Source organism: Callorhinus ursinus, unplaced genomic scaffold (assembly GCF_003265705.2).
Source record: "Callorhinus ursinus isolate GAN/ISIS: 27379988/994484 unplaced genomic scaffold, GSC_fseal_2.0 scaffold51, whole genome shotgun sequence".
In the NCBI taxonomy this organism is placed as follows: Eukaryota; Metazoa; Chordata; class Mammalia; order Carnivora; family Otariidae; genus Callorhinus; species Callorhinus ursinus.
Genome location: NW_027397113.1, coordinates 2413716 through 2482938, shown reverse-complemented (window position 1 = coordinate 2482938; position 69223 = coordinate 2413716). Strand labels below are relative to the sequence as shown.

General features: G+C 58.0%; 2 protein-coding genes across 2 annotated transcripts; both read right to left on the bottom strand.

Annotated features, from left to right (window-relative positions):
- Positions 1 to 12489: 12489 nt before the first annotated feature.
- On the bottom strand, positions 12490 to 14391 carry FGF4 (fibroblast growth factor 4). Its single transcript, XM_025879221.1, has 3 exons — positions 14052 to 14391; positions 13370 to 13473; positions 12490 to 12804 (listed from the first exon to the last, which is right to left on the bottom strand). The coding sequence occupies exons 1-3, from the start codon at positions 14389 to 14391 to the stop codon at positions 12628 to 12630; spliced, it is 621 nt and encodes a 206-aa protein (XP_025735006.1). The 3' UTR covers positions 12490 to 12627.
- A 27396-nt stretch (positions 14392 to 41787) lies between these two features.
- FGF3 (fibroblast growth factor 3) lies at positions 41788 to 48733 on the bottom strand. The gene is made up of 3 exons (XM_025878648.1): positions 48514 to 48733; positions 46337 to 46440; positions 41788 to 42150 (listed from the first exon to the last, which is right to left on the bottom strand). Exons 1-3 carry the CDS (start codon positions 48731 to 48733, stop codon positions 41788 to 41790), a joined length of 687 nt encoding a protein of 228 aa, XP_025734433.1.
- Positions 48734 to 69223: the final 20490 nt, after the last annotated feature.

Here is a 69223-nt window from a genome sequence, read left to right as displayed (position 1 = left end):
GACACCCATGCGTGTCCCCAGGGAGGACCTATTACAACCCAAGCCATGAGCAGAACATCAAGCTATACTCTGTCTCATGAATGCAGTCCATCTGGTCTCTGGAGTGAGCAGCCCATCACTGGGAGTATTCAAGGTGTGGACCAAGGTCTAGTGTGACCCGGAGTCAAGGCTGGGGCTGCAGCAGTTTGGGGACCTGGTGGCCTTGTCCCCCACACCCCGCTGGGTGAGAGCCCCATGGGAGTGGGGCGATGACCGAAGACCCACGAGCCTGGCTTCTTGCCTCTCTCTCTCTTCCTCAGTGGCTTTAGGTCCCTCTGTCCCTTGCTGCTTTCTCGGGCCCTTGCTTGTCAAGCCCCAGCACGGGAGGCCGGTGTTTGCACATGAATAGGTGGAGATTTCCTGAGGCCATCTTGCTCACCAAAATGCACATTTCTCACCAAAAGGCTCCAAGTCGGGCACCACAGACTCCAGCAAGCAGCCAGGATGATCCTGCCTACCAGGTGTGAAGGCAGCTGGGCCCTCCCAGGGGTCCCCCAGCTCTCACCTGGCTGGACCAAGCCATCCCGGGGGCCTGCTGGGAGCCAGGACTGGAATGTCTCCAAGGTCCCCAGAGCCTGCATAGCAGACAGGAGGCAACTCAGAGTGTGGAGCCACTATCCAGGACTAGAGTTGCCTGCAAGCAGATCTTCAGGGTTGTGGGAGACCTCCCTATGCTCACTCCTTCATTCAACAAACATTGTCCCCTGCCGCGTGCTAGACATTCTTCCAGACACTGGGATGCGGTGGTGAAGGAGAGACATGAGGTGGGCAGAGGCCTGCTCTCATGGGGCTCAAGTCTGGGGGAGACCCACAGTAGACATTGACTCGATGGTTTGGGTTGCTGATAGGGCCTGGGAAGGAGCTAAGGCAGGGGCTATGGGAAGGGGCTTTAGCTGGGGTCAGGGAGGAGGGTTTTGGATGCAGAGGAGTCCACCTGTGAAGACCTGGGGCAAGAACACTCCGGGTTGAGTGAGCAAGTGCAAAGGCCCTGGGGCCAGCTGGTATAGCCTGTTGTAGGGCAAGGACGGGCAGGGTGGGAGATGGGGCTGGGAACGCAGTAGGGACCTCGCCGGCTGGGTGATAAGAGCTGTGGTTCTGGCTCCCGCGCCGCAACCCCCCTGCCCCGCCCAGCTTACGTCTCTGTTCTAATCGCACACGCGCCCATGCTCGGGCTTGCTCCTCTGTCTGCTCTGTCTGGGCTGTGGCATTGGATGGGACCAGCCTGCAGCTCTCCCCCTCTTCCATCTGGAGCCCAGGAGGCTGGCTGAGGTGGAGATGGGCTTGCTCCTCCTGTCTGTGTCCCCCAAGAGAGGTGTCCAAGTTCTAACCCCCACAAGGTACCTGTGTGTGTGAACTTACTTGGAAAAGGGGTCTGTGCAGATGTACTTAAGGTAAGGATCTTAAAGTGAGATCATCTTGGATTTAGAGTGGGCCCCAAATCTAATGGCAGGTGTCCTCAGAAGAGAAGAGGAGGAGAAGCAGAATCAGAGACGGAACAGTGAAGGCCAGAGAAAATGGAGGCAGAGGGACTCAGAGGCGGGAGGGGCACGGCCACCACCCCCAGAAGCTGGAGGTCCTTCCTGCTCCTCCAGCTTCAGAGGAGCCCTTCAGAGCTCCCCCAGAGCCTCCGGAGGGAGCATAGGCCTGCCCACACCTTGATCTCAGACTTCTGGCCTCCAGATGGGAAGAGAATCGACTTCTATCGTTTTAGAGCGTGTGGTCATTTGTCACAGCTGCCCCAGGACACTTGCACAACACCTTTTGACTTCTTTGACTCGCTCAGTGGAGAACTTGCACAACACCCTTTGACTTCTTTGACTCGCTCAGTGGAGAGGAGACCCAGACACCTGTGAACCTCCTTATCTTGCCAGCCTGGAGAGTCTCTTATGCCTCTCAGTGGGGAAGAAGGGGTTTAGGGAGAACTCAGGGTCAAAGAAATTTGGGGGTCAAATGTGCCTCTCCTCACACCGGCCCAGCAAACTCTGGCCTTTAGCCTGACTTTCCTCACCTGTGAAATGAAGCGACAACCTCATGGGGCTTTAGGGCCTCTCCATAAGACCCAAGAACAAGGATCTCAGCAAAGTGGGGGCCCCAGGCCTAGCCCAGGCTCTGCCCAGAGTACCCCCAGAGCCCTCCAGAGCTCCATAGAGCCCTCCAGAGCCTCCTAGAGCCCCAGAACCCCCAGAGCCTCCTAGAGCTCTCTAGAGCCCCTCAGAGCCCCCTACACTCCCCAGAGCCCTCCAGAGCTCCCTAGAGCCCCCCAGAGCCTCCTAGAGCCCCCCCCAGAGCTTCCTACACCCCCCAGAGTGCTCCAGAGCTCCCTAGAGCCCCCCAGAGCCCTCTAGAGCCTCCTAGAACTCCCTAGAGCCCCCCCCAGAGCCCTCCAGAGCTCCATAGAGCCCTCCAGAGCTTCCTAGAGCCCCCCCAGAGCCTCCTATAGCCCTTCAGAGCCCCCAGAGCCCCCTAGAGCTCTCTAGAACCCTTCAGGGCCCCCTAGAGCTCCCTAGATCCCCACAGAATCTCCCAGAGCCTCCCTAGAGCCTCCTAGAGCTCTCTAGAGCCCCTCAGAGCCTTCTAGAGCCCCCCAGAGCCTCCTAGAGTCCTTCAGAGCCCCCAGAGACCTCTAGAGCCCTCCAGAGCCCCCAGGACCCCCCAGAGCTCTGGAGACACTGGGCTCCTGCCCTATGGGACAGCCCCCCAGGAAGGTGACTGGGGGCTGTTTGAATCCATTAACATATTCTGGTGACAATCTCATCTCTAATCACATTAGCTCTGAAGTACAAATCAGGCCAGCCCTGGGGCCAGTTTCAAAGGGTCAGGGGGCTTGGCAGGCCCTGGGCTTTTCTCCAGGCACTGTTTGCCTCCCCCCCCCCCCTCCGCCAAACCCACAACTCCTGGGCTGGTGTCAAGGAGCTGGGAAGAGGCCAGGGGCCTCCCTGGGAAGTGTGAGTGCGTCTGGGGAGGCGCGGATCACAGGCCTCTACCCGAGCCAGGCCGGTCCAGGCCTTGGGGCCTGACATCCCCACACCTTGCTCGGGGCTTCTGCCCTCTGTACAGATTCCTGGGCCTTCCTCTTCCCCCAGGGCCTGCGGCTGCCTTAGTGATGGCGGTCGGAGGTGGCCTTGCTCGCGGGCCAGCTGTGGGGACAGGGTCAGGGATGACAGGCCAGCCCGGGCTCCTTTGGGTGAGGGTCACAGGGGTCTCCTTGCCTGCCCTTGCTTGCTTCCCCACTGACCTCAAGAGGTCAGATTCAAGCAGTGGGGAGCTGGATTCCTGCCCTCCATGGGAGAGCCCGAAGTGCTCAAGTGCTTGGGGAGGTCCGTCGCAGGAACAGGAAGGGCCTGGGGCTAGTTTAGCAACCAGCAGTCTTTTTTTTTTTTTTTTTCAAAAGGTAGAAATTTAAAAATTCATCTTAGTATTGCTCACTTATCGCCTTATTACACCATAATTTTCTTGAGGGGGTGGTTACTAAGCTTTCTGCATAGCCAGGTATGTGATCCCCCCCCACCGAGAACATTCCATGGAAGCAGGACCATCTGTTACAGCCTGTGTTCAGAGCACGGCGGGTTCTCGGTGTCCCGGCCTTTACGTCTTTGCTGAGTTTGTGGTTCTATTTCACCGTTTCCCAAAGTGTGGGCCACGGACACCTGCCGGTTTCGGAAATGGTTGCAGGCTGGAGTTCCCTCCCGGCACAAGGAAAGCCTGGATTCTGTCCAAAGCCTCCAAGAGAAGCAAGCCCGGCTCTCCACCAGGGGTCCGTGTTCCCCTCCCAACACTGAGGAAGCACATGCCCAGATGGCCGGCGTGCCCTGCACGGCCTGTGGCCCCTGGGAGCAAGTGGGCTGCAGAGAGAGCTGGGAGTATGCCTCACTGCATCGCCCCCCTCACAGCCGCTCCCCGTATTCCCTGCCGTATAACCGACTCCCCCGAAACTTCGTGCAGAAGGCAACAACCATTTTCCTGGGCTAACCGATTCTGTTGTTGGACAGGACTTGGACAGGACACAACAGGGTAGCTCATCTCTGCTGCAAGCTATCCGGAGTCTCAGCTTAGAAGAAGACAAGCAGCTGGAGGTTTCTTTCCTTGTCCTGGGCCTGGGCTGAGACGGTGTGACCTCCAGGCACAGCAAGGACTGTCCCTGGACGGCGGGGAGGACACAGGCCTCTGCATGCAGCCTGGGCTTCCTCCCAACATGGTGGCCGTGGAGCATGGGGTTGTGACACGGTGGCTCCAGGCTGCAGGCACCAGGGTTTCCGTGACCAAGATGGAGGCTGGGCTGCCTCTCATGACCCAGCCTCAGAAGGCACACAGGGCACTCGTGCTGGGAGGGGGGCAGTCACAAGGGGAGGGGACACTCAATGGAATGGAAAGCAAGTCAAAGAAGTCAAGGCCATTCTTAAACCTCCACAGAGCTGCACCTACCATTTTCTATTTTCTCCAGGAGTCTGGCCACTTGCACCGAGAGAGGCACAGGCCAACAGGACGCTCTGGGGTTTGGCTCCCTGTCCACCCAGAGACTCCACTGTCTTTGCCCCCTTGTGTGTATTAAGAGGGTATGATCCAAGGGCAGAACATCCTGCTGACCCCCAGCAGGGGAACTGATTTTAGGTGGGACGTGAGTGGCATTACATCACAGGGCATGTCACAGTGAGATCGTCCCTTTAGGCCATGCTCATTAAGAGGAGAAAGTTTCTGTTTGGTGATGGTGAGTCCTTAACACATCTCTAACACTTGCAAATCTCCCTTTGGAACAAAAAAAGAAAGAGCGAGCCCCAGGCTCAGAGCATCCAGCAGGTAGCTGCATCTTGCATTTTGTGTGTTTTCCCGGGTGACCCCCAGCGCCTGGCACTGGCGCACACAGAGACAGCACACATCCCAGCGGACATTTCAGTCTGTCCCCATCTACAGGAAAACCCAGCTCACTATCCAATGCACAGACTGCAGAGAAACAGAAGCTTGGACATGAGCAAACTACCTGCCATATAAAAAACAGGAGCCTTATTCAGCACCGCGTACAGAAATAAATTCAGAAGGGTCAAAGACTTCAAGGTAAGGCATAAAACTATAAAGCTCTTGCAGGAGAACGTAGGGCAGAAGCTTCATGACGTTGGATTCGGCAAGGATTTCTTGAACACGACACCAAAGGCACAGACCACGAAAAAGAAAAGAATAGACAAACTGAACGTCATGAAAAGTTTAAAATTCCGTGCATGAAAAGACTGTCCACAGAGTAAAAAATCACCCACAGAATGGGAGAAAATGTTTGCACATCACATATCTAATAAGAGATCAATACCCACAACATGCAGAGAACTAAAACCCAACAACAAGCTCATTAAAAACCAGGCAAATGACCTGAATAGACACTTCTCCAAAGAAGACACACAAATAAAAGGCCAATAAGCAAATGAAAAGGTGCTCCACATCACTAATCCCCAGGGAAATGCGAATCAACACCACAATGAGATACCACATCACACCCATCAGGAGCTGCGATCAATAAAACAGAAAAAACGAGTGTTGGCGAGGATGTGGGGAAGTTGGAGCCCTCGTGCCCTGTTGGTGGGAAGGTAAAATGGAGCCGCCCGGGGGGAAAACACTAGGGCAGTTCCTCAAAAAGTGAAAACTGGGATTACCCTAGGATCCAGTAACTCTGCTTCTGGGCATATCCCCAGGATTAAAAGCAGGATCCCAAAGAGATACGTGCACACGCATGTTCACAGCAGCCTTATTGACCATCGCTAGAAGGTAGAAGCAACCCAAGTGTCCACCGATGTTTGAAGGCATAAGCAAAACGTGGCCCGTCCACACAACGGAATATTTTCCAGCTTTAAGAAGGAAGGCGATTGTAGTGACACCCTGCCGTAACATGGGTGGACCTGAGGACGGCCCGCGGAGTGAAATAAGCCGGACGAACACAAAGGGACAAATCCTGTGTGATTCCACTTACACGAGGTCCCTAGAGCTGTCAGGCTCATAGAGACAGAAAGTAGGGCGGTGGGCGCCAGGGGCTGGGGGAGGGGGAGCTCGTGGTTAACAGGGAGGGAGTTTCAGTTTAAAAGATGAAAAAGTGGTGCAGATGGATGGTGGTGATGGTTGCACAATAGTGTGAAAGTCTTAACACCACCGAACTATTCCGCTTAAAAATAGTTAAGATGCTGGGGCGCTTGGGTGGCTCAGTTGGTTAAGCGTTGGCCTTCGGCTCGGGTCATGATCTTGGGGTCCTGGGATCGAGCCCCGTGTCGGGCTCCCTGTCAGTGGGGAGCCTGCTTCTCCCTCTCCCTCTCCCCCTGCGTCTCTCCGCTCCCGCTGCTTGTATTCTCTCTCGGTGTCAAATAAATAAATAAAATCTTTTTAAAAATTAAAAAAAATAAAAATAGTTAAGATGGTAGATTTTTAAAAAAGATTTTATTTATTTATTTGAGAGAGAGCACAAGCAAGGTGGGGGGGGCCTGGGGGGAGGGAGGCAGAGGGAGAGGGAGAAGCAGACTCCCCGACACGGGGCTCAATCTCAGGACCCTGAGATCATGACCTGAGCCAAAGTAGAGGCTTGACCGACCAAGTCGCCCCAAGATGGTAGACTTGTGTTTTATTTTATCACAATAAAAATAAAGGGGAAGGGCATGGGGCAAGTAGGTGAGTGGGGAAGCTAGTTTCGAATACAGTCTTTTTTTTTTTTAATTTAATTGCCTTTATTAAGCGATCCATGGATCAGGAAGCATCCCATCTAGCAAGTAGAGGGGCGCTCCCTGGATGCAGCCTAAGCCAGCAGGCACTGACACCAGGAAGTTCTCCTTCGGTGAGCCCCCGCTGTGAGCTCCTTGACCAGCCGGCTCCTGGTCTCCCGGTCCGCAGGGGCTGGTGGTGTGTGACCTTGACCCTTGGTGGAGAACACACACTGAACTCCCACACACAGCGATGGCAGGAGAGGCTCCTCAAGTGTGCCTGGGTGAGCACCTGGTAGGTGCCCAGGTTGGTGCTGGGTGCTGGGGACACGGGAATGGTGCGCAAAGCCTGGCCCCGTCCATCCGTGCCCCCGAAGATCCCAGTCGTGGGGAGAGAAGGAAAACAGGCTCCAGCAAGGAATGATGTAACTCCTTACTCCGTGGCTAACCCTGGAGAGTTAGGAAGAACTGCTGGGTGTGGTGGATGCTGGTGGTCCCCACTCAGACCCCTCTTCCAGGGGCCTTCATCCCCCAGCTGCGAATGGCCAAGCCTCCCAGCTCCTGGAAAGGAGCTGCCTTGCCTGAATGTGCCTGGAAGGATCTGCTTTCCCCTCGGGGCGGCCTGTAGGCAGGGACTGACTGCTAAGGGGGTACAAAAGCAGGGACCCCATGCTTTCAGGTGGGACAGCTCTAGCGTCCTGCTTAGACCCCAGACTCTGCTGCAATCACGTCTTTGTTTCCCTTTTTCCTGGCCCTGCTCTGCTTCCCTCATTTTTTTTTAATAGTCTTTTCCCCCAAAAGCTCTTTCCTTGATAACCTCTTGCTTCAGAAACCCCATCTCAGGCAGGAGGATGGCGGGTGGGCGGATTTGGATATTCTAGGGTGTGGACATGTGGAGGCTGAGGTGCTTTTGCAGCCCCGAGTGGAACGGGTCTGAGGCTCCCAGAGGGGAGGGGGCATCACAGTGTCCAGCAAGGGTGTCTGAGGCCCTGGGACTCTGGTGGCCGGTCAGCTCCTCCCTGGGCAGGCCTAGTCGCAGGGCCCTGGCGCTGGGCCGCTGCTCTCCCTGCCCCCGCCCACGACAGGCCCTGTGTGGGCCCCGGCCTTGCCCCATGTTGTTTTGTTTTTTTAAGAAGCGTGTAGGATTCAAACTATGAACTAAGAACAATTAGAAAATATTCCTGATAAAGAAAGACTCAGAGCTGGGGAGCTCTCGACCCCTCCCACTTTAGGCAGGAGTGAACCAGCGTGGGCTGCATGGAGGAGGAGGAATCTGGGAGTGTGATCCGGGGCCATCCGAGGAGCCAGGCACGCCCGGAGGAGGGCCCCCCCCCCCCGCCCCCAGGACAGCACCCCGGGCACAGAGTAAAACGGATTGGGACTTCAAGACCATAACGACCTGTCTCTTTGGAGATTAATGATAACAAAAGGCGGCAGTTAGTGTTTGTTGTAAGGCTCAGAGGAGTCCCTGGGCTGGTCCAAGGTCACACAGCTGGGAGGCAGTGGGCCTGAGGCTGGGTCACTGGGGAGGGCAAGTGTGAGGAACACAGGCCTGAGAAGGTACCCCGGGGCAGCGGGCCGCCCGGGCCGCCTTCCTCGGTCCTCAGTACTCTGCTTGCTGTCTCAGGGCCCCAGGCCCACAGCCCTTCCCGCCACCCCACCATCGACACTCCCGCTGGGCTGTGTCCCTTCTCTGCTCAGTCCCCACGACCGGCCTCTCTGGCCTCCCCGCCCCTCCCAGTACCCCAGCCACGGGGGGCTCCCACGTACTGGTGACTGGCGCCTGGCGCTGCCCTCGGCTCAGCACCTTGGCCCTGGCTGTTCCCTTGGCTGGGAATGCTTTTCCCAGAATGGCTTCCTCCCTCGGCGCCTTCAAGTCTTGGCTCGAATGCCACTTCCCAGTGAGGCCAAGGTGGAGGCCACCTGACCCTCTCTTTCCCTTTCCCTTGCCAGATGTCTCATGGTCTCCTGTGCGGCCACCTCCCTCACTGTGATGGGGGCCCTGTGCGGGCCGGGGCCTCCCTCTTCCTCACTTGGATACCCCGGGCTCTTAGCACTGTGCCTGGCACATAGTAGGCATGCAACAAATATGTGTTATGTGAGCTGGTGCCCCCTCCGTCCCCCTCTGGGCCCATCTGCAGTCTGTGCCAGGTGCGGGGAAAGGCCCGGTGGAAGCCCAGTCCAGGTGTCAGATTCTACCCATGCTGGGCAGGCTTTTGCCCCAGCAGCTGGATGAGGCCTTCCGTGTTGGGCCAGAGACCTTCTGGGGACCATGGCTGACGGTGGAAGACCAGCCAAGCCCAGACATCCGTCAGCGCTCCAGTCCTCACGGCCCCCCCACCCCAGGCCCCGCAAGAAATATGAATAACCACCCTTATTAGCTTCTCTCGGGTTGCAGGGACAAAGTGCTACACACTGGGCACCTTAGCACAACAGGAACGTATGTCTCCCTGTTCCCGAGGCCGGGGTTCAAAATCCCCTGAGGCCATGAGGGTGAACCTGCTCCGGGCCGCCCTCCCGCCTGCGGGCGGTTTTCAGTGTTCCCTGGCATTCCTCTGCTCATAGAGATGTCACCCCAACTTCCTCCTTCCCGGGGCCTTCTCCCTCCGTCTTTACTTGAACTTTCTAGAGGCACACCCAACTCATGGGATTAAAGTCCACCCTAATGACCTCATTTTAACGAAATTACCTCTTTAAAGACCCTAGTTCCAAACAAGCTCATATTCTAGGGACTAGGGGTTAGGGGCTCCAACATTTCTTATACAGGTACACGATTTAAGCCAGGGACACGATTTAACCCAAAACACTCACTGCCCATGCATTTCTTGGGCACATCTAGGTCACGGGCGTCGAAATGAAGGGAAGGAGAAGGTGATGTCTCGGACAGCACAATAAGTACAATTAAAGATCTTGCAGCGCTGATTGCCTTTTTTGGGTCTTTTTGTCAAGCGACTGGATCTATTTTGGGGGCGGGGAGGGGAATCGACATTCTAGGCACCTTAGGTCAGTGTTGAATTTTTTTATTGCAATCCACACTAACAAACCCGTTCTCCATCACATCCCAGTAGAGACTAGTTATATACATGTGGTCACAAACTAATCTATGCCCTTCCCGGGATTGATACACTCTGGAAATTTCTGGGCAACCTGACTGTATTCCGTTTCCTTTTCACAAAAGGCTAGTTGCAGTCATTATATGGATTTCAAGACTCATGGGTGGTGTCTACTTAAGAGTTGGAAAACTCTGTTGGAGTCAATCCTCTGATGACCAGCTCTGGGGGCTCACTCCCCACCCCACCCCCAGGAAAGTGCAAATTGCTGTGGACCGTGCCAGGCCAAGGGGGGGTGCGCCGGGGATGGTGTGAATTGGCCCCATCACGAGAATAAACTGCAAGATTCAGAGTCCTCACGAAACTCTGTGACGCTCACACCCCACTAGGCTCCCGTCTTCAAGGCCACATTTGTGTGGACACAGCTGGCAAAAATTCATCTCCCCCACCCCCACCCACAGCCACAGCCAGGCAAGGCTTGAGGCCTCAAATAGACACTGGGAGGCGGGAGGGAGCCATGGCTTAGCATTTCCAGGCAGGTTTTAATCGTTTTCAATACCTTCCCCGGTTCTTTACATCAAGTCCAATCGGGTTCTTTTCAAACATGGTAAATGTTTCCATTTATTCAGTGTTATGTCAGTGTGCACAGCACATACATCACAATAGGAGTCGGCACCTGTATAAAACTACAGACAGATTCTGCAAACCGCGGAAAGTACAGAAACCTTAAATCCCATCACAACGGAAACACTTTGCAATATTTCAAGAAGTCCAACGACATCTCTGTACGCTTCCCACGTGACTCGCTGACTAGGCGCAAGGGGCCAAGGGCGACCACATTCTGCACTTAAGACATCTTAATTCCTGACTGGGCTCTGAGATGAGACTTCGTGCCATCGTCTGAGGCAGCTAAGACTTAACGAAAGTGAGAGTACTTGAAATACGAAGGTCCACACATTCCAGCCCCGCCCCCCACGATCAGCGCGGAGACCCGGGAGCATCCCCTCTGCTCAAGACTCCTGGAGCCTGGGACGCAGTTTAACATTGAAAAACGTTTTTATTTCACGGCACGGACGGACGGCAGGTTAAGATGTACACAGCCCGGCCGTCGGGCTTCACAAGGGGCTTCCTTCCTCCTCTTAGCCTCGGTTTAAGGACAGTATTTTAAGTCGATGATTTGCATTCGAACAAAGAGTTTTTTAAAGAGGAATGTGAAAGACACAAACTCCAATCAGCCTTTTCCAGTCTTGCTGTCTGTCGACTCCCATAAAGTTAATTTGGGAGGCAGTTCAGAAACATCCTAGGAGAGCATTAAAGTCTTGACAAAACATTCAGAGCATTTCTGGTAGCGAGCTAAGGTCATTTTGTATAAACTCTAAAAAGTCATTCATTAAAATTCAATGTTTGCCATCACCTCAGGACTTTTTTTAAACATCACTGACCCTGCCTCTTCCATCTTGGCTGCAGCGACAGGGGTTACATTTGTAAAATATATAAAGAAAAATATAAGGTTACTTGGTGACCATATAGTGCACTCTAACAGCTGTCTGCAAATATTTTCACCATGATTATCCTTACTAAAAGTAAATCACGGGGTAAAGATAGCTCAAACGTGACAAGGTTTCAATGGGACGCACCGACGCTATCTGCAATCCCCTTTGGCTACATATGGAAAAAGAGCCACTTGGGATGGCCAACGCCTGTGCCCGGTCTGAGCGTTCTGCAGATTTCGCCAGATGAGTGGGTTAAGGGCTTTCGAGGTAGATGTTAAATCCACTTCATCAGGGAATGCAATGGAGAGAAGCAGCACCTTCCTCCATGCAAACACTGCATTTAGTGTTTTTGCACAATGACAGGGACATTTCACCTAAAACGAACAGCTACTTCTAGCCCAAATCTTCCCCAAGCACAGGGAAGCACATTACAAAAAAAAAAAAAAAAAAAAAAAAAACCTAAAAAAAAAATAAATTAAAAAAACCCCTATATTCTATTACTTATCAGAAGTACCAGCTATCGCGTATTGTGTTTTATCACTAGGGCTTGGGTTGTGGTCACAAATACACCCATCTGTCCACTGCAAGCCTTCCCGTGGGATATCGGCTCCTTTCCGTTGGATTTACAAAATTGCTTTGCTTTTGCCTCTGCCCCAGTGGCCACAGAGAAACACGGGCTGCGGCTGATCCAAAAAAGGAAAACAGGAGTTTATAAAGTTGTCTGAGAGTATCCCCCATCGGGGAGAGATCGAGGAAGATTGACTACAGAAAAGTTCAAAGGTCAGTCTTGGCAGATCTAAAAACAGAGGGGCAGCGGTGCGCTCCCACAGTGCATTTTCTGTACCCGAAGTAAGGCGATATGTCCGGATGAATAGCAACAGGGCACAAAGGAGCGGGGCGCTGGAGGATGCTCGGAGCAGAGCCAGGGCTGGGAGGGTCCTTAGCTGTCTCCAGAGCCCCGGGAAGGCCTTTCCAGACACAGGGATGCTCACCACCGCAGTGCAGGGGACCATGCAAAGCAGGGTTGAGACTCGAGTCTGATGTCACCGTTTTTAAACACAGAGTAGCAGCACACTTGTGACAACTTTCTGACAAGTTAAATAAATCCAGTGGAAAGGTCTTCATCGTCTTACCAGAAAACTCAGGGTTGGGGTTTTTTTTGTTTTTGGTTTGTTTGTGTTTTTTTTTTTGTTTGTTTGTTTTTGTCTTTTTTTTTTCCCAGAAAAATATAAAACACACCCACAGAACCATAAATAATTTGGTGGCGATATATACACATTTAAATAATTAATTTAAATATCTTACACCTACTCTTGCATTAGACCGTCCATCTGAAGAAAGTCTCCTGAGCATCCAGAAACTGAGGCAGGACGCCGGGAGTCACAGCCTGGGGAGAAAGTGGGTGACCTTCATGGTGGGGGACACTCGGCTCCCCTTCTTGGTCTTGCCGTTCTTGCTCAGGGCAATGAACATGCCCGGGTATCTGTAGCACTCGTAGGCATTGTAGTTGTTGGGGAGGAGGATCTCTTTGAACTTGCACTCCTCTGTAAAGAAGGGCTGGGGGGGAGAAGGGACAGGGTCGGGTGGGGCCCCCTCCTGGCCAAGGAACCCTGAGGGCCACTTGTCAGGGGCTCCTTTCTGACCCAGCCCTGCTCTGGCTGAGATGTCTCTCCTGGGAAGTTGGGGTGCCAAGACCCCCACAGGGTGAGAAGACCGAGGTGGCCAGCCCCCCACAGCTGGTGCTCCAGCCACCTGCCTGGTACCTGACGGTCGGAGAATCTCATCTGCACCGCGACCACCCTATAGACTGCAGTCCTGCCTGCCGGAACCCACTGGAGAGAGGCTACAGGGAAGGGTTGCCAACGGCACTCTTTATGGACTAGAAGGTGCGACTCAGGGATGGCAGAAACTTCATTGTTGCTCTCCTGGCTCTCTGCCCCTTGTTTGGACAGGCCCGGGGTCACCAGCGAGGCCTCGGAGTACTTATGTACTGGGGGGAGGCGGTGCCAATCCTGTGACTCACCACAGTCTCAGGATCCAGGCACAGGCCGTCCTGGAAGGGTCGCGGTCCTGCCCGTGTGCTGCCCCAGCCTGGGGCTCTGCGGGCCCGGGAGGTACTCACCGAGCCATACAGCTTGCCCTTGCTGCTCATGGCCACGAAGAACCGGCTGGCCACGCCGAAGATGCTCACCACGCCCCGCTCCACCGGTGAGAGCTCCAGCAGGCCTGGGGGCGGGGCGCGGGTCACACCCGGGAAGGGGACCCTGGCCCGCCCCACCCGTCCCGGACCCCCTCCTCGGCCTGCGAACCACCGGGGCCCGGGTTTCTGGGGTGGGGGTGGATGTAACGGGGCCCCGCAGCCCAGCGTGCGCGGGCGCGGAGTCACTAGCCTCCCGTCCGGGCCCCGGGGCGGCCGCGCCCAGTCCCGGTCGGTAGGAGCCGGGCGGCCCCGCGGGCCCGCGAGCCAGGCCCGACCTGGACGCGCTTTCCCGGCCCCCGCGGGTGCCGGTTGGCTGCGCCGTTTGCCTTGTGCCCACGGGCGCAGGCGCTGGAATTCCGCACCCAGAGCCGGGGCTTCCGAAGGCGGGGAGGCGGGGCTCGCTCGCCCGGGTGCGCAAAGGCCGTGCCCGCGGCGACTCCCGGGGCCGAGAGTGTTTGTGTCCCTGCGCCGGAGGGCCCCGAACCCGAGTCCGTCCCGGTTCCCACGGCCGCCAGCAGGTGCTAGCCGCGACCCTGAGTGCGGGTCTGAAGGGGCGGCCGCTGCTCGGGGCCCCCGACCCTTCGCGCCGGCCCGCCCCACTCACTGTCGCTCGTGTCCGCGTGCACGCCGCCGATGCGGCCGTCGGGGAGCACCTGGAGGTGGAAGCCGATGCCCACGTTGCAGTAGAGCCGCCGCAGCCGCTTGATGCCCAGGAGGTAGTCCCCGGCGCCGCTCTGGACGGCCGCCTCCTTGGGCTGTGCGGCCACCGGTAGGCGCGCCAGGGAGCGCGCCACCAGGCTCTCCCAGCGGCGCTCCAGCTCGGCCCCCAGCGTCCCGTTGGGTGCGGCGGGTGCGGCGGCGCCCCCTCGGCCGGCCCAGGGCGCCAGCACGGCCAACAGGACAGCCGGGAGCAGCGCCGCCGCGGCCGCCCCGGGCCCCGCCATCCCCGCCCTCGGGCCGTGCGCCCGGGAAGCCGCGGGGCCGAGCTGCGCCTGTGGCGGCCCGCGGGAGCGCACGGCCGGGACCGGGGCAGGGAGTGCGCGGCCGATGGAGGAGCGGGAGGCGAGGGACGGGGGCCCCCAGGCGCCGGCAACTACCCGGGCTGCATGGAGCGGCGGGCAGCGGGGCAGGACGCACGGCCCGGGCTGGGACCCTGCGGAGCGGTGCGCGCCTCCCTGCGCGCTGCGCCGGCAGCGACCGAGCCACTATATATAGCCGGGCGCCCCCTCCTACTCCCGCGGGGGGCCGTTCGCGTTCGCCTGGGCGCCCGGGGCGCTGTGGCGCTCGCGGCTGGTCGCAGGCCGCCTGCCAATCAGGGCTGGGGGAGGGGTGGCGGCCGAGACGAGCGCCGCTAGTGCCACCTGGAGGGTCCCCGGCCCCCACCCCTGGCTTCGCCGGCTCACCGACCTGTTGGTCCCGCCCCTCGAGTCTCCTCCACTCCTGCCTTCCAGCCAAAGTTTTGCCTCCTGCACTTTGTCCCTGTCTGTCCCTTTCTCCGCCTCTGCCTGAGCAGCCTGAGTGCCGCCCTAACCAGGCACCCTCGGTTCCCAGCAGCCACTCCTAGCGCTTGGCCTCTCAGTGACTCCCGGGAACCTGGTTCCTTTGCTGGGACCATGCAGACCTGCCTGGGTTTTGGGGGTAGGGTAGGGCAATCAGCAACATGAGCACCTGCCGGGGAAAGAAGATCCCAGCGCCAGAGGCTGGGGGGGAGTCAGTCCCCCCTCCCCGCTCTGGTTTGGCCCCCTGCACACTGGGGAGATGCAGAGATGGAGTTCTGTAAGCCAGCCAGAGGCATCGCCTGAGCAGGGTGCTTCCAGTGGGCACTGCTAAGGGAATGCAGGGGGTGAGGCGTGGGGGTTACCCCCAGGAGAGGCCACAGCCCTGCACCTTCTATACACATCCTCCTCCAGGAAAGGACAGGTGGCAGGGCTCAGAGCCATGCAGGATATTCACGGCCCCCTCCCCGCTGATTCGCAGGAGGAAGAGTCAAGGGCCATAGCTGGAGCCCCATACCTGGTGGGGACCCAGGCCAAGCCTCTGGAGCACTCCACCCTTGACATCTGCTGTCACCACTCCCCACTGTGCCCATTATAGCCTGATGGGGGCGGAACTCACCAGAGACCCAGCTAGGTGCTGGCTCACCTAGGTGTGAAAATCCCTGTTTTCTGGGGTAGCTGAGGAGCCTTGCTGCCACCTCCCAGCAGGTCCTGCCCAGCCACAGCTGCCGCGGGCCCTGGAGCCCACCCCAACCCCTGCTGCCCCCGGCACTTGTGACCAGAGCCATCCCCAGGCCATTTTGGCCTCTCCCACCTCTTACCCCATTCCTTGCCCTTGGACCCAACCTCTGAACACTGCTAGGGCTCATTCACCCCAGGAGAGGCGACCTGGGAGATTTGAGGTCTCTTGTCCTGAAGCCCAGAGAGGGGGGCCTTGGCAGGATGAGAACCGGGTCTCCAGCCTCTTCCATGAGGCTCTTTGCTCCCCTCTAGGCCTGCAGGCTACCAGAGCAGTGCCCACCCAGGCCAGGGCCTTTCTGGGCTGTCGGCTCAGAGCTGCTGGGGACTCCGGACCCCCCAGGTGAGACTTCGGATCTAGGACCAAGAAGATAATTCTGGCCAGGGCACACATGCAGCGGACCGAGAGACAAGTCCCAAGTCCTTTCCGTCTCTGGGCCCAGGAGGTGGCCCCTCCTGATGTCTTCACAGGGTGTGGTCCCTCTCTTCCCAGGACCCCCGCAGGGAGCTCCCTTCCTGTGTCTCCTATTTGCTGGCAAGTTCAGTGAAGGAATTTAGCAGCTGGTTCACCTGGTTCATCTCCCAGAACCCCTGGCCCACCTGCACACTGTAGGTGCTCTTGGTGACCGTCCCTTGGAGGGACTAACAGCCAGCAGAGGTGTCAGGGGCTGGGAGCTCACTGTGGGTCCCTGAGCCTGTCCTTACCTGTGCAGGCCTCCTCAAGTGTCCAGTGGAGCCGGCCAAAGCACAGTGAAGACCAGTCAGCCATCAGGTGAGGGGTATGGCAGGAACCCCTCTGGGTGGTCTCTCGTCACCCCCCGGCCCCCGCAGGCTCCCCCTTGGCCACACTGGCCTTCCTCCCATCTCTCCAACCTCCTCGCTGGAGGACTCTCCCTCGGATTTTTCCGTCACTTGGGGAGACCTTCGGAGTGCCCCTCTCCCAACAAGGCAGTCCTCTGGTGGAAGCTGCTCCCTGGCCCTCAGGAGTCTCCATCAGCTTGCTGTCACCTCTGAGGAGCAGACTCAGGTGTGTCTTATTCCCGGCTGTGCCCCCCCCCCCCCACCCCTTGGCTTTAATGGTGCCCGGCATGCAGTAGGTGCTCAGGAGGTGTTGTGCGTGAACGGCAGCCTGGCTCCGGGCAGCTTGGCAGCCCCTCCGCCCGCAGACCCTTCCATTCAAAGTGGCAGCACCCAACCCCTTGCTACACCTGGGTGCTAGGGAGACGTTGGGATCGAGTTGCCGGCGCCCCCACGGGAAGCTCCACGCCGGCTTTTTTCCCTTTAATTTGACCAAGGTGACTAATGTTTCCAGATCCAGCCCCCCTGAGGACTTGAAACAGGCCCTGCTCACACTCCCAGGGACCCCCATTTACCAAGAACCTGGGGTCCGAGGAAGCATGTCATGCCCTGTGGATGGTCTGCGCTCTCAGCCTCCTGCTTCAGGGTTGAATCCAGGCTCCATCCCTGTTGGCTCGGGAACGTTGGCTGTTGCCCTTCAGATCATGCTCAGGGTCTCCATCTGTAGAATGGGCACAACAGCAGCAACTCCCGGGCTGGACAGTCAGGCTGGACGTCAGCCTTAACAGCACAGTCGGTGCTTTGGAAGCAAGCCCTGTGGAGGTTTGGACAGGGCCTGGCTCACAGTAACGGGACAGAATTTACGTGTTTTTATCCTCTGGGTGGGGCTCACCTTGCATCATCACCAGGGACTGGAGGGACGGACCCAAGGATCCACGCTGAGCCCTCCTAACGGTGACCTTCTCTAACCTACAGAAACCCCACAGTGTCGTATCTTCACAAGGGTCTGGTCTGTTTTTTTTTTTTTTTTTTTTTTCATTTGTTATCCTTGGGAATTTGATGATGATGATGATGATGATGATGATGATGATGATGATGATGTTATGTCTTATTCCAGGAGTGACAGGGCTTCTCAGAACTACCCGCTCAGCTATTAAGAACTCACTTGGCTTAATACTACTCCTAATAAAGAAGAGCTGTATGTAAATTCAGTCCCTGTCCTGAGGCAGGACACTGGCACAGCCCAGGCAGGGCTCTGGAGCTGGGGGAGCTTTGCTTTCTCTGCCCGGCCTCCTTCCCTCCACACGGCCCTCACAGGAGAGTCTCTCTGCAAACATCAAGGAGAAGGGTAAGGCCATCGGTATGGGACGTGTCTACACCAAGTCAACACCCCAAGAAATGGGTGACACTTGCTTTCTTTTGGACATCCAAAGACAGGGGAGATCCAGCCCATTTCTTGTAGCTTTTTTTTTATTATTATTATTGTGGTAAAATACACATAACATGAAATTTTCCATCTTGATCATTTTTAGGTGCACAGCTCAGTGGCATTCGGCACCTTCACGTTGTTGGGCATCCAGCATTCCTATCCGTCTCTGGAACTCTGTCCTTTTCCCAAACTGAAGAAACCCTGCCCCCATAAACGCTAACCCCTTCAGCCCCCTCCCCGTCCCTTTCTCTGTCCCTACTAAACACCAACCACCATTCTCCTTTCTGTCTCTGTGAATCTGATGACTCTAGGGACCTCATGGCAGCGGAATCATATGGGGCTTGGCTTTTGTGACTGGCATCTCTCACTAAGCCCGGTGTCCTCAGGGCTCATCCATGTGGTGGCAGTGTCAGAACGTCCTTTCTTTTCAAAGCTGAATCATATTCTGATGGACCACCTCTCATTTATCTGTTCATTCCCGGACACTCAGGTTGTTTCCACCCCTTGGCTGTTGTGAACGGTGCTGTTACCAACATAGGTAAAAAAGTGGTCTTTAAGTATCTGCTTTCATTTCTTTTGGGAATACTCCCAGGATGGAACTTGCTGGATCATATGGGAATGCTATGTGTCATTTTTTGAGGAACCACTGAACTATTCCTCACAACTTTTTTTTAAGTCACCTTGATCACAGGGCATCAAAGAGACAGGACAGCAGGTCACATCTTGTCTCACAGAGGTGTCTTGAGTGGACAGAAACTCGCCCAGAGCTGGCTGCATGCCGACTAGCTTTTCCTCTCCCTTTTTATTCTCCCGGCTTCTCTTTCATGTGGAAGCTGACTCAGCCCGGGCAGAGTGACAGGTGCAGGGACAGTTCTTACAACTACAAATCAATAAAGCAGTCCACCTTGGGGATGCACAGGTTGGTACATCTCTGTACATATTAGATACTCAAGCCTGGGAGCATCAGAGAACCATGCCTCTGTTTCCCTATCTGTAAACTGAGGAATCAGAGTTCTCATGCCTGACAGCTTCTGGGGGATTTAAGTGAGAGGATGCATGTTAGCACTTAGACCAGGCGGGCCACAGGCCCTAGCAATGCACACAGCCGTGGTTGACTGGCAGGCATTGCCACCCCTACCCAGGGGCCCGGCACGTGTCCTGATCGCCCTCCCACACCAGGTAAACGTGGGCACTTTGCTTGCCTCTCAGTGCCCAGTTTCCACCTTCACGTAGTTGTGGAGATAATGAGGATGAGATGCATAACCAGACCTTGAACCCCCAGCACCTCTCCAGAATGAGGCCAGGACATTGACTGGGTGCTGTCGGGAGCCAGGCTGGCCCAGGCTTGGTGTGTCTGCTCCCCTGTCTCTCCTCCTGCGGCAGGGAAGCTGGGCTGTGCTCATCATCATTATCACTTTGCAGCTCATGCAAGGTCATGGAGCTAACAGATGGCATTGGACCAAAGCCCAAGCTCCCAGCCACGCTGCTTCCTGCCTCAGTTTCCCCTGTTGTGAAACGGAGCTCATGGTCCCAACCTTGTCTGTCGCACTCAGATGTTAGGGATCAAACCGTGTAGGTGAAAATCTTTTGTGAGCTCCAGGGTGGGGATCAAATCACAACCCTAGTAGCTTTCCACTTGGAAAATCGTAAAATGCATAACCAGCCCCCCTGCTCCCTACCAGTCCCTCCTTGTATTTCAAATCAAAGACAGTCAGATCCAGAAGGGACCCACCCATGTGTACTGAATATGATCTTCCTATCACGGTGGACAGTGGGAAGCCAGAGAAGGAAAGGGCTACCCAGGGGTTTAACCCTGTCACTCAGAGCTCTGTCGTCCCTGCCCGAGTCTGACAGCCGCTGACCTGCAGAACCTACATCTTGGGGAGGGAGAGCCCCCCCCTAACCAGCGAACCAGCAGGAGGCTGCAGCTCGGAGGTCATGGGGCATGTTCAGTGGAGTCACCAGGTTGTAGGCATGGGGACATTTCAACCAACACCTAAAAGGTGAGAAGGAGCCGGTCAAGGGAAGGGTGGGGTGCTCCAGGCAGAGGGGACAGCAGGGCGAAGGCCCAGAGGTAGAGACTCCTGGGTATTCGAGAAGAGAGAGGAAGTCAGTGCTGGGGGTGGCGGGCAGGCGTGTGGACCTGGATGGAGTCCTAGTTCACCCCGCAGTGCCTACGCCGGGGACCTGGGGGCTGACCATCCGGAAGCTAGGACAGGGGCATCCTCGGAGGTGTGGTGGGGAGGGGCTCCCCTGGCCCTAGGCTCGGCGTGTCGCAGCACCCCTGACACTGAGGCCACCCTCTCCCCAGCAACACCGGGGGTCTGCTTGTTTCTGTGAGCATGAGAATCAGCCAGGCTCCGTGCAAGTGGATGGGAAATACTGGTGTGGGAGGGAGCTGGACCCCATACCTCTCACCCCAGCCCGCCCACAGGGCCCTCAGATCATCCTGGGTCAGGCGGGGTGAAAGAAAGATCCTTCCAAACGTCAGCATCAACGCAGGCAACTGGACTCCTCTCTTCTCCTCCCTCCCACCCCATGCCCCGCGATGGACCCTATGGGCCTAGGGAAAGTTCTGGACAACATGCTGACGCTCTATGTGGCATCTGCGCCCCAGTGGGTCTTCTCTCTTTCCCGTTCTCTGGTTCTGAGACAGCAAAGCCAGAAACAGTCCAAAAACTATCACCTAGCCCACTTCATGCAACTTGCAGAATAATCACAGGCCCCAAATCAAGGGGCAAAGATGTCCCAGTGGGGCCAATGGCAGGGACTTGGAGCCGGACAGGCTGGGTCCAGATGCCAGCCCCTCTCCTGACGTGCTATGTGGCCTTGGACAAGTCACTCCCCCTCTATCTGAGTCTCTGTTGATTGTTCTGTAAAGTTGGCCTACGATGATGATGCTCACCTGCTAGGTGAGGTCTGGGAGGCGTAAATGAAATGGACCCTCGCTACCAAATGGGAGACCCAACAAAACTTCAGGGCGGGGGAGAGAGTGGCCCTGCGTGCTCTGAGGCAGTGGGTCCCCACCCCATGCCGCGCCTTCCGGGGGCTGAAATGGAACAGCCCCGTCCTGGTGTTTCCAGAACGGCCCGCTGCCTCGCCCCTGCTGGCCTCGGCCCACCTGGAGGCTGACAGGGCTGGGGCTCCTCTCCCTTCTCCTGCTTCCATCCCACACTGCCGGGGAGCCCAGATGAAGGGGAAGTGCAGACAGGTGTCTGCAATGGGACTGGGGCAGGACCGCCCTGCAGAGGCTGCACCTTTTCTTGGAGCAAAGTTTAGACCTCAGCTTTGGGGCTGTCCTGCCCTCAGTTTTGTTCAGACAGAAATCAGGTGTCCTTTATTCCCGGGCAGGTCTGAACTTTGTCACCTACATAGGACACGTCAGTCTGCTTAGGAGCCCCAGGCGTACCACCTTGAAGGACCCAATAAATCCAGCCCCCATCCCGAATTTGGATTTCGATTGACCTTGGTTGGAAAACTCCCGTTTGCTCTGGGGAGCTTTGTTTCTTTGTCCATGGGGACAGGAGGTCGGGGGGGGGCACTCCGTGGGGAGGGGGCCGGGGAACCCTGGCCCCCTTTCTCATCTGCACCCCACCCCCCCTCGGCTGCTGCCCATCCTGGCCTGCGAGCGAGCCCTGCACTTTATCAAGTTGAAATCCAATATGTATCATGAAGGGTTGCAAAGAACACGATCTCTCGTGTATCTAAAATATTGACATTTTTAAATAAATTACTTCTGTTACTCTTTTAAAAACGTATCCAGTGGAGTCTAAAAACCATAACGATTTGATAGCTGCCAACTTTTATTTTAAAATAAATGTGAACAACTCTACTCCAAAAGCCAAAAACGATAAATCCTCACCTTTTTCTTTGCATTTATGTTTCCACTCTATTCCCCCACCAAATTTACCCCGATTTAAGCTGACTTTAATCTTGAAAATCTTTTTTGATCACCTGATCATGATTGTCTGGAACCAAAAGATTTCTATGAATTGAAATGTTTTAAAAACGAATTTTTGTGAGCTTTTTTGTTCTGGCTTTTGTTTTCATCGCAAATATTAATGCATAGTGGATCAAAATACTGTGAATATCATGCCAAATGATGGATAAGGAAAAAGCACAAATAAGGGGCACCTGGATGGTTCAGTTGGTTAAGCATCTGCCTTCGGCTCAGGTTGTGATCCCAGGGTCCCGGGATTGAGTCCTACATCGGGCTCCTTGCTCCGCGGGGAGCCTATTTCTCCCTCTGCTGCTTCCCCTGCTTGTACTTTCTCTCTCTGACAGGTAAATAAATAAAATTTTTTTTTCAAAGGAACAAATCTTTAATTTGAGGGGGGACAGGGTTTTGTTTTTGTTTGTGGTTTGCAGTGATTTCACATGATCATTATTACTTATTGCTGGGATAGTATGGGATTTGGTCTCAATTTCCAACCCATCTCCCAGTCCTCCTGCTATAAAGGCCAAGAAGCCTCATTCACAGGAGCAGGTGGAATGACAGCTTAGGTACCGGGAAGTCACTCGGGGATTTGAACGTCTGCCGAAGTGTAGGTTCAAAACACATGCGATTTAGCATCAAAAATGATTTTTCCCACTCTGTCCACCAAACTCTGTTGATGTAAAATAAAATAAAGTAAAATAAAATAAAAATAAAAATAAAATTTGTTGACAGCAAAGACACAGAAGCCTCTGGAGTCAGCAAAGGATTTACTACCAGTCCTGGGAGTTGGACTTTTTCAGCTTCTGGGCAGTTTCTCCCTAGGCTTCTTCACCAAGACCTTGAAAGAAGGATGAATTATGCCCATTGTTTTTTTACTGGGAGGCCCAGGGTTAGACCCGACACAGCAAGGGTAAGCAAAAAGAGAGGGGACCCATTGCTAACTTAGTCCAGCTCGGCCGCACATGGGGATGAAAATCTTCTAACGTATCATGTGCTTTACATACATTTCTTTCCAAACCTGGGACCTACAGACATATAGAAACCGACACCGTGTAATGGACCGGCCGGAGTGGTCCTCGGGGTGAGAGGACCATGCGGACCACAGTCAGGACACATCTGACTGCATTTTTCAGTCCCCACAGGCCAGTATGATGTGTCTCTGCGGCAGACTCTCTACTTGGACTTCCGGCTCTGAGAGAGGGGGCAGATGAGAGCAAGTCCATCCACAAGCAGACAGAAGGGGCCTGAGCTCTGCCAGGAGCTCGCGCTGCTGACCTCGGGGGCTGCCACCATCCTTGCTTGCTGTCCTGGGCCTCTCTTGTGGGAGAAATGCATCTTTGTCAACGGTGTGGGATTCGGGGGACAAGTCATGGCATGACAGCGACATGCCTGTGGGCCTCCGCTCCCTGAGACGTCTGCGTCCCCAGCGCCCCAGTGCAGTCCCCGATTGTGCCTACAGCCACCCTGGACCCCAGCAGGGGGCTGCTTCCAGGTGTGGGAGAGTTGGAAGGAGTGTCACAGGTCTTCACCTTGTCCCTTTGTTTGCTGCCCTGAGGCTGTCGCACCTAAGGAGAGCTCCCGGTGAGGTCTGGGCAGGCTAGCGAATAGCCTGGTTTTCGTGAGGGGGGGCGGGGGGCGCTGTGAGGTAGGTGGCCTGCTGCCTTCTCTGGGTGGGGTCTGTCCTAGGAGAGTGCTCATTTGGAGCGGGTCATCTGTCCCTTTTATTCACTGGACCAGAGGACACAGGGGCTTGGGCCACAGGTGTGGCTCAGGGAGGGAGCCTAGCTCGCCCCCTACTCACCTTTCTGAAGTCAGTGCAGCTTTGACCTTTGTAGGCAGCTTGGCCTGGCCTCTCCAGTCCAACCCCATCACAGCTTGGCCACAGGAAAGCTCAGCCCCAGCCTTTTGAGACAGAAAGAAGCTCTCAGAGCGCCTGGGTGGCTCCGTCAGTTGAGCATCGGACTCTTGATTTCGGCTCAGGTCGTGATCTCAGGGTCGTGAGATCAAGCCCCACGTTGGGTTGTTGGGCTCCGTGCTCAGCGCAGAATCTTGCCCCTCTCCCTCTGCTCTCTGTCTTTGAAATAAATAAATAAAATATTAAAAAAGAAGAAGAAAAAGAAAGGAGAAGCTCACAACTGTGGCACTGGACAAAAGGTGCCCAGCCAGAGGGTTCCGGGTAAGTGGGGGCTCGCGGTCCCCTCCCTGTGCGCTCTCTCACCCACCACGCCCCGAGGCCCCGAGGGCACCCTGGCTGCTGGCCCCTGCTCACGCTGCCTCCCTGGTGGGCAAGGCGCTCCCGAAGAGCGCTCAGTGCCCTCAGTTTCCCCGCAACCACCTCGGCCCTGACCAGGCTGCGGTGCTGAGTGCGAGCCTGGCCGTTTTAAGGACTGTGTTTGGCCCTGTGGGAGCGACCCACAGGACGGTGCTTGGGAAAGGCTGTGTAGCTCGGGGGACTCGCTGTGCCTGTCATGGACCCTGCGTCTCAACAACCCCCACAGGTATTATCAGTCCCACTTACCAACAAGGGACCCAAGGCCCGGAGGAGACACTGAGTCATGCCTTCCATGGGGGGGTCTACCATCAATGTGGGCAAAGTAGACCCTCTCGGAGTCACGTGTGCCCAGGAAAAGCCCTTCCAGAGACTCGCTCTTGTCAGACCCCCGGAGGCAGCTTTCCTGCAGGGTCGGCCTCACGGGCTGTGTCCCCTGAGCTCACCCGGGCTTGCTTGCAGGACTCACACTGGACGCAAACCACTCGGTGCTGCACACGAGTCTCCTACTCAGGTTGGGGGGAGAGGTGCTGAGCCGAGCCCCTGACTGGGTCCCCTACGCCCTCCCCTGCCCCCTCCAGGGCTCAGGGACAGAAGAGGCAGCACCTGCAGGAGGTAACTTAGGATTTCTGCACCCACCATCATTGTCACAACCGCTGCCACTGAGGGCGGAGGCCGCTGGGCTCAGGTGTAAGCTGGGGGCCTGTATGCACTGCTCCGGCCCTGACTCTGGCTGTCGGAACCTGGGCAGGCTCTTACCCTTGTCTTCCTATCTGCGGAATGGGTAACAGGGGCACGATGACCCAAGTGAATGTCTACAGGAGAAGGCGCTGCTGAGCCAGGCCCACCTCTGACGTCACCCCGGGGGGGCCTTCCTGCCCTGGCTGCGAGCCCAGGGGCGCTGGCCCTCCGGGGTGCCAGGAGGCCATTCCTGAGCCTCCGGCCTTGGTGACAAGAGGCCTTTTTCTGCCTCTGCCGCCTGCTTGTTGACATCCCACGCGCCTGCCTCTAAGCCCGAGATGCGGCTTCTAAGCCGGGGCAGACCCAGCCTGCTATTCTGGGGTCTTCTTTCAACTATTTTGGCAAAGACCAAATGGCAGCCTCCTTTAAAATAGATGCTCCCAGCCAGAGGTCATTCCCTGAGAACCAGGTCAGATGGGCCGGGACTTCTTCCCAGCAGCTCATTCAAGTAAACCCAGACCCCGGCTCGAGGGCCTGAAATGCCACCGGGCGAGCTTGGAGCTAGAACCAAAATAAAACCTGGACGACCCTCTGAGGTGCCTCGGCTTCTGTCTCATGCACGCCCTACCTTGTGCAATCACAGAGGCCAGCTGCAGGAGGCGGCCCGAGAGCCCGGGGCGCAGGGCAAGCCACGGCCGTGGCAGCCCAGCCAGCTTTCACTCAGACTCACCCCGTGGACGGACGTCCGGGGAGAAGAGTCACCTGCCCTGAAATGTGTGTTCGAGAAACACCCTGAGTTCGGGGAGCCCTCCCTGAGCCGAGTTCCTGGATCGCAGCCCTGATTTATTAATTGAGCCCGTTTCCCTTGGTTCCCATGGCTGGACGCACGACATGTTTGCTCACTGAAACGTTCTTGGTCCTTTCATGTCATATGCAGGCACTAACTGGAGGAACTTTGGGGAACAAAAAACCAGAAAGGAAGTCCAACAATAAAGTGATGCCATTTCCCATTTTACTAAAGGTAGGACGCTGGCCGCCGGAGACGGCAGGTTGCAAAGTGACTCAGGTGTGCATCGTGCCACCTGGTACCCCAAACGTCAGCCGAGGGCTAAATGAAGCACGTCTCCTCCCTTCCACTCAAGAGCTCCCCCCGCCCCCGAGGCATTATCCCGGTGGCAGGCCCGGGTGCAGGTTAAAGCCCAGGGCGTCACTGAACCAACGTTGGCTGTGCTTCTGCTCGGGTACAGGACACGAGGCAGAGCTGCCATTGCTAGTCCACCTCGGCGGCGGGGGCAGGGGGACGGCCATCCCACGGCCAGAAGCACACCCACAGGGGAGGATTCCGAAAGGGAAATCAGGGGTCCTCTGGGTGGGAGATGGTGGGAGCCAGGGGCACGTTCCCAAAGAAGGGGCATCTGGTCGACCTGAAAGTTGGGTCGGGGTGGGGAGGGTGACCTGGGCAGAGAGCAAGGTCTGGAGGTGAGACAGGGCCTTGCTGTGGGAGGGAGGCTGAGGGTGCAGCAGGGCTTTGCAAAGGCCAGAGGCCACAGGGAATGTTGTGTTAAAGGCAGGACTCTCTGGCGGCTGTGGGCACCTCCAAACATGGCGAAGGCGAGAGTCCCAGCTCTGGGCACAGGGCCAGGTGTAGGGGCAGCAGGGAAGGCTCCAACGGCATCAGACGGTGAACCAGACCCACGCGGGTTTCTGAGCCTCGGACGGCAGCCAGCCCCATCTCCCCGCTGCAGTGCTGGGACGACCCCAGGTCTGAATGGGCTGCTGGGACCCCGGGGCTCAGGCTGGCCTTGGCATCTGTCCTTGACCTGCTCAACCCGAAGGCCGACCCGGGGCCTGCCTTCCCTCCTTCCCGGGGGGAGCCGAAGGTGGCCGTGTGGCTGCCGAGGAGGAGATGGGGCCTCGGGACCTGGGAGGTGGGTCACGGGGTCTCATGAGCCTGGGAGAGGCGTTTTTATCTTCAGAGCCGAGAAGCAGTTGGAGAGCTGAAGGTGGAGGGTGGCCCTGTGTCCTCTGTCTGTCCAGAAGCTCGCTGCCATGGGCCAGGCTGGGCGCCCAGTCCTGGGAGGAGCCAGGCAGGAAGTATCTGCAGTATTTGTGGGCCACCAACCTCCGTCCCAGCCACTCACCTCCCCCAGGGGAGCTCAGGACCACCCCGGACGGCAGTCCAGCGAGCTGGTGTGGCCGCAAGCCTGGAAGATTCACTGCATTTGTGCAAACAGGTGGGGGGCAGGGCCTGTGCAGAGGACGGGGGGGGGCAGGCACACTGCACACCTCCAGCGGCTGCCCTCCCCAAACCTACCTGAGGGGCCATGCTGCATCTGCAGCCCCCCCAAGGAAAACGCACCATCTCCATCCTCAGAAACTTCCAGAACTCAGGAACAGTAAGTACATGCGGCACATCATGAGAGCAGTGCCCGGTAACTGAGCACGGGCCGCAGACAATTTGCTCACTGCGTGTAGGTCTCCCAACGGCAGTTCTGGGGGGCACAGGAGGCAACTGAGGCAATGGGGTCAGGCATATGCAAGCTGCCATGATCCATTTCCCGGCTGCCCTTGGCAGGGCAGCAGACCCAGGCGGCCTGGGGACAACCCAGCCAGTGTTGATGCGGAGACCTCCGTGGAGCTCTGCCCTCTCATCACCTGCTGTGTGACCGTAGGCAAGTCGCTCACCCTCTCTGAGCCTCAGCCCCCTCCTACCCTCATGGTGGGGATTCCACAAGGATGTGGGCGAGGAGGATGAGAGCCCCATGCGAGGCTGGATGGTGGCCCGTCTCTCTTCCCTGGCTGGCATGGGTATGTGCCGGTAGCAGGTGCCACACTGGGACAGAGGAGGGCCCAGAGGCTTTCTCCTCAGGACAGATGCTCTGCGCCAGGGCAAATCGGGCTTCCTGCCGTCCTTGGCCACTCCCTGGGCGCCTGACTGTGTGACTACGTGCTTCCCAGGACCCAGGGTCCAGCGGAGGACGGCCATCAAGTCAGCCCTGGGATGTTTGGTTTCTCACGAGCCATTGTGGTCCCAGGGGGGCAGGGGATGTGGACACGCCAGGAGCAGTGACCGTGGCGCTCAGAAGGGACCCGGCCTCCGTCCATCTCGATCACCCAGGTCAGGAATGTGACAGCAGAAAGGCCCCATGAGATGCAGGCCCTGATAGGTCTGGGTGGGGGGTGGGGCACTTCCTGTGGCCCAGGGCGCGGGTCACGGTGCACGCGTCCATCACAATGCAAGCGGGGGACGAGGGCCCCAAGCCCGGGGGGTGGCTCCCCAGGGATGCTCGTAAGCAATCCGATCTGGCCACTGCCTCCTGGCCCCTCCGTGGCTCCCTATGCTGACGGAAAGTCTCACTGGCCTCGGCAGTGCCTCCAGACCTCACCTCCCTGCTCCATGCCCGCCCAACAGGAGGACTGGCCACACTCGCTGGACTCTGTCCTCTCTGTGCTTGCTGCCCACCTTCCGTGAGATTGGCCCCCCACTTCAAAGGCAGCTGGTCTTCAGAAAGCTGCCTGACCCCCAGGCTACATTAGAAACCCCCTCCCTGACCCCAGGTTCCAGCACGGTCACCTCCCTTGGCGCCCTCACCCCAGGGGGTGATAATTGCTAGCTCGGCGGTCCGCTTCTCCCACGACACCTGAGCTCTTAAGTGTAGGGGCCCCTCTAGCACAGCCAAGGCCTCAATAAATATTTATTTGCTCAAGGAGCAGATGAATGAATGAATGAATCATCCTGCAAATACGATTTGTTTTCACTTAATAAATATACCCTACCATTTTCTCACACCATGATATGATCTTTGTAAACTTTGTGACTTCTATAGATAGACCGTTGTTGACCTAACCATTCTGCTCTGTTTCTAATATTAGGTGGTTTCTGAGGGTTTGGGTTTTTTTTTTCCTTTTCTATTATAAACAATGCTGCGATGAACATCTTTGTGCATAAACATTTTTTTTTTTCCTGTATTTGGAATGTGATCTTCAGGAGCAGAATCTCTGAATTCAGGCTGAGAATTTCGGGGTCTCAGCTCACCGTCCTCTAAAGGATGGGTCTGTGCGCAGGTGGCAGTAGAGGGCGACTGTCCCTTCAGCCACATCCTCAGCAGCACCAGGTGGGTTTTTTTTGTTGTTGTTGTTTTCTGTTTTTGTTTTTCTCCTTACCAACTTGACAGGTTAGCAGTGAAACGGGACTTTTATTTGTTTCAAACCTTTAATTTTCTAATAGTTTTAGGTTTGCGGACAAGTTACAGACCGTTCCTGTATACCCCACACCCAGTCTCCTCTGTTAGCATCTGGCCTCAGTGTGGTACCTTTGTTACTATTAATGAACCACTTGCGGTACATTGTTACCAACTGATGTCCCGCTTTCATTCCATTTCCTCCGCTTTTCCCCAATATCCTCTTCCAACCCAGGATCCCATGCAGGACCCCACAGCACGTTTGGTCACCGTGTGCCTTATACTCCTCTTGGCCGCGGTGGTTTCTCTGACTTGCTTTGTTTTGGTGACCTTGAGGGTTTTGAAGTGATTTTTAATTTTAACTCCCGTGTCTTTGAGGACCACCAGGGCTGAATATGGCTCCAGGAGTTGCGTTCCTCAATGCCCCCCTTGTCTCTTGGGGTCTTGATAGTTTTCCTAGAAAGCTGAGTGACTTTAGCGATCGTGAGCATGAACCTTTCCTAGCATGGCCAACCCCACACCCCCACCCCATTTAAACACCTCTGGTGTTCTGTTTTGTTTTGTTCTTTCCATTTGGGTCTGTTACTTTGAAGTACTTGGTGACAAGCTTTCCAGTAGGTGGGTGCTGGGGCGGGGGGGACAGTGTTAACAGGCAAAGCCCATATTGATTTTTATATTCCTCAGCTCTGTGGGAGATCAAGGGAGGGCCTGAGCTGGGGGTCACATACCTTGGGGGCAGGAGTGCCACGGGCTGTCCTTTGGGAGCAGTGGGCATCTCTTTCCTAGGTTGGGCCAAGGGCAACGTCCCCCTGGCAGGCATAGAGGGGCCTCTGCCCTGCCCTCAGAGCCAGAGCCCCAGACCTAGCCCCTGACCACACTGCAAACAAAATGCAGAGTGACCCGCCTGCCGGCACCCGCCTGTGCCCTTCCGCCCATGCCACACGTGGCCTCTCAGCTGGCATGGTTGTTTGGGGTCTGGGCCAGGCCTCTTCCCCACCACAGGGCCTTTGCACTTGCTGGCCACCCTCTTTGCACGGTGGCTCCTCATCACTCAGGTCTCTGCTTGGCCGTCACCTCCCCAGATGGATCTTCTTGGTCAAAGTGTCCCCTGTTCCCCCACATCCCTCTCTAGCCCACTTCGCAGCTTGCTGTGAGAAATGAGCAGTGCTCAACCATCAGAAAGTAGGTATTTGTCCCTCATATATGGTAAGGGGGCCTCCCTAGGGTTGGCTGCACCGGCCCAGCAGTGAGACTGGCCCACCCTCCTGTCCCTGCCAGGGCCAGCACCAGACTGGCATTTAGGGGAGGTTAGCGGGGTCTGTAAATGCAGAGAGAAAGGGGCGGTTGCGAGTGCGGGTGGCACCAAGCAGGTCCTCCCCACTCTCAATGAGACAGCACCATCTGCCGCTGGAGGCGGCCACAGCGCATGGCCACCGTGGTGGCACCAGCCTCGAGGACCCAGCTCTGTCCTCGAGGCCGGAGCAAGGGAGTAGGGCCCAGGGAGGAGGGCCTGGCACTGGACGGCGGTGAGTTTTTCCCAAGGACGAGGGCTCCCCTCTCTGCCCAGGACTGGAGTCCCAGCCTCGTACTCCTCACCGGCGCCTCCTGCAGGACCCCAGACACTTAGCGTGGGCTCCCTCTCCAGGAGCCTGCCTGGCCCCTCTCGCCTACATCACGACAGGGGCTGGAGCCCGAGACCCCTGCAGCTGGCCTGCCTTAGGGACCCGAGCTTCTTGCACGGCCTGGCTTACAAGGATCTCTGCAAGGGGCCGGGGCAGGGATGGGCACCCCTGTTTTATGGGGAGAACCAGGCTCAGAGGGGCAAAGGAACCGCCCCGTCCCTGCAGAGGTGAGTGAGAGGTGAAGCCAGATCTGACCTCGGGTCTGTCCGACTGCTGGGCCCTTGCTCTGAACAGTAGGACGCCGTACTGTGTGACCTCGGCAGATGGCTTCACCTCTCTGAACTGTTTCCTCATCAGCAAAAGGGGTACCTCTGAGGATAACCGTGAGGCCCAAGCAAGAGAGCACGTGGCTGTGAGCCACGGCCGGCAGGACTTGAACCCTCGTTCCTGGCCCCGGCCCCTCCTTCCCCCTTCACCCCAGCCCCTCCTGAGTCACATGGGGGCTATGTCCAGGGGGAGGAGGGCTGCCTGCCTCTCTCTGCCAGGGAGAAGCTACTGGACTGCAGACAAAGCCCAAACGGAGCCTGGCTCGGATGCAAACCCAGCCGTGCGCGCCCAGCGCGGGCCCCTGGCTCACGGAGGGCCGTGCGAGATCAGACACGGCCAGCGCCCTGCGGCCGCCGTGGCAGCATCACTCAGGCGGTGCGGAGAGCCCAGGCCTGGAGGAGACCGGCGGCCAGTCGCCCTGGAAGGAGGGCCTGCACATCGGAACTTCCGGCGCTCATGGCTGGGCCAGAGTCCCGTGCCCGGCACCGCCCTTGGGGGTGTGGCTTTGAGGAAGGTGCCGGCTGGCTGGCCGCTCTCTAAATGGCCCCACCCCTGGGGGAGGGTGGGAGTGACAGGTGAGGGCACCAGCCCTCGCCCTGCCCTGCCCCTGCCCGGGGAGGGGCCTCTGACAACAGCCGCTCAGGGTCCCATTGGAAAAGCCTTTGTGCATCTCTTGGGGCCTGCTTAGGGAAGCCCCCATGTGGGACAAGCAGGGGCTCTGACCTCTAGCAGGTGGCCTCAGGCAGGGCTGGCGATAAATCTTAATGCCATTCTCCCCCCGGGGAGGACATCCAGAGGGCCAAGCATTCTCCTCTGGTGTTCCGACATTTGAAGAAGCCGCCGGGGAGGAAGGACTTGTTGGGCGCCGGAGGCGCACGAGTGGAGGAGGAATCAGTGTCCACTCTAAAGAGGCAGAGACCCCAAATATCCTTTCTCCTTTTCCCCTTCTCCTCGTCTGTCTCTTTGCCTGTTGTGTCACTGCTTCGAGCACCCATGTGTCTGAAGTCTGGCCAATAGGAGGTAAGCGATGCTAGTGGGTGTGGCTTCTGGGAGATGTCCTGAGGTGGGAATGTGCCTGTCTTCTTTGCTGTTGTTGAGTGGAATGTGGATGGAATGGCTGGAGCCCAAGCAGCTATTTTGTACCATGAGGTCAAAACCATAAAATGAAAATGAAGGGCAGAAATGGGAGGAAGCTGAGTCCCTGACGGATGTGGAGCAGCCTCATCACCCTGGACCTCTTTTACATGAGAGATATACACTTTTATCTTGTTTAGAGTACCTTTATCTTAAGTTTTCTGACCTTTGTAGCTGAGTGAATACTCAGAGTGAAAACAGATACTCTAGGAGGTTCACTTGGGGAAAGATGAGCTATAAAGTCCAAATCTGTTTGATTCAAAAGGCAACTTCGAGGTAGGCATGGGGGGGTGAGCGCTGGAGGACCCAAGCTGCTGCTAACAGGGCCAGGGATGCCCCAGATGAGGTATCGGTGAGCTTTGGTGAACTGTGACCCTGCACTCCAGACTGTCTCCTTCCAGCAGGACGCAGGGGCCCCCAGACAATGATGCCTACATTTCAGTGGCAGTGACTTTCCCCAGACCCACGCACCTGGGTGGAGGTAGCCCTTCCTTGCTCAGCTTTCCACATGCCCTCTAGCCCGTAGAGAAGGACGTGTTGGGCAGAGGGCAGTCGTGCCTCCCAGGGCCATTGTCTGTTCCCAGGGCAGCAGGCACAGCGACTGCTCAGACCCAGCTTCCGGTCTAAGCTCATGCCTTGCCATGAGGGACTGGGGGCTTTACCCCTGAGCCTCAGTCTCCCCACCTGTAAAATGGGGATCATAATGGCCAGCCTTGCAGAGTGGCTGGGAGGATTCAGTATGGTGGTGGGTGAGAAGCACCCAGCCCATAGCAAAGTGCTTTAAGTGCTAACGTGCTAAGTGAGCAACTGGGGAGGTATCCTTGCAAATCAGGACTTATGAATACTAGTGTATCAGCACGAGGGCTGTTCACACACACAGATTGCTTGGCCCGTCCCCTGGGGGCTCTGATTCAGCAAGTCTGGAGTGGGGCCCAGAAGAAGCCGCAGGGGAAGGCAATTCAAGCTAAATCCCCGGTCAGGAGACCACATTTTGAGAACCACTGGTTTAGACAAAACTGTGAAATCGAGTCCTTCCTCAAGACCACCTGAGCCCAAGCCATGTACCAGAGCCAGGTGGTTGGGTTTGAATGCGGGCTCCAACCCTTGGAAGCTGTGTGACCCTGGGCAAGTAGCTTCCCTCCTCTGAGCCTTTGGCTCCTCATCTATCACCTGGGAAGACTTAGAACCCCACTCCGTGGAGACCCATCACAGTGATGGGGCACCGAGCCAGACAAGCTTCTCTTCTTCCTCCCGACCTCCTTCCCCTCCTATTATCATCACTGTCCTCATTTTGTGCAGATGAATGCGTGCTCAGCAGTGGGGGAGCGGCTTTCTGTCCCCCATCCGGTCAGCAAGAGTGGGTGCCTGCTATGTGCCCTGCTCGGGACCCAGGCCCACCACCTGCCCCTTGCCGTGCCCTGGCCCTTGTGCCTGGGGAGGGGGCCCTCTGCCCTCCAAGGGGCATCCTCCGTGGCCGTGCGGGGATGGTCAGGCATGGATGGGGCTGCCTCCCCAGGGTTAGTCAGTCCTGAACTGATGACCAACTCCTCCCCGACTGCCTGGCCATGGTGACTCAACAGGTTTTGCCAACAGGTCACCAGCAGGGGCACCACAGTGGCCTCCTGGGCTTGGGCAGACCCCCGTAGGTTTGGTCCTCAGCTGGGCCCACCTGGAGCTTGGTGCTGAGGCCACTGCCATCTGCTGGTGAGCTGCGGCACTGCAGGCAGAGTACGCTCCCCAGACCCAGCCGCCCCATCCCCCACTTGTCCCCGAGTCATGGGGAGGGCCCGACCAGCCCAACCATCATGGAAGGGCTTGCCGGCGTGGCTGTGACAATCAAATGTATTAGGATATAGTCTGCATGCCAGACAGTTCGCCCATATAAGGGGCCCGATTCAGTGGGTTTGGATTCATAGCGTTGTGTGCCTTCACCACCTCCATGTTAGACATTCCCATGCCCTAAAAAGAAACCCTGTACCCATTGTCCAACCTCCTGTTTTCCCCAACTCCCCCCAAGCCCTAGCCACCAGCTGCCTACTTTCTGTCTCAGTGGATTTGCCAATTCTGGACATTTCACATAAATGGGATCACAAGTATGTGGCCTTTGTGTCTAGCTTCGTTTGGCACACAGTGTGTTCCGAGTTCATTCGTCTTGTAGGGTGTATTGGTACATCTTACGGCCAAATCCCATTTCCTTGTGTGGCAATAGCACGTTCTGTTTATGCATTCATCAGCCGATGGATATTTGGGTAAAAGAACCCATTCTCTAGCTCCTATGAATAGTGCTGCCGTAAACATGTGTGTGCAGGTTTTCGTGTGGACGTATGTTTCCAGTTCTCTTGGGTACATGCCTAGGAGAAGAAGTGCTGGATCTTAGGCAACTCTCTGTTTAACACTTTCAAGAGCGGCCGGACTGTTCTCCAAAGTGGCTGCACCATTGTGCCCACTCCTGGGTGTCCTGCCTGCCGGTCCTCGGGTACCATGTAGGGGAGTAGTGCAAGCGTTGGAGCCCGAGAGACCTTGGAGCAGCCCAGGGTGTGACACGCCTGTTGCTGTGTGACCTTACAGAAATTGCTTAGTTTCTCTGAGCTGTTTTCTCTTCTGCAAAAGCTCACAAGATGGTGTAGCCGACACTATCCCTTTGGCTTCGCTGCCTCATGGCCACGGACCCCAGCGCTTCCTATCACAAGCCCCTGGGTTTCTTTGCTTGAGGGGAGTGGGCCAGAAGTTCAGGGGATGACTGTCTTTGTGAGCAGTCCTCGACCAAAGACGAACTTGGGTTGGTGGATATCTGCCAGATGCCTCCCCGCTCAGGTGGGTGATTGGTGGAGGGACCTGCAGTGAGTGTACAATTAACCAGACAATTATAGATGCTGCCTGGTTCGGCAAACAGAAATAACAAGGTATTGTGAGAAAAAATGAGGCAGGAGCCCAGTTTTGGATAGGGGAGTCACAGAAGGTATCTGAGGCAGTGACATCCTGGTAAGTGAAGATGCAGAAGAGCCAGCCAGGTGCAGAGGCAACATATGCAAAGGTCCTGTGGCAGGGAAGAGCTTGGGACAGGCAGAGCAGTGGGGCTGGGGTGAGGAAAGGGAGAAAGAATGAAGGGCTCAGGAGGTAGGAGGCCAGGGGTGGCTAGAAGACTATCCTGCTGAAGAGATGACTCTTGACAAAGCCATTAAGCCTTGCGTGTGCTTGGAGGTTCAGTCTGCTCTCCTGAGACAAGAATTTTGAGCTTTCAGGTAGACTTGTTTGTGCATGGTAAGAGTTCATGAAGCGGGGAGGTCAGAGAGAAATGTCCTGTAACAAAAAAGAAGCCCAGTCCTAAGAACCCAATGAGCAGGGCAGGTTTCCCGGCCGGTACCCCCCCTCAGATATCAACCAGCATCCCTCCTGGGCTGGAGGGCAGGAGGCAGGGGCTCCAGGGAGGGCCCCACCCTCCTTGGAGAACCTGGGAGGCCCATCCTACTTGGTCCGGGCAGCCTGGCCTGGCCAGGGGCTCTGTGAGGCTGCAGGGCATGGTGAATGAGTGCGTAGGCTCTGGAATCCACCACCAGGGCGGACATCCCAAGTCTGGCCTGACCAGCCTTGCCATCTTGCCTATGTTCCCTACCCATTCTGGGGGTCAGGCTCCTCACTGAGAAGGTGGAGGTAGTAACCCCTGCCTCCCAGGGTTGTTTGAGGGCTACCAGTGTCGTTAGATGAGTTTGGAGAACATGCAAAGCACTTGGAATGGTCTGGCACTGAGTCTGTGCTTAACCAAGGGGAGCTCTTAATCACTCTTGCCATGACTGTCTGACCCATGCCAGAGCCAAGTGATGACATCACAGGAGCCCTGACATAAGAGCCCTGCTAACTGCGTGCCAGGCACCCTCACTCTTTCACTGCATTGAATCTTTGAGACAACCTTGTGATATTGGTGCCTTTATTGTCCCCATTTCAGAGGTGGAAACAAGCTCAGAGTGAGTAGAGCACCTTTCCTGGCCTCACAAGTCAGCCTCAGTGGAGACCCAGGTTGGCCTAACCTCAAGCACTGTGACCCCAAACAGCCCTCGCCATGAAGCCAGCTCCTTTTCTGTCCCATCTCCTCCAACCATGCCCTCAGCCCTTCATTCTGGACCCTTCCACTCCCCAGGGCAGCTCTGAAGGGGGGTGAGGATGTTGTCAAGTTATCATCTATCTAGATGGTGGCTGGCTGATCACAAGGTTCTTGAAAATGGGGTTCTGACTGATGGTGTCCCATTGTCCTAACAGGGAGCTGCCCCAGTTTTCCCTGAATTTCTGCAGGTCACCGCTCCCCACTTGCTGCTTTAGAGCTGTGCCTCTGTCTTCCATAAGGCTGGGTGAGTGGATGGCTGGATGGATCCATGGATGGATGGCTGGGTGGGTGGGTGGATGGATGGATGGGTAGATGGATACATGGATGGATGGCGGGTGAATGGATGAGTATATGGGTGGGTGGATATATAAATGGGTAGATGGATGGATAGATACATAGATGGATGGATGGATGGATGGATGGATGGATGGATGGATGGATGAGTGGGTGGGTGGGTAGATGGATGGATGGGTAGATGGGCGGGTGGATGGATAGATGGATGGATGGATGGATCCATGGGTGGATGGGTGGGTAGATGGTTGGATAGATACATAGATGGATGGATGGATGGATGGATGTATCCATGGATGGATGGATGGATGGATGGATGGATGGATGGATGTATCCATGGATGGATGGATGGATGGATGGATGGATGGATGAGTAGGTAGATCGGTGGATGGACAGATGGATGGGTAAGTGGATGGATGGAGAATTACAGAGCCATTCTCCTAAGCATAGAAAAGGTAGATAAATATATTTATTTTATCAGTGATAATAAATGAATGTATGAAATTTCTATCTCGAACCCCTCCTGCCCAAGGCACGAGGTTTCCCAGGAATTCCCACCTTGCCATCAGTACTCCCTGTGTGCCCCCCATGAGATTTTCCATTCATTCCTTACCTTGGAGCCATTCAAATAAGAACATGAGAGAACAGGCACCTTGGTGAGGTGCGCTCTGTTCTTGGTGCATCTCCCAGTCCTCGCTAGAAAGAGAAGTGCCCGACCTCTCCTCTGTCCACTCATGGCTGTGCAGCTGTTTTGATACACCATTCACTGTCTGTGTCTCCTCAGTGGGTCCCGATGGCCCCTATGGAAGCCCATTTGGCAGCTGGGGACACTGAGGCTGGGGAGAGGCAAGGGCCAATCCTGGGTTCCCACGATCAATCATCCAAGGCAGCAGTTGAATCAGTGGGCCCAAATCCAACACCTGTGCTGCCTCTTTTCTCACCCAAATGCTTCTCTCCCCACAGTCCCTTAGGGAGGTGTGCACGACCAGCTCAGCCGGTGGGGGGGGGGGGCTCAGGCACAAGTGTGCGCCACCCTGGCATCCAGTTATTGCAGTCTGAGAGGGGATGGGGTCAGCTCTGGGGCTGCTATATCTGGCTCGGCCCTGGAATGTGGCCAGGGCAAGGTCCCCCTCCGGTGGCTGGGCGCTAATTATAGATCTACTTGTTCACCTTTCCGAGTCCTTCAACCCCTGGGCAAGCGGGAGGTCTCTGAACCTGCGGGGAGGGTCAAAGGCCCACCCCGAGTAGCTGAAGCTCCGTCACCCAGAGAGGGCCGCCCAGGGTCGGGGCTCAGGGGGCCAGGCTGCGGGTCCTTGGTCTGCTGGCTTCACACGGGCAGGTGGGGGAGTGGGCGGGGCCTGGGCAAGCTGAGCGGCTCACAGCCTCCAAGGCCACCTGCCGCCTGCCCTGTCAGCTCTGCGCAGGTGCGGGTGACTGGCTGGCCACTCCCTAATTTATTCAGCGCTGTTTATTGAGCATCTTGGCCGCTGCCAACTCCCTACTTCCATCAATCCGGGTGTTGCAGTGTTGTTTTCTGTTTTTTTTGTTGTTGTTGTTGTTTTTCGGTTTTCTTTTTGTTTTACCATTTTATCCACTTCGAAGTGTGCAATTTCACGGCCCTAAGGGCTTTCACAGTCTTGCGTGACCACCACCACTCTCTGCTTGCGTACTTTTCCTCTTCCCAAACGGAAGCTCCGTCCCCATTAGACACTACCTCTTGCGTCCTCCGCCCCGGCCCTGGCGCCCACCGTCCGCCCTCTGTCTCTCCAGTTGTGGCTCCTCGCTCCTGTGAATGGTATCACCCAGCGTTTGTCCTTCTGCTTATTTCACTGAGTGTCATGTCCTCAGGGTTCATCCGTGTGGTAGCAGGTGTCAGCACTTCTTTCTTCTTTAAGGCTGACTACTATTCTGCCGTGTAGATGGACCACACTTTGCTCATCCAACCACCTGTCAGTGGACACTTGGGATCTCCCACCTTTTGATTTTCACAAACACACAGCTATGAACGAGGGTGAGCAAATATCTGTCGGAGTCCTTGCTCCCGGTGCATTCGGGCGTATCCCCCAAAGCAGACTTGCCAGGTCACATGCTTATTCTGCGTGTGACTTTTTGAGCAACTGCAATCCTGCTTCCCACAGCAGCTGCCCCACTTACATCCCCATTCCTACATGCTCTTGACCCAGAGTCCCAGAGACTCTCAAAAGCAAAGACCCCGCTCCAATCCCTTCACCCTTCTTCCTCCCCTCCCATGCCCCCCCTGGCCGGGCAAGTGGGGGTGAAGCAAAGTCAGGAGAGGGTGACAGGCTGTCTTCACTGGAGCCTCTGGGGAGCCCTGTCCTGGCTCAGACGGCACGTTCTCACGGGGCTGTGGGCGCCCAGTCGCCAGCCTCTGCCCCCTCCAGGCCCACGCAGGAGGGTCCAGGCCAAATAGTGAAGGGTGCCAGGATCCTGAGGCCCCACCCCCGTCCCGATTTCCTTTTCTGGGGGATCCTACCTGCATACCCACCGCCCTGCCTCCACAGGATGCCCAGGAGCCTTGCATCTGCCAAGAAGAGAAGGCGGCAGCGCAGTGACTAACACGGGAGCTGCAGAGGATGCGGAGGATCCGGGGCCTCCTTAGTGTCCCTGGGGTCACGGACCTCTGTCCGGCTCAGCCCTATCTCAGTGGGCTGGGCTGTGTGATAAAGCGCTGGGTGTGGACAAGGATTATCCCTGGGGGTGCCAAGGCAAGAGTCACACCCAGGGCAGAACCTCACCAGCCTCGGAGTCCTGCAGACATGTGAACTGGATGGAGGGAAGCGAGGGAGGCCAGGGAGGTGGGTGGCCTGGCCCCCTGCACTGGGGGGGGGGGCATGCCTCCTCCTGCAGGACACCAGGGGGCCCTCCTGGGGACCAGACCAGGCGTCGCAGCTGTGGGGGCAGAGCTTGTAACTGGCCCTCAAGCCCCCACCCAGGAGCTTTGTGCCTTCGGACACGTCCTGCCTCCTCCTGAGCCTTGGCTTTCCCACCTGTGAGGCGGGCGACACTCTGGTACTTGTCACACAGGGTGAGCACCCCCCCACCCCCAGGATGTGCTCTTGGGCACAAGACTTGGTAAGGGGGCTTACCGACTGGGGGACTGGGCTGGATTCCACTGCTTTTACTTACGAGCTTTTAAACTGACCTTCAATCTTTTTTCCCTTTTGGGTTCATTCTCACTGCTTGGAAAACACTAAGCTGGTTGAGGAGAATGCCTGGGGTTGAAGAGGAGAAAGGGATGGGATTTGCTTGTGCAGGTCTCCCTTTGAAACCCTCCGTGGCCCCATCCTTAGCACCCCAGGACCCCCAAGGCCCGGTTAGATGGGCCTGGTGTCAGCAGCGTGGTGGACCCTTCTCAGCTGCTGCCCCCTGAACCCTTGCCAGGGGGGCCAAGGCCTTCAGCCTGGGGGCCTACTCCCTCCTTGTCAACTGACAGAAGCAGGGTCCCCCTCATGTGGGGGCCCAACCAAGTGACCAGGCAGCGAAGGACTCCTGCCCTCTCTAACAGTGTCCCACAGACCAGGCAGCTTAAAGAAGAGGGACTGACTGTCTCTGGGTCCTGGAGGCTGGAAGTCCACGATTCAAGGCTGCCTCCTGGGGAGGCTGGGAGCGTGAGTCTGGGCCAGGCCTCCGCACGGGCTGCTGCTGGTTTGCCGGCGATCTTTGCCATTCTTTCAGGCTGGCGAAGCTCTCACCCTGCCTCCGCTTCCACGTTCACGCGGCGTCTCCCTGTGTTCAGGTTTGTCTCCAAATTTCTCCCTCTTCCAAGGGCACAGTCGTAGCGGATCGGGGCCCACCCTATACCAGTGGGACCTCATCTCTGCTTGATTATATCTGCAATGACCCTATTTCCAAATAAGACTAGCTTCTGAGGTCCCAAGTAAGTCCCCCTAACTGAGGTGAACTTTGGGAGATGGAATTCAACCTGTAACTCCCTCCTAACCCGGGCCCGAGGTGAAGCTGCTTGGGCTACAGACGGGTCAGGACTGACCCGAGCACAGCCTGCCCGCTGCAGAACACACATTCTCCTCGCCAATCTGTTTTAAATATTAACCACCAGTGCCTGAATGTCTCCTTTCTTCTTTAGGGAGCATCCGTCAGTAGTGTTGCAATGAGGGCTGGGTGGGTATGATGCTGCCGCACCTCCGCTGCTGCATTCCCGGGGCAGGGTCACCACCTGAACCTGCTTCCTCATTGGTGACTTGGGAGCCATGGTGGCACCGGCTCCATCCCATCCCACATCCCTCACCAGCGCCGCCCACGAAGTCCCAGAAAAGTGAGCCACTGCCCATGCCCTGTAGTTCTCACTCAGGTCAGCCCCCCCCCACTGCCATTGTCGGGGGAGCAGGGGTGGGGGGGCAGGGAAGGCACCCGGTCCAAGACGGACCTTAGCCACCTACTGGCTGAGGACCCGGGTAAATCACATCTCCTCCCTAAGCCAAGTTTGCTTTCTTAGGCAAAGACAGGAATGCTCAAGGCTTTGGTGGCAGGTTGTAGCAAGGATAAAGGAGTTCAGAGTCCTACCTGGCGTACAACACAGGTGCTCAGGACTGTCCACGGGAAAACACACAGCTGCACGATGGAGGGACTTGCTTTGGAGTTCTCAACAAAATAAACCAGTTCCTCTCCCTCTCCCCACCCCCGCCACGTGTGTGCACACACGTATGTACAGTCCAGCCAGAATAGGAACACACACACACACACACACACACACACACACACACGCATTAGCCTCTTCTTTCCATGCACACAAACCATCTATTGGTTTCAAAAAATAGCAGTTTTCCAAACCAGGGGATTAAAATGCATCTTTAGCTTGATTCCTCAGAATACAGTCTTACATTTTTAAAATAGTGATTTGGCACAGACACTGCTATCCTCCCAAGCAAATATGTTTCCAGTAAAAACTGCAAGTGTCTCCTCAGGCTGCGTTATAATCTATTAAATAACAAAGTAGAATAAAATACTTCAATGTTTCGGTTACACAAACGCCCACTCGTCCCACAGCGGAGCTGCAGGGAGGCTCCTGAGGCAGCCGTCGGTTTTCCCCGTGGGCGAGGGGGCGCCTGGCCAACGGAAGCCCACAAAGGTGCGGATTGAAAGCAGCCCTCCCTCTGAGCCCCGACTCCCTTCTGATCCGACCCCGTTTGAGAGAATTCGGGGAGGGCTGGGCCTCCAGACACAGGGGAGGGGCAGGGAAGGGGCCAGGACAGGGCCAGCCGGGCCGGTGGATGCTCTGCTCCTGCCGGGCTGGCTACTTGGCCGGGAGCCCGCCTGGGGCCGGACCATGGACGGCCTTCTCCGCGCCGGGCCTGGTGATCTATGCATGGCCTCCCCGGGTCCGCTTCCTCTGCCGCCGCCGCGGGGGCTGGGTGCCCTTGCCGGGGGGCCCAGGCAGGCCGCCACGGAGCCCGGCCCCCCTCTGGAGCAGCCGCACCATCTCATGGTCCTTGTGGTCCAGCACGCGGGGCAGGAACAAGGAGGACTTCTGGGTGCGGCGCGTCTTAAAGCCCCTGCGGGGCCGGCCCTTGCCGTTCACGGACACGTACCACAGTCTCTCGGCGCTGGGCTGACGCGGCGCCCCCGGGCCGCTGGGCACCGTTCGGTACAGCCGCGAGGCGTACGTGTTGTAGCCCAGCTCGTGGATCCGCTCCACGAACTCACACTCGGCGTTGTAGCTCTCCTGCGGGGGGCAGAAGGCCTCCGTCAGCCGCTGGGGAGGCCACGGAGGCCCCCACGGAGACCCCCATGGAGGCTGGGGATCGGGGTCTTGGGGACCGACTGTCCCTTTGCCAGGTCTCCCTCTCCTCCTCCCTCCTGCCCGGTCCAGCACTTATCTGTGACCCATGACACCCATGCCTAGGCTGTGCCCGTCCTCCCTCTGGGTCTGGTGAACTTGGCCTTCGGGGTTCAGCTCCTCTGCCAAGGTTTCCTGAGCACCTGGGGAGAGTGCTCCCCCAGCTCTGTTCCCCTGGCACTGACTGGGGAGGGCGGGCATCCCGGCCCAGGGACGTGTGGCTCTCTCAGCAGAGCAGAGACGGGGCCTGTCCTCGATCTCTGCTGGCGGCAGGGACATCTGGAGAGAAGAAATGGACACTGGGATTTGGCTGGGTTTTCATGAGCCTGGCTTCTCGATTACACTTGAGTTTAGGCCCTGGCTCTGGGCCTTGATCTCGGAGAGGGGCTGTCTTGGCCTCGTGGTCCTTGCCCCACGCACATGGAGCAGAAACCAGGAGCCCGGCCCAAAGCCTGTGCTCAGCAAGGGCACAGACACTGTTGTTGTCAGGGCGGCTCAGGGGTGGGGGCGCCCGCACAAGTGGGGTGGAGAGGAGACGCTACAGAGGCAGAGGCGAACAGGGACCTGTGTGCGTCTGGGACAGGCTGGGAGGCATGGGCTGGGCCTGGGTCTCTGCCTTCTCAGAGACAGGCATCCGGACAGAGAGAGGCAGACTCATAACTCAAGGGGCTTTCACCATCGGCCCTTGGGCCACCTAGTGGGGTGCCTCCAGGTCGGGGGGGCGGTGAGTCTGACTTACACCAACCCAGTTGAGGCTTCGGTCTGAGCTGTAGGCAGGTGGGCATGCCAAGCACCCCCAGGGCTTCCCTCCTCACCCCGTGCCAGGGGGCAGGGCTGGGGGGCAGGGGGAGGTGGGCAGAAGGAGCCCAAGACTCTCATGTCTCCATCTGCGGAGGGGAAAGGGGGTTGCTACTGAGTGCAGGTGGCCCAAAGGGCCCGGGCCCATTCTCAGGGGGGCACAGGCTGGTTGGGGCCAGACCCACGAAAGGGACAGCATGAGACCTGGAAGGGCCACAGGATGCACGACGGTCAAGCACCAAATGCCTCTTTCCCAATGATGTCCAAGTCCAGAGGAAAGGGTGGGGGCTCCTGTCCAACTGGAAGAGAGAGCTGCCTCTCCCCATAACCTCAACCTCTCTCTGCTGTCCCACCCCTCGGGGGGTGCCCAGGATGCCCTGGGTCACAGTACAGGTGCCGCTGACAAAGACCAGGCCTGCGGTGGTGGCAGACCCCAAATCCCAGAGGGTTATGATGCTGTTCTGGTCTGTGCTCAAGGCCTCATATGTAGTGTGGGGATCACGGGCCATCTGGGGGTGAGCGGCTGGGCTCAGGGCAGACCCCCATGTCAGGCGGCTACATTAGTGTCTGGTCCACACACTCAGCCATCAGGAGCTCAGGGACAGAGCAGGCTCTTCTCCCCAGCCTCTCTGTCCCATGGCTGAGGCCCAGGAACCAGGAAGCCAAGGGTTTTCTTGTTGTGGGACAAGTGAAGGGACCCAGTCTCACGAGCCTCCAAGAGTGAGGAGCGCAGGCCCTCCAGAGGGGGTCCTGGGGCAGGTAGAGCTTGCGCCTTGTAGGGGCTCCTAGAGAGGTCAGGATGACCAAGAGGAGGGTATCGGCTCAGGGCCAGGGGCACAGACACCAGGGGACCCCAGGTGAGCTGGCGGCAAGAGTTCCCACTGCCTCTCTGGGTCCTGCTGTCCTACCCCAGACCCTGTGCTCTACAGGGCCTTCCCCCCAGTCACTCCCACCCACCGGTGCCACCTGCCAAAACTCTACTTGTCACTGCCTGACCTCAACCTTGGAGAGCCTGCACTTCCTTCTCAGGCTCTGCCAGCACTTGGAGCCGCTCCAGAAAAGCCGGCCCAGGGCGGTGTGGAGGTGGCTGGCAAGGCTGCCCCCCCCAGTTGGTTCTGAGCCCCAGGGGACCAGGCAGGGGTGTACAGGGAGGGCGGGAAGGCGGCTGGCTGCAGGCAGCATGGTGAGCATGTCGAAGGTGTGAGGAGGAAGCCACCTGACAGGTACCTTCCCAATGAGGTGACATTTAGGAGGGAGTCGTTAGGGAGAGGTGGGCTTTTCTGATGGGGGCATTCCAGTCTGGAGAACCCAGCAAGGTTCCAGAGGCTGCGGTGGGAATGATGGTGGAAGGTCGGAGCAGAAGGCGGTCTGGGCAGCTCCCCTGGGGGCCAAGGCACCTGGGGGATAACTTGTGGGGGATGGGGAGCTCCACGACACTGGAGGCCACGACAGCAGTGGATTCACAGTTGAGTAAGATCCTGAAGCAAACACCTAGCAGAGTGTGACCTATGGTAAATGCCCACGGCACTGGTGAATGAAGGAATGAATGCCCGATGGTTGCATGGAAGGAAGGAAGGAAGGAAGGAAGCCATTGTTGCAGCTTCTCAGCGACAGCAGACACAGGTAGACTCTGACCCACTGGATCTCCCAGGTCATGTTTTGTTTTGTAACCCAAAGCCCTGGGCCTGCCCACCCCCCCCCCCCCCCCCCCCCCCCCATCCTTGTTTGAATCCCCAAAACCCTGGCCCCCCCCCCCCCCCCCCCCACCCCCCCATCCGGAAGAGGTGTCAAAGTCCTTAAGACTTCCCCTTCTGATTCAGCCCTCCCTGCCCAATCTATGAACTTCCTCGGTGTGGATGAAGGACCCTCTGGGACCAGCAAGACCTGCATCATCACTGCCAAGAACAAGAACGCCTCACCAGGGCCCCTCTGCATAAGGGACAAGGGTGTCTGTAGGTGGTCTAAGGGCATTTGAGGAAGAGAAAGTCCGTTTTGCCCACTGGGCGCCAGGGGCCCAGGGCTGAGGCTTTTGGAAACCACAGTCCACCTCAAGAAAAAGACCAGCCCTGGGCCTGAGGGCATGTCCTTATAAGCCACGATTGGTGTCTACTGACTCTGGGAACACCTGCAGGAGACGCTGGAAACCAGAGGGTCCCTGGCTTCTATTAAGCAGCCCCTGGGTCAGAGAAAACAAATGGGCTCATTCCAACTCTTGCATTTCCTTTAGCAAAATAGAAAAAAAAAAAAAAACCCCAAAACAGAAACAACAACAACAACAACAACAAAACCTGTGATAAAATAAGCAGCTAAAAGGAGTGTTTTCCTGCAACTCTTCCCTGATCACACTTTGCCCAACTTCCAGACAGGCAGGGAGAGGCTGGTGTGTGGCCCCTGCAAACAGGCTCAATGGAGAGAGGGGGGCTTCAGGGAGATGGTCCTCGGGTTGTGTTGTCTAGGTTTCCTGCGGATGGAAAACCTCTCATTGCCCAAAGGGTATCAGCCGAGTTGCACGTAATGACTAGTTGGAGGTAGCAAGTTTCCTGGTTACATGCATTTTACTCCATGCATCCCTGCCCCGGCCCTTGGGGGAAGGACATTGCCAATGCCCACAGAGTCATAGGACCCTTTTTCTGTTGTGGGGGCCCCAGGCGGTATACAGACTGGGTTCCAAATCTGTGTGCCTGGGACACAGGTCCTGTGTCCCTTCCTCTAGGTTGGGTCCTAAGAACTAACAGCTCTTGCCTTTCCACCCTGGGGAGAACTGGAGGTGCCATGCCCTGCTTCCTCGCCCCCCCACCCCCTCCAGGAGCCCTCTGCTTGAGCCCACAGAAGAGCTTTGCCCAATACACAGTCATGCTGTGCCCCAAGGCTCACCGGGTCCATTTATATCGGTGGAAACTTGGGGGGTAATCTCTGCCTTGCTCTCCGCGACCTTGAGGGAAGGGCAGTAGTAGGGAACAGAAGAGGTCCGGAGGAGCATTTTCTAACCCAAGGGCACTGGAGCACTTAAGACAAGTCTCACCCCCAGTGGGGTCCTCCCCGTGGGCCATGCTCCAAGCCAGCCAACCTGGCAGCCGCCTCCTACAGAAGTGGCTGGAACAGCATTGGGTGTTGAGACCCCGGGCCTGAGATTCTGGTCCCAGCTGGGGTCCTGCAGGTCCCCATGCTGCTGGACAAAGCATTTTGCTGCCCATGTCCCCTCTGTCCCCCGATGAGATGTCCAAGGGAGATGGTTGCCCCACGCATGAGTACCCATGGGACAGGTTGGACTCACCGAAGCATAGAGCCGCCCCCTCTTGTTCATGGCCAGGTACCGCCCCGAGAAGAGCCCCTTGATGGCCACGATGCCCACCTCCACCGCTGTCATCTCCAGGATACCTGGGAAGAGTTGTGAAGGCTCATCACTCCCCGCACCTCCCACACAGCCCGGTGCTGGGGGGCTGAGGGCCCAGGCTGGGCGAGGTGAGGGCACCACACGCTCGGGGTGGGGGGGATGACCTGGGGAGTTCCAGGGAAGGAGAAGTCACTGGATGGAAGGTGAAGCAAGGGGAGCATCAGGGAAGTCTTCTCCAAGGAGAAGAATTCAAGTACGACTAACATCTCTACGTGCTGACAGCCAGGTGCTAAGGTCCTGAAGGATGCCAGTTTCGTGATCTGACAGACCAGGGAGCGGAGACTGCTGGGGTTAGGTGACTCTCCCAAGACCACACGCACGTGTGTGAGTTGGAATTCAAACCTGGGCTGCAGACACCAGTGTCGGAACTCTCCAAAGGCACAGCCCCTACTAAAGGGTCTGAGGAGCCTGGGGCAGGGGCGAAGCTGGGGCCCTTGATGAAGCCAGTGGATAATATAATCCACGCAGTGCATTGAGGGGGCCACCCAAACTCGCTGGCAATGGACCTGGGCAGGAGATAATTGTCCAGGGCCGGGTCCAAGGGGGATACAGGCTCTTAGCAGGAAGCGGGGTTAGATGCTGGAGCTCACGGAGGGAAGCTGCCCTGGGCTCTCCTACTCCCCACTGCAGGTAAGGAAGTTTCAACCTCCCCTAACATTCCTTCTGGACGCAGGAGTGCTTTTTCACCAGAGGTCCTGCAACAAGGGCCCGAGTGGGGCCATTGTCCCCCCGCCCCAGAAGGGCTCCAAGGGGCGCTGGAGCGACAGCGATGCCCTCGGGGGGGGGGGCGCTCTCCGGGCGCAGCCCTGGCCCCCAGCATGGCAGCAATCCCAGGGCCCAGACGCCAGAGAAGCAAGCGTCTGGATGCAGGACAGGGGCAGCCGCGGATGCGCCGCCCTCCTCGGCCTCCAGGCTGCCTGCCTTGGGTACCCCAAGAATTTTGATGTTCTGTGACTCCGAGGGGGAGACTGGATTTGGAGAGCACCTGGGCGTTGCTGTAAGAGGAGCACGGGCGCTCCCGGCAGCCGCATCCTGCGCCCAGGGACGGGGACGCGAGTCCCCAAGGCGCAGCTCCAGAGGCGTCGTCCCACGGCGCCCTCTCCGGGGCTGCGACTTTCCTAGAGGAAGCAGCGGTTTCCCGCCGCCGCCTTCAGTCCACCGCACGGCTTCCTACCCTCGGGGCGGGGGCGGGGGACGAGCGCCGCGGGATGCAGCAGAGGAGCCCCGGACCCTGGCCACGCTTCCACGCTCCCCACTGCGTTCCTGCCGCGCCGGGAGCTCGGGCCTCCTGCTCCCTATCCAGCCGAGCTGCTTCAGTCCCCTGGCTTCGCGCTCCTCTCAGGGAGGCTCAGCACGAGCCAGGGTCCCCGCGGCCAGAGGAGCCAAACCCTGGAGCCGCGCCCGACTCCCGCGCGAGCACGGTTCGGGCCGTGGGGCGGGGCGGGAGCATACCTGTGGCCCCAGACCCAGGCGGAGGTGCCTCCGTGCACCTCACTCCTATCCCGCGGCCCCCTACCCCGAAGCGGCGCGCCCACCCTGCCTTGCGCTCTGCGGCCCAGGGCAGAGGCGCGAGGGCTGCGGGGTGGCCCCGGGGGCATGGTTCTCTACCCGCGGCGGCAGCAGCCCAGGAGCCCCGCTCCGGCCCGGCGAGGGTCTTCCGCGTGGAGGCCGCGACTAGGGGCGGCCCCCTGGACGACAGCGATCAAGGAGGGCGGAGCGGCCGGCGGGGCGCTCCGGGGTCGGCAGGAGGAGGAGAAGTCGTCAAAATAGTAAAGACGATGATGAATGCCTCGTCCGGCGCCTTTTCTCCGAAAAACCCAAAGGGCTCGAACTTGTCAGGGCCACAGAACCCAACCGAGCGGGGAGCCCCGGGGCTGCCGACCGCGCGTCCCCTCGGACTCGAGACCCCCAGCTCCCCTCGCGCTGCTCTCCCCGACGCGAGGGGACCCCGGCGGGCGCCCTCCGGCCCGCTTTCCCGGGCACCCTTGACGCGCCAACCCCTCCCGGGCGATCCTCGCCGGGGACCCCGCCGCCGCGCCGCGGGGCCCGACACTCACTGTAGGCGCTGTTTTCCAGGCTGCCGTTGACGCGGCCGCTCGGGTGCAGCTGGAGGTGGTACTTGGTGGCGCAGTAGAGCTTGCGGCGCCGGGGCGCCCCGCCGAGGTGCTCGTAGACGCCGCCGCGGCCGCCCGCATCCCGCCGCGGCCGCGCCCCGGGACCCGCGGCGGGCCAGCCGGGCTCCAGCAGGCTGAGCAGCAGGATCCAGATCAGGCCCATCGTGGCACCGCGCCCGCCCCGCGGCGGCGGCGGCTGCAGGCGAACGCGGCGCTCATGGAGGGGGCGGCAGCCGGGCCGGGGCGCAGCGCTCGGAGCCGGCTCCCGCGCCAGGCCGTGCCGACTCCGGCTCCGCGGCGAGTGGGGGAGGGGAGAGGAGGGGCGGGAGGGAGCGGGGGTGGGGGGGGGGGGGGGGGGGGGGAGGGGGGGGAGAGAGAGAGAGAGAGGCACCTCCTTTAATTTTCACCCAGGATCGGGTGAAATTTCCGTTGCTGCGCAAAGCGCTGAAAGAAAAGACGGTTCGGCCACAAAAGGCCGACGTGGTCCCCCGGCGGAGGCGCGGGAGGGGCGGGGAGCCCGGCGGCGCGCGGGGTTCGGGCCGGGTGCCGCCCGCGCACACTCGCCCCCAGCGCAGCGCCGTCGAGCCGCGCGCCCCGCGCCCCCGCGCGCCCTCCCGGCTCTGAAAGGTCCCTTCCCGCCCCTCCCCCGCCCCCTCCCCCAGGCCAATTATGCCTCCGAAAATTATAGACCGAGGCCTCGAGGCGGTCGCCCCAGGCCCTGTCACCCCCTCCCGTCCCCCATCAATCCCCCGGCACAATGGGAACGCCGCCGATGACTGATGTCCGCGAAAGCAACTTGCGGGGAAGTCGCGCTGACAAACGCCCATTAAAGGCGGCGCATAATGAAGGGGGCCGCGGAGGGCGGCGGAGGGGAGGGCCCGGGCCGCGGGCGCGCGTGGGGGACCCCGGGGTTGGGTCGGCGTCCGGGGCTCCCTGCTGGAGCCAGGACGCTGTCCTCCGCGGCCCGAGGCGTGGCGGGCGGGGCCGGGAGGTGCCCTGTGGTGTCACGCACGGCGACCCCGCAGATCCGGAAGGCCGAGGCTGGCGCACGTCGGGCGGGTCTCGGAGGGTCCTGTCCCAGCTGCCGGTCGGAGACGGGGCTAGGGAAGTGGGAGGGGTTCGGGAGAGCCAGAGAACGGGGCACAGAGACAGACGGCCCCGGAGAGGCAGAGAGACCGCTGCGGAGAGAAAGGGAGAAAGAACAGGAGAGAGCGAGCGAGCGAGGGAGGGACATACCAAGAAGCAGAGACAGACGAGAGAGCCCGGGAACGATCTGAGAAAAGCCTGGAGAGTCTGGTGACCACAGAGAAGGGAGAGGAAAAGAGGGGGGAAGTGGCCGGAGGCGGGGGTATGTCCGCGCTGGGGTGGGAGCAGCAGTGTAGCCGCCCCTGGGTGGCCCCTGGACTGAGTGGGGGCCCTCTCCCCTAGGGACCGCTGTGAAGAGGGGCTGCGGATATAGGGTTGGGAAAAGCCACAAGCCCCGTCCCTTCTCTTGCTCTCTTGGCCTCCACCTTCAGCAGCCCCAGGGCCAGAAGCCGGTCACATACAGGCACGCAGGCTCAAGTCAAGCAAGGAAGCTCACGCACGGGGGGCCAGGGGTCTATTGGGCTCCAAGTCTGGGGGCTCTGTGGTAAACTGGGTGGGCTGGCATCCCTCGTTCTTTCCACAGGCGTCAGGATTTGGGACCTGGGTCCTTCCCAGGGGAGGTGCAGGTGTGCAGGGTACCGGGGGGACTCCAGTGAGCTGCAGGAAGGAACACACCCCATTGGGACATTTCTTACCATCCTGGCCTGACACAGTGAGCCCACCTCAGCATGCACAGTGCCCCAGTGGCCCTGGGTGGGTGGGTGGGGGACTCGCAGGGCGTCACCCAGTACCTCGATCCCTGAGGATGTGGCTCTAGGCCAGAGTCTGTCTAGTCAGGGCCCACGAACAATCTAAAGACCAGGCCACTGATGGTTAGAGCCCCAGACTCTGAATGAAGGTCCCTGCTTGATAGAGGACGGAGCACAGTCTCCAGGCAACCCCCAGGCACCCCCCATGGACGGAGCCAAGAGAGGAACTTACTCACTGGGACTCCACCCCCAGACCTGGCCTGGGATTACATACAGTGGCTCCTCAGCACATAGTCCTTGAATAAATGGATGGCTCGGCCACTTCCTAGCCATGTGACCTTGGCCGTGTAGCGTTGCCTCTCGGAGATTCTGGCTTCTCGTGTATAAAATGCTTCCAGTGTAGTGTAACTCAGTAGAATTAGCCCCGCAAAGGTCCCTGCCACTGGATCGGCACAGAGCACGCCCCAGCAGTAGGGGACCGTAGTTTCTTGTGCAACCGGGATGGCTTTGAGGGCGGAAGGGGATGGTATTAGCAGTCATGCTGGGACAGCACACCCCCACGGCCTGAGGTCCCGTCCGGAGGACCTGGCTGGCAACCCGCATTTTTGTCGGGGTGACTTCTCCAAGGCAGCTAAGCTCCCTGGGTCGGGTTTTCTCCTCTCCCCTGGCCCCTGGCACCGGCGTCCACCCTGCAGTCAGAGGGAGCTGTCTAAAACCCACTGCTGCCTTCTCCTCCTGCACCAGCTCCTGGTAGTGCCTGCACCCCAGTCCACGGCCCCAACCTCTCCCTCCAGGCTCCAGCTTTTGCTCACCCAACCTTTTCATCTAGAGCTTCCTGGCCCCAGGGTTTCCTGGCCCAGGCAGCCCCCCAGGCACCCCCTCGGGCCCCGGGCTACCAGGCCCTCAGACACCCGGCCCGGCTGAGGGAGGGATGCCTGATTTTGCGGTGTCTTCCTGATCTCATGCTCACAGTTGTGCCGGGGTGGGCTGGGCTGTGCTGGGACAGCCGCACCACCCACACCACGGCGACCTCCGCCCCTCCCCCTCCAATATGGAGCCAGGTGGGGGGTGTGTAATGTGGTAATAGCGACCCTGTTAATTGCTTCCAAATGGTCACTGCTGCCATTTGACTAATTGGTCTCTTCCAGACCCCAGCATGGGCACCCCCAGGCCTGGTCCCAGCCCCCGCCTCACCCAGAGCTCCCAGTCCCCGAGGTCTCTGCTGTGGGTGCCCTCACCCCCAGATCACCTCCCAGACCTATCAGGTACCCGGGTCACCCCTAGGACACCCCCTGGGTCCAGGCCCCACACCTCCAATCCCTCACCCTAGAAAGGGAGTCAGCAAAAGGGACAGAGAACAGTGTTCTGTGATGTGGCCCCCGCCTGCCAACTGGGGTGACTATCAGCTGTGGTGCTGGCTCCAGGCCCCAAAATGACTCTAATTAGCCCCCCAAGATCTGTGGGAGAGGAACTTGGCCCGAGTGCGGCCGCCTGGAGCCGGTGGGCCCCGGAAGCCTGCAGGTAGCCCTACTCAGCCCCTCTCGGGGACGTCACCCAGCTGGGAGCCCAGGGGAAGAGACTGGGACCTCCATGTGTAGGCCTCAGCTTGGGTACCTGGCCCTTCATCCCCCACCAGGCTGCGGGGTCCAGGGCCTAAGCCGGGGTGTGGGGTGGGGCCGTCTTTGCTCTCAGTCTGCCCTTTTTGCTTCTGGCTAAGTTGGAAACCAGGGAGCAGCAGGGGGCGTACTTGAAGGCAGAATGTCTGCACCCAGCCAGCTCCCGTTCTCGTTCTCGGCCTGGAAGACTGGGAGGAGCAGCGGGTTGCCCTCCTCACTCTAAAGGGGAGGACTTGGTTCCAGGGCCAGGCAGGAGCCCACCAGTTGGGAGGCACAGCTCTCCCTCAAGGGTGCTCCTGGATGGCACCTGGCATTTGCCATGAGCCAAATGTCCCGGGAACCCTGGGCTAGAGGGGTTGTGGGGCTCCTGGTCCCCCAGGGGGCTTGAACCCCGCCTGGGCCAAGTATGCAGGCTGCTGGGCACAGGCAGGTACAGGACGCCCCCTTCCCTATGTGCTCGCAGGACTTCAGGCTGGGTCCAGCTTCTGAATGGCATCATAGGCCAGGAGCACCCCAAGTGCATAGTGGCTCCCCAAGGAGGCAAATGAGAGACCCAGGAGGGGGTTTTGCAGGCTGGAGCCTTAGCACTGCAACCACCCAAGCTGAGCCTTTTGAAAATTTTATTTATTTCTATTTTTTAACTTTAAAGAGCTCTACTGAGATATAATTCACATACCCTGCAATTCACCCATTTAAAGAGTACAACTCGATAGCATTTAGTTTGTCCACAGAGCTGCGCATCCATCCCCAGAGTCTATTTTAGAAGCTTTTCGTCTCCCCCAGAAAGAAGCCCCCTGCCTTCAGCTAACATCCCCTATTCGTCCATCCTCCCTTGGCCCCGAGCAACACTCATCTACCCCCTGTCTCCCCGGATTTCCCTGCTCAAGACATTTCATCTATAGAGACTCATATAATACGAGGCCTCTTGGGTCTGCCTGCTTGCGCTTCTCAGAATGCTTTGAGATTCATCCACGTTCATCCACGTGTAGCGTGTGTCAGGGCTTTGTTCCTTCTCAGGCCCAGTACTATTCCATCCTATGGCCATTCTGCATCTGCCTATCCATACCATTCATCTGTTGACGGACTTCGGGGCTCCTTCCCAGTCGTTTGGCTGCTGTGAAGCTCCAAGTGAAGTCTGCAAGGAGGAAGAGGAATTCTTTTGGGATCAAGGGGGGGGGGTGGGCATACACTTCTGGTCCTTGCCCATGACACCCAGGGCAACCTCAGGCCTGTGCACCGCTCCGTGCCTGGCATGGGGCAGCCGGCATGACCCGGAGCACAGCCTCTGGGGACACTGGCCTGTGTCTATGATCTCTGTGTGCCCCAGCCTCCTGGTCTGCAAGAGGAGGGACAGAAACCCCCGCTACACGCACCGTTGCCCCTTGAACAACTCGGGGTTACGAGTGCCGACTCCCCCCGGCCTCCGAAAATCCAAGTAGAACTTTTGACTCCAAAACCTGACTACTAACAGCCTATGGTTGACCAGAAACCTTACGGATAACATGAACAGTCCACTGACACTGATTTTGTGTGGGGTACGTGTCATATACCGTATGCTGCCAATAAAGCAAGCTAGAGGAAGGAAAATGGTATGAGGAAAACTGTAAGGAAGAGAAAATACATTTACAGCACCGTGCTGTATTTTTATATAGAAAACACACACGAGTGGGCCCAGGCACTTCAGAGCCGTGTTGTCTCAGGGTGTGGGGGGTGCTCTCCCGGGGTCCTCCCGGGGTCGTCCCTCCGTGCGGGTCTGTGTCCTGATCCGCTCTTCTTGTAAGGACCCCGGTCACATGGGATCAGGGCCCAGCCTACAGATCACATTTTATCTTTGTCACTTATCGAAAGACCTTGTCTCCAAATACAGTCCTTCTGAGGTGCTGGGGGTTACAACTCAACATAGGAATTTGGGGGACACAACTCAGCCCATAGGAAACGTTAACAATGAGGTGTGCCCCAGGCCCGCGGACGGGGTGGTGTGGAGTGGGGGCTGGGTCTGTGAGCCTGATAAGAGCTTTGGGAGGAAACCCACACCCACAAAATCACCCCCCACCCCACCTGCCTTCTGGCCTTGATGCGTGTGGGTCCCTCCACCCCTTGCATCCTTTCCTTCTAGAAACTCCTGCTGTTCCTGCAAGACCCAGTGTATCTCACCACACATCTGTCGCCTCCGCTGGCAGAGCTAGTCTCCCCCGCCCCCACGTGCCATCTGACTCTGAGTCAGGGCCCCGCGGTCTCTGCCTTAGTCCCCTGAGCTGAGAGAAGCCCGAGGAGCTGGGCCCTGGGATGCGCGTCGCAGGCAATGGGCTGACCTGGCCACTGGACCGTGGGATCTCGAGAGGCCTGTGTCCCCAGGACCAGCCATGCACACCTAAGCTGTGGGGACTCCTACAGCTCTCAGCCTCTCCTGAGGAAGTCTGAGGGCCTCCAGGTCTCTCTAACGGACGCTGGCCAGCGTAGCTCTGCAGACCACGGCCCCGTGAGCACGGGCCATTTCTGGGGAAGGCACTTTCCCTTCTCTCTCTGAGCCAGGTCCAGCCCCACCGGCTCCACAAATCAAAGTTGAGCCCCTAAGACGTGGCTGCCCCAAGCCCCCATTGATTTTGTGGCTGCTGGCCTGGGCTGGCGCCGGATGCGCCCGTGCGGCCGGAAGCCACAGTCTAGCAAAGGCAGTGGGGGGAGTGGGGTCAGGAAGGAGCGGGCCGGGCACACGCTTTTGTTAACGAGAAACGTTTCTCATCTCCCGACTTGGGGAGACCGAGCCGGTGCCCCTTCCTCACCCCCGGCTGCCCTCTTCAGCCTCCCGTGTCCATGGCCACCAGCTGTCAGGCCCCCTGACATGCAGCTTGCAAGCCTGCTGTGTTTTCGGGGTGCAGGCCACACCCCTTGCTCCCGTTTGGGTGCTGTCTGGCCGCTGCCCGTCTCCCTGGCTCCTTCCCTGACCCTTGGCCTCGGCCAGTCACTGTGAACGTCTCCCAGTCCCCCGGAGCCGCGGCGATGTCCCTCCTCGGGGACTCTGCTGGCTTCCCCACTGCTCTGCCCCCACATCCGACTGGTTTAGATTCTTTTGTACTTGGCGACCCAGTTGAGAGAGGCCCTCCTTGGACAGGGCGTCCCTGCACCCCGTCCTCTCCTGCCACTTCCTCTGGCTAGGCCGAGGGTCTCCCCTCCCCTCGGGTCCCTTCCTCGTGGAAGGACAGCCGCAGGTCGGTCTCACCCACAGGGCTGTGGGGTCCAAAGGAGGCCAGGCTGGTCTGCTCTCCTCTGCTTTCTCACTGCTCCGCAGACGATGAACAAATGAACGAGTGAACGAAAGGATGAAATGGCAGCACCCCTTGGCCTGATGCCGTTTGTCATTGGAGGGGCGCGCAGTGAAGGAAAGGAGGTTCTACGCGGACCCCGCCAAGGCTGGCGCGCGGGGCGCAGGAAACAGAACAATACCGCCCCCTCCCGCTGCCTGGCAGGGTGCGGCGGCCCCCCTGGAGGCCCTATTCCCAAGAGGGGTGGAGGGGGATATCTGGAACATTCCGTCTGGCAAAACTCCAGAAAGACTGCAGACGAGGAAACCCCCCATCCTAAGGACTACGCACCAGAGTGTATCGCTGATCCGAAGACACTTTTTAACCCCAAAGGAGTCCGGTGCAGTGAGCGGGATGGGGCGCAGGCACGTCCTGTGGTGTCGGGGGGATGCGCATACCAGGGCCTTTCTGCAACAGTGTCCCCTTGCTCTGGGGATCCCGCAAAGTCCATAAAGAAATACAGCCAAGAACATCCACTGCAACACCATTCACTGGGAAGGATATCAAACCGGAAACAACCACCACCCCCCACCCCCCGCCGCCCCCAAGTGGCAGGTAAGGGAGATCATGGCCTGGGGAGGAAAATCCCATCCGCCACTTAACTATGGAAGGGGTCAGTGTGCGGGGCTGCCCTGCAGGAGGGGCTGAGGCACCCCAAGGGTCAGGACAAACAGCAGCAGTGACAGTAGGGGGAGGTGGGAGAGGGGCAGTGAGCCCCAGGGGTGGAGATCTGGGCAGCATGGGCATGTCGAGTGTCGGCCCCGGCGCTGGGCTCAGACCCCGACCACTTGGCTGTCAAGGTCCCTGTTCTCTTCCACCCATCAACACAGCCCTGGGAGCAGAAAATCTGAAGGACCAAGCACCCCCTTGCAGATTGCTTAGGTGGACACTTCAGGACAACCCAGAGCCATCGGCTCTCCTCCTCAGTATCAGAGGCCAGGAGCCAGTGTGGAGGCCTGGGTAGGGCTCCTTGGAGACACCAGGCCCTAGACCCACTCTCCCACTTTACACACAAAACACTGATGCTGCAGGATGAAATCGCTCCGACTCTAGGACGGACGGCTGGTGGGACAGACGGACAGGCTGAAGCAAAGCCCCCACTTGACTTAAGAGGAGAACTTGGAGCCCGTGCGACCGCGGCCGCTGCCGGGTCGGAGGCCTGCACAATGTAGCTAATTGGCCTCAGCATTGTTCTCTCTTGGATTTGAAAACCTTTTAGCAACAGATTACGGGACAATGGGCTGAACTCACGGTGCCGTCATTAGGCGGAAGGCAGGGCCACTCCTGGGCCAGTCTCGTTCCTGGCTGATTTCAAGGTGCCGTGTGTCTCTCCCAGGGACATGCACACAGAGGTAAGGAATGTCTCTGAGCCACAGTGACATTTTCATGACGGGTGGCCGGCCAGCCCTCACAAAGGAGACGTTCCCTGGGGCTCTGGGCCCTCAATCTGGAAGGTTCTTAGCCGGCTCTTGGTCTCTCTGGCTCTGGGTGAAAAGCGGCACCAGAATCCAAGTCAAACACTGCTCATCCAGAGCACCCTGCCTTTGGCCAGGACCGGGAAAGAGCTCTCTGGTCCCCAGCCATCCTGCAGATCGGCCATTGCTCCCCCAGAAGCCCCTTCCTCAACCTGTGGGGCCGCACGGTGCTCTCTCGAGTCACCAGGCCATGGCGTGGGGTGGGGGCTTTGGGCCCATTTACACCTGGACGAGGATGGAGTTGTGCCCACAGGCGTAGGCCTCTTGCCAGCACCCCCTGCTATGAAGGTGGGGTTCCCAGGGGTTTGAGGAGCATGGAGCCCCCAAAACAGAGCTCCCAGTAAAGACAGAGGACAAAGCAGCTGTCCCCACTGCGGCTGGGACAGCCTCATCTGTGAAACGGTGATGTTCTCAGCTGCATTTTGATAACCACCGACCAGCTTCTAAATTGGGTCTTTCTCATACCTACACAGAGCCAAATCTCGTCGCCTTGGCCCGGCAGCGAAGAGAGACCCAGGGTCCCTGCCGCTCTATCGGGTGCCTCGCCGGCGCCACGGCGTTGCCCACCTGGCTGGGGCAGGCGGGGAGCTTTGCCTCAGGCCAATATCTGGGCGCTTTCTGCAAGGACAACACGCAGACCGGCTTGTTTCTGTAGCAGCGCAGCTAACACGTAGCCCATGTCCCGCACAATGCACCCAGCTCGGTGGGTTCGAGCAAATGCAGGGCTGTGCAGCTACCGTTACCATCAACGGTAGGGCGTTTTAAGGTCCCTGGAAGACTCGATAGCCATCAGCAGTCCCCTCCTTTGTCCTAAATCCCCCCAGGCCCCCGCAAGTCTGCATGCACTAGGTGCTTACATGAATCTGCCCGTTCCCCAAACGTCATACGGACGGACCATGCAGTAGGTGGTCTTTCATGACAGGCCTTAGTTTTGAAACCAAGAAAGGGCCCCCTCCCCTCCCTGGTGCCCCCCCATCTTAGTGCCCTAGCCACCCACACGTACCAGGTGGCAGGGAGGCAGGGCCCTAGCCCCCGCCTGGTGTGTAGACAACAGGCATTCGGGCCACTTCTGAGCTAGTCTCTGAAAACGGGTGGTCGGAGACCCTCGGGAGATTCTCAGGGGCTGCCCGCGTCAGACCAGCCTGGCCGAACTTCGAAGGAATAGCGGCGACAGTCAGCACTGGGGGCACAGGAAGAGAGCCCCCGTGCTGTGAGCGGCGGTGGGGTTGGAGGTGCCGGAGCCTCTGGAGTCCTCACCAGTGTGGGCCCACATTCGCCGATCTCACACCTGGGTCCTTCCGTGAGCTGGGCTCCCTCCTCCGCACGGCCTGAGCTGAGAGCCGGGGTTGCTCCCCAGGCACAGGGAGCCCCTTCCTCTGCCCCCCTGACCACAGGCGCCCCAGTATCTGTGCTTCCCAAACCCGGGAGTTGTGTAGCTCTGGAACCTTCCCCAGTTCCGCATCTGAAAAATGGGCACAGCCATAGCAATGCCCTCCTGAGGCTGTTGTGAGGATTGCATGGCGGGGGGGGGGGGGGGCTGGCAAGCATCCCTTCCACCTTCCCTCCATCCCTCCCTCCCGCTCCTTCCTCCAGTTCCCTCCCCGCCCCCCAACACTGGTCCACCCTCCCTGTGACCACATCACCTCTGAGGAGAACGAGACTATGAACGCCTCCTTGTGACTCTCACACCCAGCCCGGGATGCCACCCCTGCCCCAGGGAGCCCAGAGCCTTCCCCATCTCTTCTGTCTCCCCGGCCCGGCCACAGCGCCTGTCTCAGTTCAGGTCCGGACTCTCGCCCTCCCTCAGAGCCAAACCCACCGGAGGGCCCAAGTCCACTGGCCCCAGGCCTGGCAAAGCCGCTGTTGTGGTCAGACACACCCTCCCTCCCTTCCTGTCCCCTGCCTTTCTGCCTTCCCCCTCTCTTTCCCTCCCTCCCTCTCTCTTTTCCTTCCTCCCCTTACACACACACACACACACGCGCACACACACACACACACGCGCGCGCACACGCGCACACACACGTGCACACACGCGCGCACTTGGTTCAAGTTGCCTGGCTCAGTTTTATGCCCGCGAGTTTGGGCTGGGGGTTTTGGGAACCATGGCTGACTCGCAGCCCTTGTAGACCGAGAAGCCGGCCAGCCGGGGGAGCTGGGGAGAATTTTGTGCTGTACACCGCCGCGCAGACCAGGAGGGCCCCCCTGAAGGCCCCCTGGAAGAGCCAGCGTCTCCCTTTCTTCACCTCCATGTCTTCTTGGTCTTTGCTTTGGCCGTGTTAGATGCCAGAGTGGCCTCCACCTCCCACAGGTCAGCTCGGTCCTGGGATGTAAGCCCGTCGCTGGTCCCCGGATGGGGAAAGGACAGGAAAGCCACAGAAGCCTGGGTCGTACTGCTGCCCGAGGACCCAGTGCCTGGGACCTGCCCCCGATGCCCCGAAGGTACAAGACCACCTGGGAAGATGCTTGCTTTCTCACCATCTCTCACCTCTTGCAAGAGTGTGCTCAACACACCCGGATCTTAATTCCTTCCCCAAAGAGAGTTTGTTGAGAGCCGGTCAGCCCCTGTGTCTCTACCTTTTCCTCTGGGATGACCGTGATGGGTGACGGCTCTCAAGGTGGCCTCGGAAGTATTTGTTCAAACTACAGGTGACCAGCTATGACTGACTGAAGCCAGACAGACCTCAAGGCCACCGACACCCACACAGAGGGCACATGCTCACCTGGAGGGCGCTAATGCCCACCTGGAGACCCCACTCCAGGCGGGGCCCCCAAGCTGCTGCCCGGCAGCCTCCCCAACTTCCGCACAGGGAAGGAGCACTGAGATGTCGCTGTCTTAAGGACATAAGGACCCCTGGCTTCGCGGCTTCCAGACGTCTGTAACAAGCTCCCCAGGCCAATCTGACATCCACCAGCTATGGAAATTGCTCTCTTAGACCATCTGTGAGACCAGACTACAGTCTGATCACTTTTTAATTAACATTCACCCGGTGACGTTTCGAGTTCCTGCTCTGCACCAGGCCACAAGCCGGGACACAAGGGTGGACAGGCTTTCCTGGCGGCAGGTAGTGGGGAGGGATGGTCAGCAAACATCTAGGACCAGGGAGCAGGAGGGTGACACATCCAGACCATCTGGGGTCGTGCAGGCGGGCACCCGCTGCCTGGGCAGGGCCAGGAAGCGGAGCCCCCCCACTGAACCACTAGCTTTGGACCCTCACGTAACCACTCGGCAAGCACCAAGGTCCCTCCGACCCTCCAAGTCCCTCAGATTTCATTGTCCTTCACAGTGTCCCGTGTTGGGGCAGCACCTTCCTTTTCGCACCCGCACTCCCCTTTGTGCTGCCCCGAGGTCCCTGTAGCAGACGGGGTGGGTACTGCTTGCTCCCTTTCACAGAAAAGGAAACCGAGGCACAGAAAGTGAGCACTTTGCTGAGGAGCATGCAGCAGGTAAGTGGGTGAGCCAGGCTTTGAATCCAGGACCCAAACCCGCAGGCTACACCCCCTTCCCATCGTCATCGACAAGAAAGAGAAAGCCAAGCCCACAGTGCTGTTTTTCTGGATTTGGTCTGCAGCCGAAAGGGGGTGGGCCCAGCCAGTGTGACCCAAGGTGATGCTCTCTGTCAGACCTTGATATGGTGCCCGCTACGCACAACGTGCCCTTCCCAGCATCTTATAAATGCGAATTCCCTTATACGCTCGTGACCACTTTTGCAGACAGCGATTAGGAGTAGCCCATTTCAGAGATGAGAAAATGGAGGCACAGAGCGGTTGAGCCACTTGCCTGCAGGTGCCCAGTGGCTGGGGAGAGAGTCAGGATCCAGAGGCCGGGAGCGGGCTCCTGAGCTGGTGCCTGAGCCCCCAGGCTCTGCGGCCTCTCTCCGGGCTGTCGGTCAGGCTATTGGTCCTGCAGCTCCAGGACAGTTGTGAAGATTACACCCTGCACAGGGAAAGCTCTTGGTAAAGCAGGAAGCGAAAGGGCAGCATTCAACATTGTATGTGTATTTTGTTTGCAAGTAGGAGAAAAAAATAGAGACATGTTTTTATAGAAAAAGGATGGTATCCATGTATTACCTGGGGCAGGTCTTGGGAAGGGGGGGCAGACAAAAAAGCAGACAGGAGAGTGATTAGCGGGGCGGAATGGGGTGGGAGTGACCTTCCTTCCCCCATTTCCTCTCACATCACCCCATCCCATTGTCTTTGCGACAAAAATAACTCATTTCCCCATGAATGGGTTTCTTTAAAGTGTCACTTCCAAATTCCTTTGGGATTCTCCGGCTCACTCAGGTGCCTGCAGTGGGAGCAAGGGGTGGGGGGTGGGGGCATGGCCTGGGCTCAGGACAGGGTAACCGAGGTAACTGGACCCCACTGGACCCCATGTGTGCTGCTCTGGGCATGAGGCTCCCAAAACTCCAGCCCTGCCTGCGTGGGGTACACGGCCTTGATGATTTGGGGACACTAACATCATAGGTGCAGGTGCCTGGCTTGGGGTCATGCATTGGAAGTGCACTTGGTTTTAGAAAACTTGGCCAGAGCTGAGCCGGGAGAGAGCTTCCTCACCGCGCGTGTCATGGCTACACGGACGCCCCGGGTTCCCTGGAGGCAGGTGTGTGGCTGCGGGCCGGCCTCGAGCCCTGGAGACCTCCCCAGACTGGCCGGCAGATGGCTTGTAATGAGGAGTAGAGGGGTCCATCACGCAGGACCTGGCAACAGGAGCCTGCTCCAGGCCTCCAGCACTGAAGGGCCTGCAGCCCCGGAGCCAGTGGGCAGCCGACCTTCTGCACCCTTGCCCTACACGCCCCCTGTCCACAGCCTCCCTCCTCGGGCCAGCGACTTGCCAGGCCCTGGGCCTACAGGCGTGGGGGAGTGGAAAGTGGTACGAGCTCCCAGTGGTAGCCTTGAGGATCCCCCGCGGCCGTGGGCCTGGTGCCACGCAGACTGCCCTTCAAGGCAGAGGCCGCATGGGCTGGGCTGGGCCTCCTGCTGCCCTTCCCGCCTCCCCTCTCTGGGGTGCTCTCCCTCACCACCTCTGCCCAATCACTACCTTATTCACAGTCTAAGCCAGAGGCCCAGAGAGGGCAAGAGACTCCAGAGGGCCACACAGCCAACAAGGGGCTGCAATCAAGGGGCTCAGCCTCCACACCCCAGACTGGGTTCTTTATTAGCAATGTCAGCAGCAATGACCTTCGCCGTTTGATGACCACATCCCCACACCCTGTTCAGTGGGGGAAACAGACCCAGAAAGTTGAGGCACTTGCCCAGGATCTCACTGCCTAAAAGTGGGGTGCAGGATTTGGACCCAGGCTCTGCTCCTGGGGCTGCTGTCTCCCTCCGCACCCCCCACCCCAGCCAGGGGGAAGGTGCAGGGCAGGAATGGGACCAGCAGAGCCTAGTGCAGTCCCTCTTCAGAGCATTCTGGACTCCAACCATCCCCGCCCCCCATTTGTCTGGTTTTAAAGGAATACTGTGGTCTTTAAAAATCATTCATCTTCAAAGCCTGGAAGAGAAAAGGCTCCAGAGGGGCTGACCGGCATTGTGAGTGGCTGGGAGAACTTTGCTAAGTGCCTGAAACGATGACTAATTGGAGCCGGTCAAGCACTTTCCCGGAGCTGGGGGCGCTCTCAGGAGGGCAGGCGGGTGGCCAAGCTGTGTCCCCCCTGCCCCACAGCCCAGCCGAGCCATGTTGTAGCCCCAGGGCAGCCCTTCTGGCTGTGGTTTGGGAAACCAGGAGCCCCCAGGAGAGGCCCACTGGGCCTGGGCACGGGGTGGGAGCTGTCTTGGGGTGCCCGCTGGGAAGGGGGTTATAAAAATACCAGCTGATTTTTACCTTAGTTTTCTGGGGCTGCCATAACCAAGGACAACAACCTGGGGGCCTAAAACCACAGAAATTCATTCTCTCCCCAGTCTGGAGGCCCGAAGTCTGAAGTCAAGGTGTGGGCAGGGCTGAGCACCTCTGGAGGCACAGAAGGAGGATCCTTCCTGCTTCCTCCAGCTTCTGGGGCTCCAGGCGTCCCTCCTGTCTCCCTCTCCCTGGTCCCATGATATTCTGTCCCGCAGCTTCTTCTCTTCTTATAAGGACACCAGCCCTTGGACCAGGGGGGTGACCTCTTACGTTAACTGCATCTGCAAAGACCTTATTTCCAAATAAGGTCCCATCACAGGTTCTGGGGGCTGGGGTTTGGAGATCTCTTTCAGGGGGACACAATTCTTCCCCTATATCAAGTGATGTCCACAGCAGCCAGTCCCTTGATGGGCATCACTGTAATGAGGCTGTTGCAATAGCCCTGTGAGGGAGACCCACTGCCATTACCATCATGGTTCCAGGTTTACAGATGGAGAAACTGAGGCACAAAGCCCTGTGCTCATTTGCTAGCCTAGGCACCTTGACTGATTGTAGGAGAAGGGACTGTGAACCCCCTTCCTAGAGGGGACAACAGGGCACGTCAGTGGCCCGCCCTCTGGCAGCTCATGGCTGTCCGGTCCCGAGCCCCAGGGCCGCCCATCACCCCACACTGCATCTCTAGCCAGTAAAGCCTCGGGCCTTAGCGGAGTGAGTTGTGAATTCCTGAAGCAGAACCTGACGGACGAGGAGCCAGAAACACACAAGCTGGTTCCAGCTCAGGCGGGACCTGTTGAGCGGCCTTGGACAAGACACCTCCCCTCCCTGGGGCCTCAGTTTACCCAACTAGGAAAAGAGGAGGAGTCTAGATCCGCACTGTCCACAGAGCTGTGTGTGTGGTGAAGGAGCACTTGGAATTTGGCCAGTGTGAGTGAGGGACGAAAGCTTCATCCTACTTCATTTTAGTTAATTAAAACTTAGATTCAAAAACAACTGACCAAGGGGTATCTGGGTGGCTCATTCGGTTGAGCATCTGACTTCGGCTCGGGTCATGATCTGGGGGTCCTGGGATCAAGCCCTTCCTTAGGCTCTGCGCTCAGCTGGGAGCCTGCTTCTCCCTCTCCTTCTGCCCCTCCCCCTGCTCATGCTCTCTCTCGAATAAGTAAATAAAGTCTTTTTAAAAACTGACTCATTTCATTATTGGAAAACATCTGTGTATATCTGGAACAACCTGGGTGTTTGAATCTACTTTTCAGCCATAAGTTTTATGAGACCTAAACCCAGTATACCCAAAGAAAACGTCACATCTGGATTGAGACGCTTGCTAAGCAAAGTGCACACACCAGGTTTTGGAGATTTAGTGGCAGAAAAGAATGTAAAGTGGCTCATCAGTATTTTTTATGTCAAAACATAGTGAAATGATGCTATTTGGGGGATGTACCAAGTTAGATAAAATATATCTTATTAAATTAGTTTCACCTGTTTCCCTTTCCTTGTTTGAATGTCGCTGCTGGAAAATAGAAAAGTAACCTCGTTCCCACTGGACAGAACGAGTCTGGATCCGTGGTTCTGCACAGTCAACCACCGGCCCCTACAATGTCCGAGATGCAAAACCATTGGCTTCGGGGCCGAGGGCTTGCCGTTGAGCCTCCTCTGCTCAATCTAAACGTGGCTGTGTAACAAACAGCCCGACCCGCGGTGGCACGCGTCGCCCCTGTGCTCTCAGTGTTTGCGGGTCAGGACCACGGACAGGACACAGTGGACATGGTTTGTCTCTTCCTCACAATGTCTGGAGGAGACCAGGAGGCCAAGGGCACCTGGACAGCTGGCTGTGGAATCGCCTGGGGCCCCTCGCAGGTGTGGCGGTGCGGGGGGGTGGGCGTGGTCGCTGGGCTCAGCTGGGTCTGTCGGGGCGGGGGGTGTCCCCAGGGCGAGCGCTGCAAGAGAAGGAGGCAGGGGTGCAACACGTTTTCTGTGGTTTTTTTTTTTTCCACTTTATTGCATAACAACTGAACAAGGTAATGGTATATACTTAAAGTGTACAATGTGATGATTTGATAGACACATACATGTGGGCAGAGCCCCAAGATCAACACAAGGCACACACACATCACCTGGGAGTTAACCCTTGCTCTGGGTGGTAGGATCGACATGCAGTAAAATGGTCAGTGTAGTCCACCGAGCTGCACGGCCGATCCCAAACCACGTGCCAGCCCTGCCCCGTCTTCTGGGTGAGTGGACAGAGACCCTGCCTCCCAGCAGGAAGCTTGTCAAAGATCTTGCAGCCGTGTCTACACCTCCAGGATGCCCGTTCTCTGAGGGCCAGCTGCAGGGGCCACATGCACCCGGCACCTCCCTGCCAGAGCCACGGGAGCCAACAAGACGGGCTTCCCAGGCCCCCAGGGACATGCGAGAGTCTCCCATGCCACCACCCCTGCCTTGGCTCTCAGGGCATCCCGAGTACCCTCCCAGATAGTGACGCCAAGCACTGGTCCTGAGAGCTTTGGGCAGTGATCACCCGCAGTGATCTCGTTAGGTGTCAGCACCTCCATTTGACAGAAGAGGAAACGGAGCCTCCGAAAGTGAAGTGACTTGCCCAAGGTCACTCGGCCTCAGAGGGGAGGCACCAGGATCTGAAGCCAGCCATGTGACCGTGAAGCCAGCACTCATAACCACAGGGCTCTGCCTCCATCCAACCATGAGGCAGCCCAGAAACCCCCAGACACACATCAAAACCATCGTCATGGAAACAGCACGCGTGGGCTGAGTGCCCGGAAGGGACCAGGCACAGCACCAGACCCTCCTCCCACAGTATGTCATTCCGCGCCTCGACTGCCACGCCCGCTTAGAGCAGGAGCCTGAAGCCGAGCCAGGCTTCGGAGCCCAGGCTTCCAATGGCCAAGGTTAGAACCTGGACCACCGGATCCGGCCCCCGAGCTTCATCACTAGGCGGTCCTGCGCGAACATCCAGCGAGCAGACGAACAAAAAGTAACCATCCTAAGACTAGTTCATTCATGCTTCGGACACAATGTTGCAGGCACCAGCCGTTCACAGCTCCCTCCTGGGGTGAGTGCTCCTGGGGTCCACCGCGCCGACCAGAAACTGAGGCACAGAGAATCTAAATTGTTGGCTTCAGGTCCCACCTATGTGTATTTCTGCACGAGCCCTGCGCCGCTTGTAGACCAGCACAGCAGAAAGGGAAAGAGCTCTGTCTTGCTCTTGTGTCTTGCTGGCCCACGCAGTCTTGAGTCCATCTGGCTGGCCCGCCTCTAGGCTCCCTCATCCTGGGCTAGAGGCCCACCAGGTGCCTCTCTGCCCGGACACTTCTGGCCAGAGTAGCCCGCTGCTGCATCCCCGTGGGCAGCTCCAGAACGAAGGGCAGGTGAGGAGCCAGCTGGGCTGGGGGGGGATGCGCCTGCAGTCGACCCCCCAAACCCGGAGACAGCAGCCCTGCTCAATGTCATCCTTAAGAGACTGGGGTCACAGGCCAGTCCTCCCACCGAAAGGGAATAGTCCTCCTGGGAGAGGGGCCTCCTTTCAGCGGCTGAGCCTGAGAAGGCTTCGCCATTAAGAGCCCTCGTGAGGAGCATTACCTTCCCACTGCCCCTGGCCTCCCCTTTGTTGCGATTCCCACTTAAAATATCAAAGCTGTGGGACCACAATGCCCCACTGAAAGCTGAGTCACCCAGGTTTTGTGACACCACCAAATCCCTCCTGCCGGCTTGCTCCGAGCCCCGGGCTCCTAGCGCCAGATGAAAAGGAAATCCCCAGCCCTGGGTGGGACAGGGAGGCCTGGCGAGGCCCAGCGCCACATAAAGGGGCCTTGTTCCCAAATCAAAAGGTCCTGAACAAAAAGGAGCGGGAAGAAAGGGCCGGGGGCGGGGGGCCAGCTGCAGTCTGGCGCACCTTGAGCGGCACGGTGCCCGGCCGGCAGGGGCAGCCCCTCCTCCACTGCTCCCCTGGCAGCCTGGGCCTTTCCAGAACCCCTGCCGTGCGAGGAAGAGCAGGACGGGGTGGGGTCCCACCCGGAGCCAAGCAGCAGCAGCCTGTAGAGCCTGGCACCCAGTGTGGAAGGAGCGCCCACGGGCAGCTGGCCACCAGCTTGCTGCCAGCAAACAGCGACCCCGCCAACAAAGGGTCCACCCGGCTGCCTCCCGCGTGGCTGAGCCAGGAGGGTCCGGGCTGCAAAGGAGGCCATGCCCGCCCCCAGAGCTGACCCTGAGCACCTGCCCGGCACACGCCCAGTGCTGTACCTGCGGAACCAGCAGGAGCCACCTGCCCGGGGGCTGGACTCTTAAAGAAGCGTCCCAGTGTGGCCTCCCATGTAGAAACCATCTGAGAGTCTCCAGCTGCTGGCCTGCCCTATAGATTTCAGATTTTCTAGTCCCACAGTCACACATGATCCAACACCTAGATAAATTAAGAAGATATCTATGTATAGGTAGAATATGTATATATAACAATATAAATATATATGTGTATACCTTGGCATGGTGCGGTCCGGTTCCTGTGTCATTAGCACAAATATTTCTCTTAGCCATCAACACGCGGCCACTGGACTGATGCGTTCCCAGAGTCGGGCTATGGCTCCCAGCCTGGGGACGAATGTGTGCTTTTGCCACTTTGTAGCTTCCCTCATGCTCACCAACAGGTGGCCCCCATAAGGCCCTAGGAAGTCCCAGGTCCATGTGTCCACAAGTAGGTGCTGTCTCTGATGCTCAGGACAGAGCATCCTTTCGGATGAGAGAGGATGGTCCCACAGAAGTCTTCCTATTCTTGAACAGTCCCATCTTCCACCCAGAGTTGAGTCCACCACACAGTGCCAAGTGGTCAGCCCTGCATTAGACGGACCCCCCAAACCAGAGGGCAGATGCCCGGAGTCAGATAGACCTGAGTTCCAGTCCTTGTCCTGCCACTTACCAGCTGAGTGGCCTTGGGCAACTCCTTACCCTCTATGGCTTCAGTTTCTCGTCTTATAGAAAGGGGGTGATGGCAGCACCCACCTCATAGGGCTGTCATCAGGATCAGTGAGTTAATCCTGAGGACAAGGAAGATGGTGATGATGATTGGCGTGTCTAGCCTAGTGCACGTCCTCAGAGAAGTATAGCTGTTGTTAACGGTGAGTAGAAGGTGGGCTGCAAGACAAGCCTGACTTTCAGGGAGGGGGACCCTGAGAGGAGCAGCAACAGGATCCTCGCTCAGGAGGGCCCAGGGGGGCTTCGCTGGCCCAGAAGTGAGCTCAGAGGGGATGGGGAATTGAGTGGTCACCCCGCAGCAGCACCCAATGGCAAAGACCGCTTGCACCTCGAGGGCACATACAGCTGGGCCGAGGGAGATGCAGGCTACCCTTCTGGGTCCTGAGTGGATGCAGGCTTTGCTCCTTCCTCAGTTCACTGCTCCTGCAGAGCTAAAAGCTCACCCTCCCGTATCTTGAGTCCTGTGTGGGCAGGAGCAGCCTAGAGCCCCGGTCCCATGTTGGAAGGTGCTGATCGTGCTGTGGAGGCGGCTCTGTGAGCTCGCACCTTTAGCAGAAAACCAACTTCATAGCCAGCAGTCTCAAGTAGGCTTCACCAACCTGGCCTCCACTGCTCCCTGGGAGTCATTTTCTGTTTTGTAAATTGCCTTTCTGAAAGCCACCTTGGCAGGCTTTGATGTGGCCCTTTAATAACTGGGCTCATCAATAGGCAGCCCTGCACAGAGTGCCTGACTTTGAAGCAGGGAATCCTCTCACCCCAACTGCCTTGGGGGCAGGGGAGGGAACAGGAGGAAAGGGCTGTCTATGAAGCAGTTGGCATGGAGGCTCTATCAGCACTGGGGTGAAACCAAGGCTTCAACATCCTGTGGGTCACAGGATGGATGGCAGCTGAGGCTGGAACCACGCAGAAGGAACCTGGCAGGGGCCTGTGGAGTTTGTGTCTGAGCCCCAGCCCTTTTCGGCCATATGCCTCTGGCAGATCACTTACCCTTCATGAGCCTCTCAGTTTCCTCAATGTAGAGATGGAGGTGGTGAGAGACAGCAGTACCTCCTGACACCATTGCAGTGAGGATCAAATGAGGTGATTTCATAGAGTGCCTGGTATACAGTAGGTGCTCAGGATGAGCTGGGATGACGATGGTGATGATGATGATTGTGGTAGTGGTGAAGGTGATGATGGTGTTGGTGGTGATGATGGTGATGGTGGTGATGGTGGTAAAGGTGAAGGTGATGGTGGTGATGGTGAAAGTGGTAATGATGATGGTGATGATGGTGATGATGATGATGGTGATGATGATAATGATGGTGATGATGGTGATGATGATGGTGATGATGGTGATGGTGGTGATGGTGAAAGTGGTGATGATTATGGTGATGATGATGGTGGTGATGGTGATGATGATGATGGTGATGATGGTGATGATGATGATGGTGATGATGATGATGATGGTGATGATGGTGATGATGGTGATGATGGTGATGATAATGATGGTGATGATGGTGATGATGGTGATGATGGTGATGATGATGGTGATGATGGTGATGGTGGTGATGGTGAAAGTGGTGATGATTATGGTGATGATGATGGTGGTGATTGTGGTGGTGATGGTGAAAGTGGT

Coding starts and splice junctions, on each gene's coding strand:
- FGF4 (XM_025879221.1), bottom strand. CDS start 14,391: ATGGCGGGGCCCGGGGCGGCCGCGGCGGCGCTGCTCCCGGCTGTCCTG. Junction 13,474..14,051: donor GCACGCGGACACGAGCGACA/GTGAGTGGGGCG, acceptor CCCCGCCCCCAG/GCCTGCTGGAGCTCTCACCG. Junction 12,805..13,369: donor AGGGCAAGCTGTATGGCTCG/GTGAGTACCTCC, acceptor TCTCCCCCCCAG/CCCTTCTTTACAGAGGAGTG.
- FGF3 (XM_025878648.1), bottom strand. CDS start 48,733: ATGGGCCTGATCTGGATCCTGCTGCTCAGCCTGCTGGAGCCCGGCTGG. Junction 46,441..48,513: donor CCTGGAAAACAGCGCCTACA/GTGAGTGTCGGG, acceptor AACTCTTCCCAG/GTATCCTGGAGATGACAGCG. Junction 42,151..46,336: donor GGGGGCGGCTCTATGCTTCG/GTGAGTCCAACC, acceptor TGCCCCCCGCAG/GAGAGCTACAACGCCGAGTG.